Source organism: Seriola dumerili, unplaced genomic scaffold, assembly GCF_002260705.1.
Source record: "Seriola dumerili isolate Sdu_G_001 unplaced genomic scaffold, Sdu_1.0 BDQW01000322.1, whole genome shotgun sequence".
NCBI lineage: Eukaryota > Metazoa > Chordata > Actinopteri > Carangiformes > Carangidae > Seriola > Seriola dumerili.
The window spans coordinates 1406411-1477375 of record NW_019174577.1 but is presented as its reverse complement, the minus strand read 5'-3'; the positions used below and the strand labels follow the sequence as shown (position 1 = coordinate 1477375).

At 41.4% G+C, this 70965-nt stretch overlaps 5 protein-coding genes across 7 annotated transcripts in view; 2 read left to right on the top strand and 3 right to left on the bottom strand.

The window, feature by feature from the left end:
* LOC111232220 (procollagen galactosyltransferase 2-like) overlaps nt 1-3974 on the bottom strand; it is a 24063-nt gene extending 20089 nt beyond the window's left edge. The window contains exon 1 of the mRNA XM_022759632.1: nt 3677-3974. Coding sequence (XP_022615353.1) covers nt 3677-3912 — 236 coding nt within the window. The 5' untranslated portion in view covers nt 3913-3974. The remainder of the gene's footprint in view (nt 1-3676) is intronic.
* An 8037-nt stretch (nt 3975-12011) lies between these two features.
* LOC111232210 (uncharacterized protein C1orf21 homolog) lies at nt 12012-39154 on the bottom strand. The gene is made up of 6 exons (XM_022759617.1): nt 38746-39154; nt 25641-25770; nt 17616-17701; nt 16335-16402; nt 15356-15416; nt 12012-13646 (listed from the first exon to the last, which is right to left on the bottom strand). Exons 2-6 carry the CDS (start codon nt 25729-25731, stop codon nt 13602-13604), a joined length of 351 nt encoding a protein of 116 aa, XP_022615338.1. The 5' UTR covers nt 25732-25770; nt 38746-39154; the 3' UTR covers nt 12012-13601.
* A 167-nt stretch (nt 39155-39321) lies between these two features.
* On the bottom strand, nt 39322-52542 carry edem3 (ER degradation enhancing alpha-mannosidase like protein 3). The gene is made up of 20 exons (XM_022759614.1): nt 51375-52542; nt 51208-51253; nt 50668-50768; nt 50488-50527; nt 50048-50160; nt 49685-49838; nt 48819-48953; nt 47655-47760; nt 47238-47335; nt 46840-46965; nt 46666-46749; nt 46374-46457; nt 45823-45947; nt 44932-45103; nt 44689-44834; nt 44427-44571; nt 43756-43947; nt 43314-43479; nt 42654-42839; nt 39322-41071 (listed from the first exon to the last, which is right to left on the bottom strand). Exons 1-20 carry the CDS (start codon nt 51461-51463, stop codon nt 40692-40694), a joined length of 2688 nt encoding a protein of 895 aa, XP_022615335.1. The 5' UTR covers nt 51464-52542; the 3' UTR covers nt 39322-40691.
* A 7-nt stretch (nt 52543-52549) lies between these two features.
* Nucleotides 52550-61380, top strand: npl (N-acetylneuraminate pyruvate lyase). Of its 2 annotated transcripts, XM_022759615.1 has the most exons (13): nt 52550-52610; nt 53553-53644; nt 53912-53994; nt 54240-54313; nt 56161-56248; nt 56362-56419; nt 58830-58905; nt 59323-59415; nt 59530-59678; nt 59772-59818; nt 59912-59996; nt 60093-60132; nt 60273-61380. In XM_022759615.1, exons 3-13 carry the CDS (start codon nt 53918-53920, stop codon nt 60410-60412), a joined length of 927 nt encoding a protein of 308 aa, XP_022615336.1. In that variant the 5' UTR covers nt 52550-52610; nt 53553-53644; nt 53912-53917; the 3' UTR covers nt 60413-61380. The 2 variants fall into 2 exon arrangements, with proteins under 2 accessions (XP_022615336.1, XP_022615337.1); XM_022759616.1 differs by lacking the exons at nt 52550-52610; nt 59912-59996 and having other exon boundaries at nt 53418-53644; nt 60273-60380.
* A 2080-nt stretch (nt 61381-63460) lies between these two features.
* On the top strand, nt 63461-68155 carry LOC111232222 (vesicle-trafficking protein SEC22b-B). Of its 2 annotated transcripts, XM_022759634.1 has the most exons (6): nt 63461-63685; nt 64762-64773; nt 65188-65297; nt 65490-65650; nt 66292-66438; nt 66649-68155. In XM_022759634.1, the coding sequence occupies exons 1-6, from the start codon at nt 63611-63613 to the stop codon at nt 66801-66803; spliced, it is 660 nt and encodes a 219-aa protein (XP_022615355.1). In that variant the 5' UTR covers nt 63461-63610; the 3' UTR covers nt 66804-68155. The 2 variants fall into 2 exon arrangements, with proteins under 2 accessions (XP_022615355.1, XP_022615356.1); XM_022759635.1 differs by lacking the exon at nt 64762-64773 and having other exon boundaries at nt 63463-63685.
* Nucleotides 68156-70965: the final 2810 nt, after the last annotated feature.

Sequence of the window (70965 nt, the reverse complement as noted above, 5' to 3'; positions counted from 1 at the left end):
CAGGACAAAGGGAAAGAGGAAAGCAGACCTGGTCAAGCTACTGTGGGAATGCGGATTAACCAAACTGCTAAATGCCTTCTGGGTAATTTTCCCAGCATTGTTGACCACCTTCTCTTTGCCCCCCCCCCTTCTTCCTCTAATTCCCTGCATTCTTTCATTTCTTAACAGCAGTGTGAGAGTCTTTATCACTGCTCTGACACTTCTCTGTCAGACCTGTGCCCACTCGCAGAGGGAAAACTTCTAAAGGCAGATTTTTACTGACCATCCTAACTGTCAGCGTGAGTCATTGCTGAAGAAAACAGGGTGGAGGACACATGACCTGGTTGATCAGTTCAGATCATCCTGTGAACAGGCTCAAACTGGAAACTTTGGTCCTCCCAACATCTTCAGGCCTGCCAAAGCCTGCCTAGATTTTTGGAAACACGGATGATTTTGTCATCTGGTTGAGTTGTTAAGCAGTTTAAGACTCTTCAAGACTGCTGTCATTGTGTCACTGCTGTTTCAACAACACTGTAATTTTCACGCTAAATAAATGGTAATACTAGACTATCCGGATCATCTCAGATGGATATGCAATTATAAAGAAGTCTACAAAACTCAATATTATGATGGTACCATAATCCAAATTCAAGCCTCTAGCATGAAGCAAGAAACAATAGGATGCTTTGTAATTTGTAAGCACCTGCTTGATGAATCGTTCTTGACAAGTGAGCAAAATGCCTTTAAGGACCAATCAGGTGGCAGATGATCTCTCAGATTTTTGGCTCACCATGTATTTTGCACTGCGTTCGCTCAAAGGCCAGATCTAAATGTTTCTACCTTCAGAATATCCGTAATCCCATAATCTTTCTTTATGTTTTGACTGATCATGCTACACTCAGCCTCTTTCTGTTTCTCCTTAGCTGCCCGTCTCATATACAATGATGGCGTACAAACACGCATTAACAAAGCCCAAAAAAAAATCTAAAAACCTCAACATGTTCCGTGATCCTGCGGGAGGATAATTTAGGGGTGAAAGGGAAGCACAATAAAGAGAAGAGCACCCTTATTATTATATTTAACCATCTACATCCTTCTTCTCCACTCCTCCCTGCTCTGTCTCCATTGGACTGCATGTTTGAAACAAGCAGAGGGGGAGATGATGAATAGGAAAAATAATCTTCTGTTGTGCTTGAGCCTGAAACTCCAGAGAGGAGTTAATGTGAGGAACATTGTGTCCCCACACAAAAACTGGAGCTCCACAGCCAGACACTGTAGGTATTATCTATGTACTGCAAGCATGATAGTTTCCCGCATACTTTACATTAATCAGGCCATGATCTATGGCGATAAGGCATGGGTAGTAGTAAAGTGGAACATCTTGGCTTCTTTAGATGTGCATCATCACGTAATCGCAAAGTCGTCTTTGGCTTGGAGTTCAGCTGGAGACCCTCGCCTCACGTCATTCCCCTCTCTGTTTCTCTAAGCTTCTTACCACTCTCCACTGGCACATAAAGACAAAAATGCCATAAAATAATCTTTCAGTAGCAGTAATGTTGAAGTCATTTAGAGGTACGAAGTCAAACGAACTGGATTTGCTGTTTTATTTATGAGAATGTTTCAGTCTTCCTCAGTCCCGCTTCACTAGATATCTTATATGACCTGAGGATCTTCTGACACAATGTTTAGATTTTAAACTGCATTTATGTTATTATGTGAGTAATTAGTGCTCTGTAATGTAATGTAAAAAAAATGCTTTAGCATGGCTATATGCTTTCAGTGAGAGCTTAATTACAACTTGGCATTTATTGGGTGGTTTGGCTCACACGTTGAGCAGTAATGACGACAAACAGAAACAAAGAGGCACAGAGCTGCTTGAGTTATAGTGAGTAAAACATGTCATTTTCTTAAACAATTTGACCACAATAAGCCAATAAAGTCATCATCACTCTAACAACATTAAAGATGTTTTAAATATATCCACTGTTTCTAGTTGGCACTTTTTTTCTTCCGCAAATTATAAAGGCCACAGACACAAAGCAGCAACACATACTAAAGCAGAACTATTCACTAGTCCTTATTTTCATCTGATCATTAAATGGCCTATTGGAGCCAATCCCAGCTGATAGTGGGCGAGGACAGGGTACTTCCTGGACAGGTCACCAGTCTATCAGAGGGTTGATATAAAAAAAATCCTACAGATTATAGCTGCTGAAATAAAAATGACTTGCATCTAAATCGGTCCTGTGTTAGAGGCTGATGAGTTGGATGCAGGACCTAATGTGTGCGTTTGTGTGTGTAATTCTCTCACATTTCTTTGTTAGTGACATTTGCCTGTTACCAAAAAAATATAATTGTGTGACACACGGGACTGATCTGCCTCAAACATACACTGTGACTTTTAGTCTGGCTGCACTGACTGCAGGGCAGAGAGAGAGAGAGAGAGAGAGAGAGAGAGACTCATAACTGATGGGGCCCTTCCTCTGTTAGTTAAACCACTCACAAAGCCATGTCAGCTCAGCCACATTGGCACTTTGCCCCCCTCCCTTCCCCTCTCTCTCCCCTCTGTATTGAGTTTCTCCACTGTGCGTGCATGTGTGTGTTTTGGTGAGGGTATCTGAATTAGAAGCAGACTAGAGTCCCTCCACAAACAAAATCAAGACTTTTAAGCAAAGGGAAGGGTGGGAAACAAAACAAAAAAAAAGAATGCCATGGGAGGTGGACACAGTGGAGAAAAGGAAAGAAAAAACACCCACCACCATGTGTTGTATGTGACTGTTATGTCCTCCACATGTCTAATCTGCACTTTGATAATCAACCTGAGATTCTGTGTACATTTCTGGCTGACCCATCATCCTGCATAACCCGCATGCAGACCAAACAGGGGCGCACGCACGCACACACACACACACACACACACACACACACACACATACAAACACACACACATTTTACACATGACTTCCCAGAACTAACACACACCCCCTAGTCCTGCTGTCAGACCAACTCAGTGTCTCCTTTCATCCCGTCACCTGCAGGGATCCTTGTTTAATAGGCTAACTTTATATCATCTCACTCTGCTCCTATGAGACCAAACACACCTACAGGACCCTACCTGGGGTGAGCCCCCCACCCCCCACCCCACCCTCTCTCATACCTGCCTGCCCTGCTGTTTTAAAGCCCCGTTTCCGCAGGTTTGTGCTGAATCAGATGGAGGCAACAGTGATTAAGGGTTAAGCCGAACCCCAACATGCACAGCAGCTCTTTCATCTTTTCACGCAGTATGCAATTTGGATGCCGGCAGACACGCGAGGTAAGTGCATCGTAAAACGCAGCAACAGGTCTCCGAGCCTGACACTGGCAATCTGTTATTATAATTAACGCGGACACACGCTGCTTTTCATTACAGCACGCTCCACTGCAGACCACCGTCCACACCATGTACTGTATGTGCTCTGAAGGACGTGCACCTTTTCTAGAAACGATGGAAAACTATGGATAAGCTATAGCCTAAGTCTAAAAAGTGTCAGGTCGAAATATGATTAAAAAAAGTTCTTATACTCGCAGAAGTCTTTGCACACCGCTGTCTTAAAACTCTATTTTTTTTGTGTGTTAGAGTCGTGTCAGCCACAAACAGTAAACTCTGTCCCTCAAACTGCCACCGCTGCATCCCTGTCTGTGTGTGTGTGTCTCTCACCAGATTGCTATGCGCTCCTTCGGATACTCCAGCCTCTCGATGCAGCCCAGGTAGTATGGCAGGCTGTGCGCCGCGTTGCGAGCCACAATGGCGATCATAACCTTTGGCTTCAGGAGGGAGGACTCGGGTTTGACCTGCTCCTGCACCAGCGTCGCCAGCTCCGACGCGCCGCCGGGCACCAGAGCGGCCAGCAGCGCCCACAGCACACCGACTCCCACGGCCCCGACCGCCCGCATCTTCGCTGCCACGATTCCGCCGCGATTCTCCCGAGCTGGACCCGGAGTACAGAGACTGACTGGGCGAGAGACACACAGGGAGGGAGAAAGAGAGAGAGAGAGAGAGGGGTGAGTGAGTGAGTGAGTGAGTGACTGACTGAGCCGCGGCGGGAGAGGAGGGGGAGAGAGGAAGGAAGGTAGAGGAGGGTGGCAGTTGGGTGGAGGGCTTCCTACCTCTTTTACCCCTCCTACACCCCCGCTGGTGGTAGTGTGGAGCCTGTGCAGCATTATCTCCCTCCACCTTCTCCTTCTAATAATAATAGTTATTATTATCAGAGGATATTAACGCACCTCAACAGCCAACGAATCAATTCTGTTCACTTATCACAAATGAATCACGTCTTTCAGTTTATTAGTCGGCTAAGATGTGAGAAGCTAGACACACCATGTTCCAAACCATATGTGACTGTCTGCAGTCTGTTGGATGGTCCTCTGGTTCTCCTCCTTCATTCTCCTTCTTCCCGCATATCTTCTGAATTTTTCTCTCCTTTTTCCACGCCTTCGCCCTTGACAGCCTCTTGGATGCTGCAGAACTGGAGACCATGAAGTCACCAGCTGTGACATCAGCCTGCCAGACTGCTGCACTGCTTCTTTTTTTTTTTTTTTCTTTTCCTCCAGTGTTACTCTCCTTATTAAACATAGACTGACAATTTGTTACAGGAGCAAAAGTATATCTGAATTACAGAAAGGGGTAAAACTTTATCGCCCCACATATGCAGGATATAAAGAAACAAGAAACTGTTTATAGCACATTACAATGTAGGCCTAGTTATAAGCTGCCATAAGGGCATTATAGGTGTTTTTTAATGTAGCCTACATCATTTTCAATATAATCAGAAGATATTAATCTCATGAGGATGCTTTACAGAATGAGTTAAAGCTGTTGACAACTACATCAGTGAACACTTGATGTATGTAAAATGTCCTTATATCCGCCTTCAGTTACATAAACCATTTATTAAATGTTTATACCTCAGTCAGATGGGTCAGAATATAGTATTACCCAGAAAAGGAATCAATATTATAGCCTATGGCACATCACATTTTATAATACTAAAGAGAAGGCTGTGATCTATCAAATGTTAAAACACAAAAAGAAAATTTGGTTTGAGTTTATATTTTTCAGAAAAATGGGTTGAGAAAAATTCTTCTTAAGTTAAACCATTTAAAAGTCCACAGGGTAAAAAGTCCTTGTCACATCTCTGAAAACAAGGTCATTAAAAGAGATATGCATTCCTTAGTTGCAGGAATGTTTGATTTCTTTGATTCAACTTGAAAACATATTTGTTTTGAGAAAGTATACTTGCTTGATAGATATAGTAAATTAACTTTATCACATTATCACTGATGATGTTGTTGATGTTACTGACAAAAAAAAGAATATGACCTTACTTTACTTTCTAAAATATGGGGAAAAACTGTAAATAGTTACTCTACCGAAAACAAACAGGGCAGCTCAAAAGAACAAAATTAGAGCATGCAAATTAAATAACAGATTCTGTTTCCTCTGTGCAGAGGGAAAATAAAACGGAAAAGTATGAGTTTCAAGAGGACTACAAACTGTCAGAGGCATAAAACACTGAACAGTCATGGCACCAAAACAAAACATCTAACTAGTGCATAACAGAAAAAAATGTGCCAAACCAATATGACACCAAAAACACAAACGTTTAACCAGTTAGTGAAAAAACACAAACAATTCAGCAGCTTTTCATTCAGACTTTCCACAGAAAATCAGAAACTCACCGTAGAAACGCTGTATTACTAAGTCTATAGGTTGCAGTCCACAAATATACACCTCCAGTTCCAACCGTTGGCATCCATGCTCTACATGCTATTATAATATTATACTTTACGCTCATATGTGATTACAGTAACCCTCCAGTAACCTTTTTTAATTATAGTTCGCAGACGGACACAGACAGACGGGCAAAGCCAGCTTACTTGTGTCCCTGTCTCGACTCAGCTCTGTTTATTTAAGGATTTCTGCCACCTGGTAATGTTTTCCCTCTTTGTTGAGGTAATTAGAGTACTCTGCCGTGTTCTCTCCTGATGGATGCTCTTAGTCACAGCGGATGGGAGACAGACAGAGTGAAAAGAGAGAGCGATGTTTTCAGTCTGTCTGTGTAATCCCTTAGCTCCCTCTAGTGATAGGTGAAACAAAAAAAAAACATGAAGGAAGTCACCACAAAATCATAGCCTTCCCATACACACACAAACCTGCTCAAACTCATCCCCACATATAATGCTGAAAGTTCACTTAAACATTTGCTTGAGGAAAGGTTTGCTGACCTGCAGTCTGGCTTTTAGTCCTGCAGAGGTCAGAGATCAGGATCATCAGCTGACTGGAGAAGTCTGCCCCTGTCGCGACTTGTGCTCAGATGCACATAAACCGTCATTTCTAGGCCCAAAATCTGGTCAGACTCCACTGTGAAGGTTTTATAGCTCGCAGACTGAAATTTAAGTAAAATGCATATAAATAAATCAACAAAAAAAACAAAAAAAAAACCCATTAACTCTTGTGTTCGTCTCGCCACTCTGCACTTTTTGTTCAGATCTCAAAAAACAGCCTCACCCTTCTGGCTCAGCGTCAGGCTTCAGCGCCCGCTCAGTCTGCCACACGTTTCCATTATTCAAATGGCTCGTGTGCTCCCTCTTCCAACATAGCAAAACATATGCTTTGTAATTTTGGTTGCGTGGTTGACACGCTGCCATTTGTCTCTCTGTAACTGAACTATGGATGACAGATAGATGTATCTTTTTTTTTTTTTTTTTTTTTTAATTTTTTTTTGGGCTAAATTTTTTTTTTTTTTTTTTTTTTTTTTTAAGTTATGTTTGGGATCAATGTTTGTTTTAAGAGCTGCCAACCTTCTGGTTTGTTAAACTGTGGTTGCACTTACAGTGTAGCTTAAATAGCTACGCCTTCTCTACTCTAGCTTTAAGTAGCAGGGTAAATCCTTCATAAGCAGGGTCAATAAATAGAAAAGTATGACATACAGAAAAATCCAGGATAAATTTGCACTATATGCTATATTCCTTTTAATGGGAGGCTTAAAAAAATGTAGATAAAGAAAGGATTGCGGCACTTCCTTACACGGTTCAATCTAAACTCAATACTCCTTTTTTCCTACCTTACTAGCCTATAATACAAAATGAACAAAAACACACTGCTATGAGCCTCAAACATGAGATATTATATCTACAGCCCATAAAAGTGCAGTTTTATACAGCAGTCTGATGAGGCTTTCTCTGTACGGCTCAGTGGAAGCGAGAGATTTCAGGAAAGGTAAGGCCTGCACTCTCGTAATTCCAAGCTGATTTATGTGTGTGCTTGTGTGTGTCTGTGTGTGTGTGTGTGTGTGTGTGTGTGTGTGTGTGTGTGTGTGTGTGTGTGTGTGTGTGTGTGTGTCTGTGCGTGCATGTGCCCCGTCTGGCTGTCTGGGTGATGTACAACTCTAATAGATAGTGTTTGATCATGCAGAGAGGGAGCTCTGTGAGGGACGTACACTCGCATGTGTGTTAGCGTCACGGGGAAAGCTTGTACCAGCAGATGGTGCTCTTGTTTTATCCTTGAAGAGCTCACTCCCTCTCTTTCCCACACTCACATTCACACAGAGTCTTGTCCTCAGGTTCCAGACAGTGTGAGGAGAAAACCACCCATCCTGGTCAGATGATTGAGATTGCTGAAATGGTCTCACACACGTCACTAAACAACTGTTTCTGCTGAACAAGTCTCCTCGGTACCACCGGGCTCAAGTCACCACTCTTGCTCCAGGCAGCAACTGCTTGCTCAGCTAATGCGAATTTGGCAGACTGCAGTAAAATACAATACGAGTGCCAAACCATAAAGCAATCACGCTCTCTGGCTATCCATTTCAATCCTTCCTATACTCTGCTGGTGACCTCAGTGATGCAAGGAATTCACAAAACAATCTCCAATGCAGCTGAACCGTCAGACTGCGCTGTTGACATGAAGTAGATGCGTCCAGACGGTTGCATAATTGTTCATGGATAAAATATGGTGTGTTTTCACTGAACAATTAGCTTCCTGGGATTTAAGTAGGTCACTTCTTGTGGGTGTGCTGCATGAATGCAAATGCATCTAATTCTACCTTCCTCAAGCCTTGGCTTCCCCCTCGTGTGAGCTGCCTCTTTGCCAAGGTAATCCAAAGTATGGATCTGGAAAAAGAGGCTTTACATACAAATGGATGGGGAGGAGAGAGAGCAGAGAGAAGGAGCTGGGCAGACTTAAAAGACACAGGAACGTAGCTAATGTATGTTGTAGATGGATGGAAAACATATATTTTCCACACTGGCAGAGGGCAAGATGGTTCAGAGGCTTTTGCTGCCACATTTCTAAATGAGTGATTACTCCAAAGTGGGTAATAGGCAGCCAGGAACTGCTGGAGAGAGTTAAGACATGGAGCAAAGGCCTGCTGGGCATCCAGGCAGGGATCCATCCCTTTGCCTCTCATACTCTGACTCATACTCTCTACGTGGGCAATCCATGTACACACACATAACCTCACACACACACACACACACACACACACACACACACACCGTGCTCCCACACTTGTAAAGTCATGTGAGGAGTTTCCATCTTACTGCACATTCACACACAAGCACATTTTTATGCACAAAACAAAACAAAACATGTGATGTAGCTCTTCTGTCTTCATGCCTCTCTCTCTCTCTCTCTCTCTCTCTCTCTCTCACACACACACACACACACGTACACACGCACACACACGCACACACACACAAACACACACACACACACACACACACACACACACACACACACAGTACTGCCTTACAAATCCAATAGCACCTACATTTTTTGGTCTGAATTTCTGATGTCTGTTTTACCTTATAAAAAAATAAAAATAACTTTTGAAATAAACAAACAAACAAACAAACAAACAAACAAATAAATAAATAAACAATGTAAGAATTGTATAAGCAACAAAAGAAAACAACAACAACAACGACAACAACAACAACAACAACAACAACAACACAAACTGCAGTGGCCATGCTCTGACTAGTTAAGGCTATAGTTGGAGCGCAGTCAGTGAGCCTTAGCTAAAGATAATTTACTGCCTTTTCTGACCTGTTCCCTGTAACTGAAAAATCTATTTTAATGCTCAGCTTAATAACAGAGTTATGTGTTATACCGTATAAATTAGCCGTTGGCCAAATCTGCTGTCCTGCTGTACTTAACACAGAGCAACAACTTTCTTATCCTTTTCTCTCATCTTCATGTGAGGGTTATGAGGTACTGCTTCTCCCAAGATTTAACATTCAGTGCTTAAAAGTCCATAATCCAAATATGAAAAGGGTCAACCCACCAGCAAAATTAAAAACACAGGAACCTAGTGTTACTTGTGAATTGATTGGCAGGTCTTTTAATACATAGATTAACACTGAACAACAACCAAATCCTAATTATTAATGTTTCAGAGGCTACAAAATGTGTGTTTGCATCTGTGATGTTTTGAAACAGTAATATTCTCATGTAAGATTAACAAACTACTTTTTCATAATTGAGACAAATTTACAGTTTGAAGTGTGAATTTGGCTCCGATCTATGTAAGAATTTGGACTGAAATCACACTACAGCCAAGAACACGTTGTACCCAACAAGGACTCTCACACTTTGGGCTCTATTTCACTCTCACACACACACACACACTAAAACAGTAAAACACACACAAAGCAGGGAGGAGTGGGCTCTTTATTGGTACTTACGTCAGGGTGGAAAGAACATTTTCTTGCCCATATTCCTGTCTGAGGTTAACGGGCAACATCCGTCTCTTCCTCACTCTCTCCCTCCCACTTTCTCACTTCTCCAACTCCCTCGTCTTAATTTCTCGCTCTTACCTCGCCCACCTCTCTCTCTCTCTGTCTGCCTCCAACACACATTCATTTATGTGTGGGAGAGCCTTGCTGCCAGCACTGGTCCACAGGGACCCTTTCACGCTCCTGATGTGCACAGTGGCTGCTGATTGTAAACTTATGTGCCCCTGCGAGTGAGTCATGTGAGGTAAAGAAAGAGTTTGTGTGTGTGTGTGTGTGTGTGTGTGTGTGTGTGTGTGTGTGTGTGTGTGTGTGTGTGCGTGTGTGTTGTGTTTTAGAGACAGCTGGGTACAGCTATTAAAGAAACAGTCAGGCTACTGAATTTTCCTTTTATAATGTGGTGATCAGCTTTAACCAGTGACACTCACTCAAAGCATTATGGCATTCAGTTCCACAGGGTGTAGACAATAGGCCAAGCACAGGAACAGATATCACCTCAGGTCTCTGGGGTTTTATACACATACACACACACACACCATGGAGCCATTTGTAAAAAAGAAAAGAAAAAAAAGCTCAGTTATTATTAGTATCGTCCTCATCACTCAACCGGTCATTGTGAGGACAAATGATCAGTGTCCTCATTGCACAATAATGAATTTTTCATCTGTGTCTGAAGGAATTTTGTCAGTTATCAAACTCAATGGAAAAGGGATCTTCTTCTTTTTTTTTTTTTTTTTATTATTTCGGTTGATCTATCGTGGACTTCCCTGCATGTAAACTCCCATACAGGGCAATGGGGCAATAAATGATTGTAACCCACACAATGTCTGTGCTACATGTTTTGATCTGTATTTCTTGTCTATTAGTTTGAACCTGCAATAAGAGATTTTTTTTTTCTTGGCCACTTGGAGGCAGTGGAGGGAACCTATTCTCCTTATCTCCATATCTCCTTATAAAGTTGATGTTGATACGTGTTGGCAAACACTTTATTCAAGAAATAGATGCAGAGCAACATTATTATGCATTTGGAGTCAAGTTTGTATTCACTTGACAAAAGTAAGTACATTTCTCTTTTACCTTTAGTTTTGCTCTCCTCCAACACCTGAGGGAAATATCTGGCTCTTTAGCTGCTGAATTCTTCACTGTGCGCTCATCCAAGCTTTTTCACTGAAATCAAAAACAACACTAGAGGTGTGATAGTGAACCAAAACGCCATAAAAGGTCAGTACAGCTGAAGGAAACTACAAATTCAGTAATAAATTCAAAATTCTTGAGTTTAATTAACAATTAGTAATTTGATCCAGTGTTAATATGAAAACATTAGTTAGTGCAGATTTAATTGATTTTGTTTTCAGTTTCCTTGTAGTGAGATCATAATTTTAGCGTTTTCTGCACTGTAGCTATAAGTGACAATATTGTGTGATGATGGTGAATATTAAAACAAAATAAAGAGGAAGCATAAACTCATCAAACTGAATGAGCAGTGGCAATTACACAGCGACATCTCATAAGTTTGCAAACATGAGCAGAAATTAGCCACCATCAACTACTGATCACACAATATGTTACTGTGTTCTTTGAACGTTATATAATCTCACTTTAAATGTTCTCATGCATCTCTTCTCCTTATGTAAAGCACTTATGTAAAGCCTCTGTTTGACAGATGCTCAGCTGGCCTCCTCTTGACAGTTACTGGGCTGAGTTTGAATTTGTTCAAGTCATGTCATCTGGAAGACATTCATCTCCCAGAAATAATTCAATAAAATTTAAAAATGAGTCGTTTACCATCGCAGCGAACTGAATCTTTGATAAGTGTCTTTATTTGCTTATATTTACTTTTATCTTGGTTGATTTTGACAGTTACTTTGGTTTATTTTGTTTATTAGCTAAAATATAGTATAAACACACATAACTAAAGATTACATGTTCAGTTTTGTGTAAAATGCACTTTTGTTCACAAGAGCCACGCTGCAGTGCTGATATTGTACCAGCAGGTGGCAAAACACAGCCTTGCAGTTCTGAGTGGATCTGCTCCGACTGCTTCAGGCAGCATGACCACAGGGAAATAGACTGACTTCACGCTCCTCAGTCCACTGCCAGCATGACGGCACTCCATTACTCAGCTTACGGGCAACACATACGCACACGCACGGACACACACGCACCGTGCACATTAAGACCACATGCACATTAAGAGCTTCTGCGTTTTTATTTTTAATAGAAAAAAAGTATTCAAAATAATACAACAGGAAGTATCCAGGAAATATGACAAAAAAAAAAAGAAAAAAAAAAAGTGATCAGGTCTGTGTCTCCACGGCAACCACGCATCCTCACCTTGAACTTGCTGCTTCAGTGCCTGAGTGTGTGTGTGTGTGTGTGTGTGTGTGTGTGTGTGTGTGTGTGTGCGTGTGTGTGTCGATCGAGATCGAGAACACTGAAACAAAGCAGAAATACAGAGCTTTACAGAATACCTCTGATCGATGCACATGACAGTCTCCTGGTGTAATGAAAGGGATACAACAATGTGTGCGTATGTTTGTGTTGTTTTCATGTACACGTAAAGGTGCATTGGAAAGAGACTGTGTTACCAAATGTACAATAAAAGACCCCATGTATGTGTGTGTCAGTTAGGATCTGCTGTGTTATGTTACATAAAGGAGGATGGATTGGGTTGAGACACAGATGCTCTGAATTATACAGCTTTGCTGTGTTGATGAGGAAGATGATAATGACATCAAAGATGACGATGATCATATACTACGGAGGAAGCCAAGAGTCAAACAAACTGAAGAAAAAAAAAAAAACATCAGAAATGGGAAAAAAATAACTGAATGAGTGGCTGCGGAAAAGAATTTAAAAAAAAAAAAAGAAAAAAAAAGGTCCTTGACTTCAGAAGGCAGGAGGAGTTTAGAGTTTCTAAATCACCAGCTTGCTCCCTACTCTCTCTTATTAAAATATCCCAAATTTTTCCCTCTTTCTTCTCCACCTTCCTTCACTCTCCCTCACCCATTCTCTTAGTCCCTTGTGGCCCAGGCCAGCCTGGCTATGGGTGGGCAGGCCAAACAGTTCAGAGTGGATCCTGGCGGCGTTACATAACTCCTTTGCTTTCAGCATCCTCTCCTCCCCGGGCTTCCTTTCTTCTCCACTTATATGTCTCTCAGTCCTCCACACACCCACCAAGTCAATATTTGTCCTCACTTGGCCTCCATATTTCGGAGTTCCTTTGTCCAAATGCAAGGGTTAAATATTCAGGATGGGACCACGGAGGGTAAGACAGACAGACATGGAGGGACAGATGGAGGGTCGAGGAGCTGCTGTCGTCCCACTTGAGGAAATAACTCTGTTTGACCTGACAGTGGCAAGTCCTTCTCTCTCTTCACAATGATGTGTGCCCATCCGTCATCGTATCCTCCTCCATCTCTCCCTCCTTTCATCTGTCTGTCCCTTCATTGCTCTGCCACCTCCATCTGTCCGCTCAGGGGCCTGAAGGGGTGAGGAGCTAAGAGAGGAAGGCGGTAGTCTCTGAAGAAAGTTTTCTTTATCCCATTCTCTCTCTCTCTCTCTCTTTCATTTATCCCCCACTCTTTCACTTACGATTAAAATACTATCTTTGCCATATCTTCATAAAACACACACATACTCATACCAACACATAGTGTCCCATAACAAACAATCCTACTGATAAAACACTGATTCAGCTCTCCCTCTTACACTCTCAGGCACACATAAGCACACGTGTATGCATTTAGACACACACACACACACACTCTCCCTCACACACACACTCACTCACACACACACACACACAGTGAGGCTCTCTGTGGGGGTGAATTCTGGGGGCCTCTGTGCTATGTCCCATCTTCCGCCTCCTCTTCTGAACAGTAGTCTCGCCCCTGCAAAAAATAGTAATTAGAGAGAATATGAGATTGTGTTTTTTTTACACTCTAATTTGTTCCAGTTAAGTAAACTCAGTAATAACCTTCTGCAAATGACTCTCACTGAACTGTCTGCATGCAGCAAACTCCCCACACACCTGTTACTCCAGTCACGTTTAAACAAACCCTTGTCTATTTACAGGTACTGGCGTAGAAAATACTGGATGAGGCAGTAAAGCAAAGGGCGAGTGGGCAGTTAGCTTTGTTTTGTCTCTTCAGTCATGATGTGGAGCTAACTCAACTGCTTTCCTTTCCTCTCCAGAGCTCATCTAACTGTACACTCTGTGTCTCTTCAAACAAGCTTTTAAAATATTGGCTGCAACAGTAATATACTGAAAATCAGTGGAAGGAAGTAACAAATAAAAGGTGCCCAAGTTCTATTTTGATGTACTTTGCTGTCATTTTTCTATTCAATGCTATTTTATACTTATCATCAATACATTTTCTATGAAAACATTGCACCAGTAACTCTAAATTTATTTGACAGCAAAATTGATTTGTTATTTTCCAGATTAAGATATAATACACAAAACATATGATCTTTTTAGATTAAACTACTAGACAGTTTATAAGGGAATTAAACCTGCTAAAAACACAACATGGACATATTTTATATGACCTTATAAAGTTGATATGGTGAAAAAACAGTTGCCCATTGACAAATCCAACAGACACACAGCAGCATTAGCATTCATTTGGAGTCATGTTTCTTTCCACTGAATGTAATTCCAACACTCACTCTCCTTTTTACTCTGTTTTTGGTCTCCACCAACTCCCAACCAAATCCTGTTAGCTAAAGCTGTCTGCTGTTTGGTGCTGTGCACATAGTGTATGGTGGGTACGTCAAAGCTCTTTTGCTGATAACAGCTGCCTGTTTCAGCTGAAAACGATGCTATGAGAGTGACAGTGAATCAAAACGATGAAGTTGCGGGTCCAAAAACCAAAAGAATGAGCTGAAAGATGTAAAAAACAATGTAAAGTTGGATTATAATTCTGCATGGGTTTGCCACTATGTGTGACCCTTTTTAAGTTATACATAATTAAAATTTGATTAGATATTCATTAGAGCAGCTTTAAATATATACATATACATATATACATAATACTTGTGTTTAGTTTAAGTACTATTTTGAACGCAGGACTTTTACATGTAACAGAATATTTCTGCACTGTGCTATTGCTACATTCACTCAAGCAAAAGACCTGAATTCTTCTCCCACCACTGCAATGAAAAGTTTGAAGGCAGAGTTGAAAAATTAAATGGATCACATGACAAGCTCCTGAAGCTGAATCTAGTCATTACTCACTGAGATTTCACTTTGCAACCTCATTTATAGTCAGAAACAACCAGAGTAATTCAAGTGGATGACAAAGAGTAGTAAGTGCTCATCAGTGCAGCCGTCACCTGTTCCTCCCCCTCACATGTGGAGCTGAGTGTTGAGCTCGTAAGTAGAATGACAATGTGGACTAATGGATGTTGTTGTTGTAAAGCCTGTCTCTTTAAATGTTAAGACCCAGCTGTTTCTTTAAATGCTCCGAGACCCATTCCCTGCTCCTCATGCCCCCCCCAACCCATGAAATGAAAATATGCACGCACACACACACACACACACACACACACACACACACACACACACACACATTTATACACAGCCCCCCCCCTTCACCTTCTCAATCTTCTCATCCAGCATCCTGAAAAATTCCTGCTGGCTCTCTGACGTGTGAATACTGAGAGAGAGGGGGAGAGAGAGAGAGAGAGAGAGAGAGAGAGAGAGAGAGAGGGAGGGAGGAGAAAGAGGGTGAGAGAGGAAGTTGGAGGTTGCAGAAGAGGAGGAGAAGGGAGGCAAGAAATACATCATGAGAATTTTCCATTACACCCCCCACACAGCACAAACACGCACGTTTGGACGCACGCATGCACGCACACACACACATGTACACACACAATCCTAACTGCAGTGTGAGAAATCCATCATTGTGAGGCTGTGGATGAATTTAAATAATTATTTTATAAAGTATTAACCCAATCTTTCATCCAAAAGGTTAAATACTCTGCAGCCACCAGCAACTAACAGGATTGCACACACACACACACACACACACACACACACACACACACACACACACACACACACACACACACACACACACACACACACACACACACACACACACACACACGACTGAACACCTCCATTTTAACAACGAAAGCAATCATGGAATCTTCTTGTTGAACTAAATTTGAAGTTTTTGACTCATCCAGAGGCTGAACACACTCATGGCATTTGTTCTACAGTGGAAATAAAACATTGCTCAGAAAGTTCACCCCAACACTGTTGCAGAAGTTTCCACGTCTGTCTCCCTTTGTTATTGATATCAATATACATATATAGATTTATTAGCGAGTGAGTTCGGCCAAATTACAACATCACATAATTAAAACAAATTCAACAGCGCTAATTGGAACTACTTTCTATGGAAGAAATACTCCCTGTGACGATTTCAATGCTCTGAGCACCAAAGATAAATTCTGTTATTCACGATCACGTGTTTAGGTTATCAGAGTTGTCCATTATATATAGATCATATATTTTGGCACAGTTCCAACAGACATCTACAGTATGCAGACTGATGCCAGACACTTACTTGGACTTGATGTTTGCTGCAGCGACCTCTTTCTGCTGTTTGCCCCTGTACTGTACATTACTCTTCTCCTGAAACACACAGACACACACACACCATTGGCTTTCATTATAAGCTGATAAAGCAGTTAAGAAACAAACAACTCATATCAGCAAACAGCCACACCACAGAAGACATATGTCACTTCAAGCCTGCATTATCAAATGACCTCCTCGCCCAGCTGCCACTGCACTACAGCCATGGACGTGGGCAACAAATGTAATATATGTAGGTCTAAGAAAACATGAAGGTTACATCGTACATTCCCTGCTAAGTTTCTGTGAGCTTTGTGTACATTATCCTGCTTTGGTAAAATCTTGCAGTGATCAACCAACAAATACTGTAACGTGCATCTACAGTAATGACAAATGGAAGGAAACAAATACTGGTCTGACATGTGTCTGTGTAAAAATGTACTTTTGGTCTTTCAGTGACTCACTCAACCGAGTAACAGACCACGTCACCATATCATTTAAACAAGACAACAGTCATTTCAATTTCTGCAGTTAAAAAAAATGACAGAAAATTGTTTGTGTGTGACTTTTGCGATAGCCTACATCAAACTGTGTGTTTGATAGGAGGTGCTTTCTCTCATGGCCGCAGCCAGTTGCTTTGACAAGGCTGTTTTTTGTTTTTTTTGAGCTATAGTAATATAATTTGTGGCAGAGTGACACTACTTCTGTTTTTTTAATCAGGATTTAAAAGGTACACTCGTTATCGTTACACCACTTGCCAGGATGCCAGGCTTGAATGACCTGATTTACTGAACAAACAACCCGGCTCTCACTTCACACTACCACACTTTGCAGTCATTTCACGTTTCGGAGGCTAAATGTGCCTAAATTTATTACCAGTGTGCATTATTTTGCGAGAAAGATTAAACAATCAGGTTATTTGCAAGGTTATTATGAGAAAATGACCTGACCAGTGACACTACAACGCTTCTTTACGTTTAAGACCTACAGGTTTTTGCGGGGAGGAAATCAGCCTCCACATTCCACACACGCTGACATGTTGTCTCTACCTGCGTGTGAGGCGCCTCCTTGTGTGTTCGTGTGTGTGTGTTTCCGCACTTGTGCGAGAGACAACTAAGTGTGTATGCGTAGGCTGATAAAGCTGCCTTTGGACACAAACACGAGCCTGTTCGCTTGAGTTGATGAACTGTCAGGAAAAGGTCTGAGTCTGTCTGTGGATGACAGGCTGTCAGTGGACGGGTGTGTGTTTTTGTGTGTGTGCGTCTCTCACCAGGTTCTCCTGGTTGCGTGCATTCACCCGGTTTTCATCCCCCCTCATGTACTTCACCTCCTCCACTCCCTTCATCTTGTATTCATCTGAGGAGAGAGAGAGAGAGAGGGTTGGATAGAGAAAGAGAGGTATGATTAAAAAAGGGAAAGAGAGGCAGGAGGGAAATAAACAACAACGAGTATTTATGAGGGCTGTCTCCCGGAAAAAGAAACACTGACCAGACTCTCTTCATTCATCCTGATGTGAAAGGCTCCAATAACTGAACAATGTCATATCAGCTCTACTGTACGCTCACTGCATTATATCAACATTACCAATGACTATTCCATTAAATCCAGCTATAATTTGTCCAAGGTAATCTGATAACTAAGACCTGACACAGTGTTTCAGAAAGTGGACATGGCAGCTGAGGTATAAGTAGGAGGACACTAGTCATCTCCTTTCCATTTTATCTACAGCAACTCATCTGAGGAAAGAGAGACAACAGAGAGACAGCAAGAGCGAGAGGGAAAACACATGTAGCGTGTAAGTGAAGTACGAGAGGAGACAGAAGAGACAAGAGGGAAAAAAGAAAAACGGAACAAGATAAGAAGGAGCAAGCTGGAGGGGATTAAAGATCAGTTGAACAGCTTCTAGGCTACATGGACAGCTTAGACAGTTAAGACAGTTAAGACAAGCACAGTGGCAGCGAGAGTGGTAACACTTCCACAAGACTGCATGGCACCAGCACCACGCCCAGCGCCGCGCATCCTGAATCACTGCTGAAGCTAAAAATTAGGGCAATAAACCTGACATTATGCGTCTCTCACTGGTCCGAGGTTACTCCTACTGCAACAGGGTCTGAATCCTGTGTAATTCAGCTAAGAATAGCTCAAATAACCAGTGATATATAACCTGAAGTACAACCAGTCAATCAGCCCACAGGAGTACAAAATATGTAGCTGGTTATCTACTGTGTTCATCAGGAAAAACAAATCAGTGACACATATCTTCAGGTCCAAATAGAGATATGTCTGTATTATAGTGGTTTAACATTTCAAATTATTATATTATAAGATATATATAATAAGACACAGTATAAACATCCTCTACTCAACACTGCTACTGCCCTACCAGTTGAAACGTGTGAGATAATGTGTGGTACAATGACTGTCTTCATTCTTTCATTAATGATTATTACTGTCCATTATTTTTTACGATTAACTCATTAATCATTTAGTATGTACAATAAATAAATATAAATAAAAATGCTGATCGCAAATGTATTCAACCTACAATTATATATATAAAAACATAACCTCTGTTGCATCATCATTGACAGATGTAGTGCTGCATGACTGTAATGTGTCAAATGCGATGTAGTGGATCATGGGATTGTTAGCAGAAAGTTTTTCAGAGCACTACGAAGTGCAGAAATTCTACACTCTGGATTCAGACACTCAAATAAAATGGGAGAAAGTAAAAACATTGCACTATATAGTAAATGGGCAGTGATTTCAGACACAGCCTGACTGTTTCAGCACTAATTGCATTAAGGCACAAAAAATCCCCGAAAGGCCAAAAAGAAGAAGAAGAATCCCCAGTGGTGCTCATTCCCAGGTATCACAATAAGTCAAAATGTCTACATAAAGCACCTTTATGTACAGAACACCACCTAACCTTGAGTAGAGCAGTACAATCACACTGGCATTTCTGCTGACTACCTGGTTGTTGTACATTTAACTGATAAAGCAGCAGCTGATATGCTGAAACACACAAAGACACATACAAACACCCACCCTGGCCTTATCTGCTGCACACTTTGTATTTTGCCCTTACTCTATCAGCAGTCTGTCTGTCTGTCTTTTTATCCTTATGTGCGTCTGTGCCACTTTGGACCCAGCTGAAGGGTTCACCCCTCCCTTTTCCTCTATTGCTCACAATCCACCCAGCACCTGGATCACCTGTGTCTTTTGAGTGTGTGTGTGTGTGTGTGTGTTTGTTTCTCTGCGTGCATGTGCGTGATCATCTGCGCTTCTGCATCTTACATGTGCGTCACTGCTGAGCCTAAGCCTGAGCTTCACTTGTCAGATAAACACTGCCGATTTGAAATAATTTGAGAGAGACACAAGGAGGGAAGCTGGCAGAGATTATGAGAAAGAGAAGGGAAGAAACAAATGCCGACTACTTTTCTGCTGTTTGTCTCAGGAATGTAAACGAGTCGGAGCAAAGCAGCTCCTGTCTGAACATGCCGACGCGCACACACACACACACACACGCACACACACATGGTTTTATAACACTACACAGGCTCACCAAGCTTAGATCGGCTCTGTAAACATGGAACACATACGGTGCTGCAGCAGGAAACAGAATTAAGAGCCATTTCCTCTGCTCTTCTGCGTGTTACACGGGTGATCCACATAAATTTCTAGCTCCATAATCTGTAGCTTAAGGTGAACACAGATTAATAGGAAGGGGTAAGATTAGCTGCTCTTGTGGGCACCGTACACAAAACTAAATGGATATTTTCAAGCAGCAATTGAGAAAAATGTCATTTGCGTGAGCTGCAGCCTGACTGAATGTTCTGCTCCTGTTACAGGATAGTCAGTGAGCTTAATGTGACGGGAATAGATAGATCAAAGTGACCCAGCTTACACCAATCAAGACTCATCACATCACAGACCTTGCTTCAATTTAGATAGCAAAAACTGGTCTTGCTGTGTGAGTAGGGTGTGTGTGTGTGTGTGTGTGTGTGTGTGTGCGCGCAGTCATTGTCACAAGAAATGACAAGAGTGTTTCGTCACGCCGATGCCGGGCTTGCTTTGGGAGAGAGGGAGGGGAACCGTCAGAGAGAGGAAGATGAAAGGGAAGAACTATTTTGAGAAGCCGCGATTTTGTGTGCGGACATCTTTCTCATCTCTGATTAGAGACCGGAGCTCTGCGCTGACCTTAAGGTATCGCCAGTCACTGCGAGTTCACGAGCGCATGTGCACAGCCATGTTTCTATTTCAGATAAAGCTGTGTCTTTGAATCAGCATGTTTGTCATTTTATGCAAGTGCAATGTTTGTATTGGTGTGAGTCATTTATATGGCCTTTTTTGGGTGTGTGTGGGTGTGTGTCTGCTCTCGCTGCTCTAGCTGGCCTGCCTGTCCTGTGGCTATGTCACTCTGTCCTTCCTGCTGTGTGTCCTCCCTCTCAGCCATTCTGGCTCCAGGCCATCTCCAGCCTGGCCATGACATTTACACCTGAACATGTAGTCTCATCACTAACACACACACACACACACACACACACACACACACACACATCAAGTTTTGAAAGAAATATATAAATACTGTGCATAATATTCCAAACAGAAATAAATGTCATGCCTTTTGCTGGCAGGGATAAAAGGATTACAGCAGGGACCAGACTGTACAGAAAATACATTGAGTCTGTTCCTGACTGTGACTGAAGCAAATAAGAAAATACTGAAATCAAGCCATTTAACACTGCTGCTAACACCCTGGTAGTTCCTCATGGACCCACTGAAGACACCAGACCACAACCAACTGATGTAGAAATGTGTTGCACAATAACTGAGCGTCTAATTTTTTCTATTGATACTGACGTTTTTCAATATCAGATTCCTTTCCCAGGCAACACTGAATTAAATGGTACATTATGTATCAACATCCATAGACCATGGTGTGGCAGTCTTCTCATTAGCCTGATGTTGCAGAAATATGTGATTTTTTTGTAAGTGAGGTAGACTGTTTTTATACAGATGGACTGGTTTCTTGTACAGCTGCAACTAATGATTTTTTTATTTTCTCAATCAATCATTTGGTCTATAATATATCAGAAAGTAGTGAAAATGCCTGTTATAATTTCCCATAGCCCCGAGGTGACATCTTCAAATGTGTTGCTCTATTCAACCAACAATCCAAAATCCAAAGATATTCTTTTTACTTTTGTGTAAGACAAAGAAAAGCATCTAATCCTCACATCTGAGAAGCAGGAACCAGCAAATCCAATGTTTTTGCTTGAATGATCCATCCATTAATCAATTAATTGAGTAATCATTGAGCTGTTTTTGGCCTCTAATGAAACTAACCAGTGAGTTATGCCTTATGTCTCCAACTGTCAATATCACTGAAACACCTTACTGTCATACAATAGTCTAAATGTTGATAGCAATCTGAGGGAACCAAAAATTATTGTCATGTCTGGAATTAGTCGCATCTAACACCACAATAAAAGTACACCTTTATTTAACGTGGATGAATTCACTGAGCATAAATAGTCTTTTCAAGGAAGGTCCTGCTCCACAGTCACACCTGGAAGCGCTCCAGTGTAACCACAGTCCGACCACTGCGGCAGCTGAGCAGCCTTGTTAAAGGGCACTTCAGCAGAGGTAATGAGGGATGTGCAACTGCTGCTCTGTCACTTTCTACTGCCATATTTATCCCTCCAGCTCCTGGACTTAACCTTCAGGCCACGATCCCGCTTCTCTTTTTCTGTGTACTACACTCTGGAAGAACTGTTTTCCCTTTCCGCACATTGTACACAGAAACTGTATTTGCTGTGACTTGAGGTTGTCATTTACATTTTGTATTCTCAGAAGAGGAAGAGAGAGAATTATGTGAAATGTGTCGGCACAAGTTCATTTAAGGATGTATCTTCCCTCTCGAACTTCTTTTTCCAACTGTGTATGTGATAATATTTACATTAATCAGAGATCTGATAAAGAAAGCTCAGTATGTTTTAAGTGCCAGCATTTCTTTTAAGGCACTAAAAGAACAATCATTTTTTAATCTAACACTGATCCTTCCGCAGGTGTCTTGGCCAACATGCTGTCTTTCTCTGAACACTATTTTCTCTGCATCTGACACAGACGGACACTGACATTGTATTCAGTCAGAATGACAGACCCTCAAACCACTCAGCTGCTCCACCGCCTCCAAACAACATGAACGCCAAAACAAACGGTGAAATCTGCATGTCACCATGTTGTGTATACATGTTGGGGTGCCACGTACGCAATCGTATACACATACACGGCTACATACTCTATCTCCACTCCAATCTCCTCCGACTGTGATTATTGCAGACATCAATAGCATGATGTTGTGGAAAGTGTTGCTATTTTCCCTCTTCGTCCTTCAGTGTTTGTGTAATGGAGCTCAGCCTTTTCCGGTTATTGTGCGAGAGAGCGACTGAGAGAGGGGTGGGGGTTAGGGTTAGTGGCCAGAGTCTGACAGAGCGGGTAGCCAGAATATCTGGGACACACACACACACACTCACACACACACACTTGTGCACAAATACACACAAGGACAGACTGACTGGCAGACAATCTGTTGGAGGCGGATCAGCATGAGCAAGAAGAGAGCTCACTGTCTAACTAACATGCAACACACAAACACATGCACGAACATAAATGTGTGGTCACACACTGACGAAGTCTACTGGGGGTAAATGTATGTGCGTAGGCGGGCTGACTGGCCAGAATCAACCAATCTTTTCCGCCTCGATCATGAAAAGTACACCGGATGTTGTAAGCCTGTTCGGCTGAGGTCGGAAAGGGCAGTGAGCTAACTGGGAACGAAGGAGTACACAGTGTGTGACAACGACTGAAACAGAGTAGAGAGGAGTCGAAGGAAGAAACAACAGATAAGAGTGGATGAAGATAAGACAAACAAGAAAGAGACGGGTGAAGACAGGAGGTGTTATTAAGGGTTGTGGCCTGGGATAAATCTAATCCACACAATCAAGGTCATTTGTGTCTCGCACCTCCACACACGCACTTGCAAACACACTCAAACAGCAGCCTGGCTCATCCGCCCGCCACTCTGGATTCCCCTTTAACCAACTGACAGCGATGCTCAGGGATAGGATGGGAGGAAGAGGGAGGAAAGAGGAAGGGAGGTGAAAGGACACAAAGCTCTGACCTAATGTTGTGCCAGAGAGGAGAGGAAAAGAACTGGAGAGAAGAAACACTGGGAGATGAAGACAGGAAGAGGGGAGGGGGTGGGGGGGCAGAGACCCAAAATAGAGAGACAGAGAGAAAGAGGAAGGGAAGAACGAGGCCTTGAGCAGGGGTAGGGAAGCGGTGATCCAAATGAGACGGAGAGGTTGAGGAGAAAGAGAGGGAGAGAGGGGAAAAAATAAAGGAGAGAAGCAGCGTCAACGCACGTCATTCTCCCTTCCCCTCTCAAGGAAAACTCTCCACTCCTCCCATCTCCCTCCGTCTCTCATCTCCTGCCTCGTTCTGTTGTTCCTTAAAAGACGGCGGGGGAAACGAGACGTGAGAGCAGAGAGGTCACAGGGAGGGGGTGGCGGGGGGGATTAGGAGTCGGAGTGTTGGAGAGAGAAGAGAGGGGACGAGAAAGAGCAGCAAGTCGAGGAGAGGTCGCAGAGGGGTGGTGAGAGGCTGAAGAAGAGAGAGGGAGAAGGGTCAGGGGGAAAGAGGGATGACGGAGAGAGAGAGAGAGAGAGAGAGAGAGAGAGAGAGAGAGAGAGACAGAGAGAGAGAGAGACAGAGAGAGAGAGAGAGACAGAGGACCTCCTGTGGATCGTCATCTGCCACATCCATCTGCCCGCGAGCAGTTATACCAGAGTGTTGCTCCTAATTCTTAATCGCTGTTAATCTCCCAACCACTCATCATCTCTCCCTTTCTCTGGCTTTCACTTTCATTCCTGTCCCTCACTGCACAACAGCCTGCTAGCTATAATTAAAGCTAGGGCTGCAACTAACAATTATATTCATGACTGATTAATCTGTTGCCCCCTTTTTTTTCTTCTATTAATCGATTTTCTGTAAAATTACATCACATTTGGGGGATTTAGTGTCTTGCTCAAGCACACTTTGACATGTGGACAGAAGGAGCCAGGGGTGATCCAGCCCACCACTCCACCAACTGAGCTACAGTCACTTGTAAGGTTAGAAAACTATGAAATCACAATTTGCCGTCTTCAGATCCACCGACCAAGAATCCCAAATTTTTAAATATTCTCCTCAAAACTGTGAAAAAGCAGCAAATTCTCACAGTGGAGAAGCTGGAAGTTGATATTTTTTCCTTGAGAAAAGAGCCAAACAATTATTCACTTATTAAAATTATCATTGATATTTGTCTCTTGAGCTAATCCAGTGACTAATCCAGTTGCCCCCAACCTTTTTGGCTTGTGACCAGAAGCAGCAATTCCTCATGACCCCCCTCATCTGAGGTTGCATACATTTGAATTTGGGAGAATAGTCAAGAAAGTGATGTTCCCTTTTTTACAGTTTCATGTGAATTGTTTTTGAATTGCTTCATTGGCTTGAAGGGGTAAAACTATCCAGTATTTCACAATAAAAAAAAAGGAACAGTTAGACAAAATTAAGAAAAATACTTTTGTCTTGCATAAACATGTTTTTTTCCTTCTTTTCTATCTTGTCCCTGGATTAATCGTTTCATCACTAATTGACACTCCAGCGATTTAATATTTCACTTCCATAATGCTGGGAACAGATTTTTAAAAAAGACTGGGTCAAATTTAAATTGCAGAGGCAAAAATATTCTGAATTGCATTGTACTCCATGTCACATGCAAACAGAACTTTGTGTGTTAAATCTTTGAAGTGCCCCTTTAATTGCAATACAATCTCAGCTGTGTGTCTCACCATCAAGTCTCACCTCCTCCCACCTTTATGTTCCCACTCACCTCCGTTTCTATCCGACTAGTTGCACAGGCTCAAATATGAGCATGTAAAGGACGCATGACACCTGAGAGTTGCAACACTGGAGTCTCACCGAACTGGTTACTTCCCCTCTCTTACATGAGCTCTGCACATAGATGACTCTAATAAAACTGTCTGTAGTGTTGACAGTTATTGTCTGAAATGGAGAACTTAACACTCTGCCAGAGGACTATGAGCTATAATGAAGAGAATATATTGTGAGGGCAGACGGGGCAATGGGTCTATGCTGAGCAATTAACCCTGTGAAATGGAGCTGTGAAGCTTTTATTGACATCACTGTGTGCGTGTGTGTGTGTGTGTGTGTGTGTGTGCAAACTGACCCGTGAAGAGGTCTCCGTTGCTGTAGGCCTTGCCGCGTCCCTCCTCATCGTTGGGCACGGCCGACACCTGCTTGGCCGAGGTGCAGCCCATGGCCTCACACTCTGAAGCCTCTCCTCATCGCACTCTCACCTGGCCAAGGACAGAGAGACGACATTTTAGATACATGACAAACACAATAAAAACGAACAACACTGCTGTTCTGTTTTTACAGTCTACTTTACAGATATCATTTCTCAGAAGTGCTGTACCGTTTGCTTTGCTACCGTGACTGTCACTCGTGCTAACTAACTCTTTCTTTATTCCAAACAAACTGGGTCGATCGGTGGAAAAATGCCTTGTACAGTGTTTTCTCACAGCAACAACAGCTAATCAGTGTGATATTTGCAAGCACATTATGTATATGGCGGGACACAGACAGTTCAGAGTCAGACATGTAGGTTGAGTCATAATACATCACCAGAAAGGGAAGTGAGCATTTATATGAAAATGTTGCAAGTTATTCCTTCAGCCTCTTGTTTCTTTTAGGCCCAAACATAAACACTGTCATTATATGTGGCGAGCAGGAGCAACAGGACAGCCCTGTGGGTAAAACAACATCGCCTGATTTAAAGTAGGACTGTCGATACATATATATTCTGATCATATTAATTTTGAGAACAAGGAACCTAAAGTATTTGACATTTTCATTTGAAAAAAGACTTAAAGCTTTATTAGTTGATTTTACAACCACTTGGTGTCAAGGGAACAAGCTTTTTTTTTTGTTTTGCTGAATACAGCTGTCCGCTGTCGCTGGAAATGAGGTTAATGAGAACGAATCAAAACATTAAAGTCGCCGGGCCAGAAAACCAAAACAATGAGCTAAAAAAATGCTAAAACGCTCTGTATAGCTTAGGGGAACTGCAGAGACGGGTGATCATTTTGGGTTAATCACTACAAACAACGCTTTTCCCTGTTCATCAATTGATCCATTGTTAATACAAAAATACTGTTAAGTGCAGCTTTAAAATGATAAATTACTAAAATTGTTGTTGATTGTTCAGTCCATGTATATTTTCAACATTACACTGAAACCTAGCGTTGGCTTATGTTAGCCTTGTTGAAGTGTCCTCAAATCAAACAGTTGTTGCTTAATATCATGACATAGGAATAAAATCAACTTAATACTTCATTATAATTCCGAAAGGAGGATACTAAAACCCTCCCACCCAGCAGGACAGCTGACACAAGGCTATGAACCACTGTCAGTCAATCACATGCACTGTCAGACACATTACACTATACATAGTCTCCATGTCACTCACACATGCCATATGCTGTCATTGACAGAGCCCATCTGACTGCTGCCAGTTGCACAAAATGCACACACACACACACACACACACACACACAGGCAGCCAATAAGTACCCATCACCAAAATGAAATCTGCAGCGCCGGTACAAGTGAGAGGAGGAAGAGTGTTGGATGAAGAGAATGGAAGGTGTTGGAGAGGCTTTTTTTGGAGAGGCAGAAACACTGACGAGACAGAAAGACAAAGAAAGGGAGGAAGTAGGTGGGGTAGATGAAGGGGGACATGGGTGAAGGAAAGGATGGAAAATAGGTGGGATGGAAAGAGGCCAAGGGAGAAAGATGAGTGCAGTTCTTCAAAAGAACGCCGCCGCCTGCCCCTCCTCCCTCCTTCAGTGATCCTCCGAGCGTTTGAAGTTGACAGGAGGCCAGTGTTTACTCCTGTGTTTAGGCTACAGCCGACCAGCCTCCATTTCTCTGGACACAACACAAAGCGCCAGGTGTACAGGGTTGCGGGGAGTGGTTTCTGTGCGACTATGTGTCCGTGTGTATGGGCATTGTATGACTTAAGTGTGCGGATGGTTTTGACTGTACTTTATGTTGTTGTGGTTGTATAGCTAAAGGATCGTTTCAATTTAGCAAAAGTTGGGTCTTATTTTTGTAGATTTGAACAGCATTCCTAATCGGTAATAATAAGATGGCACTCGCAAAGAATAAAACGTCAAAAAAAGACTGCCAGGCACGAGGACCATGCGCAGTCATGTGATTATACAGGCTTTAAAAGAAATTCCCACTCCCAGATCTCATCTATTAACTTGATGAGTTATTAGAGCTTTCCCTTTTTATTCAAAACTTGAACTACTCTTCAAACTTGTGAAAAGAATTAAATATCCAGACTAGAGCTGCAGTTTTCAAGTTTTTTCATAACTGATTCTTCTACCGATTATTTTTTGATTTATCAATAAATATAAAATGACATCAATCTCTGAGGCCTGAGCCGAGCTTACACATGAATTTCTCAAAAGGCATGCAGGTGAGAGGGAGAAAAAAGAAAAATCAAGACACTCACACACACACACACACACACACGCACACACGCACACGCACACGCACACGCACACGCACACGCACACGCACACGTAAGCTTTGGATGTGTGTAGCTGTGTGGTGTCACCTATGGCCTGAGCGTGAAGCCTGGTCGAGAGAGCATCTTATCAGCCCGCTCCAGGCTGCCTGGGACCCCTCTTACCTCGTACTTACACCACTCTGGAACAACTCAATTATGTGTCACACCCACACTCATAAAGCCACACAGACATGCACAACTGGAAGGTCTTAATGCGGTCGCAGGCACACCAGCGGCAAAGTTTTGAAAAATAATCTCATCTAGCATAATCTGCCGCTTGACAGGTCGCTTAAATGAGGATTCCGCGCCGAGGAGGATGAGGTGGGTACCCGGTGACACTGCTGCAGGGTGCGTGTTACCTGTCAGAGCACTGTGAAGCAGAGAGGCGAAAGCCAGAGAGAGCTACAGAGACAGAAAAAGGGGGAGAAAAAGCACAACGAGAGCCAACAAGAGAGAGAGGCAACAAAGGAGGACCAGTCAAAGCTCTTTTAACTCTAGGCTATTAGTATAGAACTGACGTGAATATTAGATTAGCAAAGCACAGAGACTCCCTTCTGAAAACCACTGACGGAAGTGTATTGAGAAATGTGAGAAGCCTTGATAGATTTGAAGTTTCAAAGGGTCTCCAGTGTGTGGGCAGCATCTGTTTGAAGGGCTTTGATTTATGTGTATTGAGACATCAAATTGTGAGTAGGAGCTGGCTAAAAATAGATCTAGCAGTCCCAAAGCTATTGTTGTGTGCAGGGATAATGCTAGGCTGTGTGAATCTGTAAGCCACGCTGCTGTTACTTGGGTTATACATATAAGCTACAGCTAGTAGGCAGACTATCACAAAGCCAAATATACCTATAAATAAATACCAGTGACGCCTGCAATAAGACAGAGGATAGAGGGACACTTCAATGACACAAAAATCTGTTATGTGTTGAAATTCAAGTAGTCATAACTAGTATGTTTTGAAAGAAACTGGTCATAAATCAGTCGTGGTAACAACCTCTTCTCCTGGTGAAATCTTCTTCAAATTCCTCCACTGAGATGAGAGATGCACACTGTTGATTATGGCACTATATTTTATTCAAAAGGCAAGGGTTTTTAAGACCTTCCAATCATTTTCAAAAATGATTTCAAAAAAGTTTTGTTTTGATTTTGTTGCCTCGATTGCATAATTTTTGCCCTAAATCAGCTCAAAGAACTAGTCCCCATTCTCAACGTGACCCAAGACGAAATCACAAAACACATATCTCTGCCACTAAAAACTGTCTTGTCAAGTCTTGTTTTTGGTCAAATTCAGTCAACTTTTACCTCTTCAGGCCTCAAAAAACTGTCCAAATGAGACAGTCAGAGAGGGGAAAGTTACTTTTTGACTGAACAGTTCAAAACACATAGACATGGACCTAATACACACTGCTTCATATTAAGGGATCGCAAACGTAAAAAGGTACTGGAATAAAGAACAATTAGAACTCAAGGATCAGTATTCTTTTGCATCTTCTTACTCTTTTGCATGTGTTTCACTGTACAATGAGATCAGTGCATACACTTTTAGCATTGGCGACTTCAGCTGGAATCAGCCTGTGTTAGTATTGAGCTCTATCCAGCAAGCTGCTCGGTGCCACATGCGAGACCACAGTGGGGCGTTGCTTGGTGTTTATTTAACCCACAGGACAGCTGGACTGCGCTGCTCTGAGCTCGCCTACTCCTGCAGACGCTGAAGTGTGTCAATGGGACAAGCTTACTCTGGCAAGCCAGCTAAGACCCTCGCACCAAGCAACTATCTTCTGCTCCTGCTACCAAACACACACACACACACACACACACACACACACACACACACACACACACACACACACACACACACACACACACACACACACACACACACACACACACACACACACAGACTGAGCCAACATGATCTGATAAACATCTAATGTCTGAAGGGGATAGGAGTTGTTAATACTAGCTGGCACACAACTAGGTCTGCATGCATGCAACTCGCTTCAGACGCTTAACATTCATCTCGGGGCATATTCGCCAAAGCAAAGTAGTAGCCTAATTTAGAGATATAAATAATGCCATGATGTCAGCTAACAGGTCTTGCATCATTTCGAGCTAAACTTACAACAGATTTGGCAGAGAGCCTCTCGTCAATGTTTCACCACATAAACAATTTGAAATACAACAAAATAATAATGCAAACCTCACAGCACAGAGGCCTATAGCTCCTCTTAAATGCAAGTAAAGGTCAAGAGGAATCCTTAACACATGGCAAATACCCAGGCCCTTAAAATGAGTAGGATTTGGCAAACATAGAGGCTTGCCCATGCCTGCATACCTGGAGGTGAGACATAACCCACTAGTTGTGTGAATAAGCCTCCTTTACAAGTCAGTTTGTCAAAGGAGGAACTCAAAAACGGACTGTGGAGGGAGATGTGAGTGTACATGCTTGCATAAACACACACCGTACACACAGGCTGGGCAGTGTGCAGTGTGAAGGTTTCTCAAAAAACAGGGTTGTGCCAGAGGCAGAGCGAGCGACCGCAGAGCCTGAAAAACTGGCTCAGCAAAAGCGAAAGAAAGGAGACCACGAGAGGGAAGTTTTGGGAGGCATTTAACAGGTTAATTTTTTTGTGTGTGTGTTTTTTTTTTTATTTTGCTCTGTGTGTATCAGTTCTCATCACAGGGAGTGCCAGACTGTGATTCAGCCTCTTAGTAAGAAAAAAAAAAGAGATTTGAAGCCTGGGAGGGGAAGTGATGACTTCAGCCGCGGTCAAAGCCTCAGGGAGACTCAGGGCTCCAGGGCAGGTCTCTCAGCGTATCCACCTGTGACAGAGAAGAGATTCATCCTTTGCTTCATCATGCTGCACGGCGGAGTGCTGAGCCATGCTCTTCTGGCCTGGACTGCTCTGTATTAAACTGAAGTGACTGAGTTGGTCAGCAAATTGCCATATGCTGCTGCTGGTACTTTTGGAAATATGTGGAGTGCAGGGTCTCCCCCAGAAAAATGCTTAGCCCAGGTGGTAAGCCAGCCATATCCTGATGCATCTGATCTCAGGATCAATTTAGTTAGTGGATGACGGCCTGGCTGGTCACACTCATTAAATATATGGCATTTTCTGCGTGAAATAGCACTTTTATATAATATTAGAGAAGTCGGTCTTTGACTGAGGGGAGGAGATCCACCTCTGCTATAAACCACTGGAGAACACTGTTAATAAGGTTGGGTGACATATATATATATATATATATACACACACCACTATAACAAGGTGTGTGTTAGGCCACTGCAAGCAATACTGCAAATCAATGAGCAAGACTGCTTTGTAGTAACATTAGATTTACAGGATTTTAAAGTGTCACTGAAAAAAACATGACCATCTGGATATTTCCTCTATAAATAGTTCATCAATTTCCCTATGTTCTGTTACATATTAATATTGCACAGTCCATTATAAAAAAATTTGATCATACTGCCCACTGCTCATGTACCTCATAACCACATGCATTTACCTGAAATATTTGATATTGTATTGACTGGTTTCATGCTTATATTTTATGCATTAACTGAAATTCTTACCTTGGACGATAAGGATCAAATCCTCTATCACAGTTTATCTTATTTTATATCATGCTATAGTCAATTTTCAAATCTCTATATATAATACTTTATCACAGTGATGCAAAAATCTAATGAAAATTTAGTTCGGCCATCAAACAATCCTGCTCATTGATTTGCTACTTTGCAATTGAGCAACCATGAACAACACCAGGACCCTGAAACCGAAGCAGCATCCACACGTGTGCTTTTCTTACCGTGACATGTTGAAATGTCTCGTGTGAAACAGGCCCCTCAGTGACCCAGAGATATTACGGTGAAAGCTATGACTGTAAACAATGTGGTAAAATCTATCACAACTGATTTATATTATCTCACTGTCAACCCTAATGTAGTTGTAAATACTTCCTGCTGAGCACTAACCTAACAAATGTATGATTATGTTTGCTTTTATTGTAACTGCAAAAATCTAAATGTCGTACGTGAAGTAACATCGGGACAGTTCAGTGGAGAATCACTGCTGTGTGCTGCAGTGTGTCAAGTGTGTCTTTGCCTCTCTCTCTGTGACAGAGCAATGTTTCTGTACAACTCCTTGGCCAACGCGCCATAGTATTTACTCTAGCCAGGCAGCAAATGCTGCACCTCTCCTCTTGTCCCAGTTTAAGCACTCCATCAGTCTGACAAGCCTGGGAAGCCTTGCCAACACACACAGGCTGGTGGACAGTAAAGGTTTCTCCTGAGTGGTGTGCTGCTGCTTAAAGTGTGCGCCTAAATTCTCTCCCTCACTGTCTGCTGTTGTAAGACCAGCGGCTCTTTCCTCTCTCTCACTCTTGTAATGAGGCTGACAAGTGGTCATGCAGGGAGGGAGGGAGGGATGGACATGGAAACAGAGGGGAGGGGGGTGGATACAGGCGCTCCTCTGTTCTGTTGGGTGAAATCGTAACCCGGCCGTGTGACTGACAATGAGAGACACACTGCACATAGCTAAGACATGCGCTGATAAAGAAACAAGAACAGGTTTCAAGCAAGTTTTTAAAGTGATTATGTAAAATCTTGTTACATACATATACTTTGGCAAGAGACCTCTGTTTTTACTCCAGGCCCATAAAAACCAGTTGAGTTGAAACTGAGAGGTCTGCATGGCTCTTGCCACTTCCCTTTCATTTCCTACAGTGAGAGCAGGCGGGACAAAAGAGAGAGAAGGGCAAAACAAAAGGAGCGAAAGCGGTGAGCGAGAACATTTTAGATCGCTATTAGTAGTCTAACCTCAGACCAGCACAGCAGTCAAATTGAAATCTGAGCTGTATTGGGCCTCATCTTGATGCAGGTAGAACTAGACCATACAAAAATGGATTGTTCCACCTGATACAGGTTCTGTAATGTCTCCTCTGAGGCCTATTAATGGCTGGCGTTTGCAGCACCAAGTTCACAAGAGCGAGACAGATTCCCTGAAAGAGCAAAAAGCAAGTCGTCATGCCCGCTTTATTCCCTCCCATAGTGCTCTGTTCTGCTGCTGCCAGTTGTGACTGAGGTAAAAGCAGGTCAGAGCCTGAGGTGATTGGTGGGTGAAGAATGGGATCAAAAGGGTGGAAAAGTAACTAAGTAAGAGAAGACGTGCTTTAGTGATATCGTGACTTCCTCCTGCGATGACATGAACCACGCAATCAAGTCAGAGGGATGGGTCATTCAAACAAGCTATCAGACAAAAGGTGGTAAATCTTGTCCACGTTTGACTCTTTGCCTAACCTTTGATGTGACCTCTAGATGCTGTTAACAGGTGGATTGTTGGACTTAACCCTTACTTTGGTGACGGGACACTTTCTGTAGTTGCTGCAGAAAGAAATGTTACTGATTGCTGATGGTAGACCTATAAAAAGGTGTTCAACACTGTGTTTTATGTTTTTACAATGACTGCTTTTACGTATTCAAGTTTAGTATGTGTGAGTAAGTGCTTGTTCATCACATTTAATAACAGACAGCTGCACATGGCTGATAGAGCGGGCTTACTCCAATATAGCAGCCACACAAGGTCAAAAAATGTTTATGTTTTCTTATCCAAATCCATCTGAACTGCTTACAAACCAACCCACAAACAGTGAAAGTAAAAGAATTCCAGCATTAATATTCATTAAAAATTACTGCAGCTGATGAAAATAAATATCAATCTGTGTGTAACTGGCGAGCGTGCTGCAAGATAATTGGCAAAGCCGTTTCAGTCTGTGTGTGATTGAAAAACACTGAAATGTTTGCCTGTTCGAACCTTTCAGCAATGAGCTACAGATGAGCCTGTTTTTCATGTCTCTGTAATGCTTGTGTGATATACCCACAGCGTTATTCTTTCAGATGCAAACCAGTGTTTTTTGCTCATCTATCATCCTGCACAGTGACACACACGCTCCAGCGAGGAAACCTTTCGCTCAATAGACCCTTCAACAGTTTCTAATCAGCTGTCCAAGAGACTGATGACAGCATCAGGGTATTATTACAGCATCAGGGTATTATTATTCACAATCAGCTGACAGTAGTTGTGCTAGGTGATAAGGTTAAAATCTATTATCAGAATATATTTATGATGTGGCAAATGTATGCAAAAATCACCTAACAGGGTTTTCGCCAGGAAATGGTTTAGCCCAGTTAGTGAGCCACCCAGATCTTGACACTTTTTTGTCTTGTGATGAATTTAGTTATTTCACAGCCTAAGAAATAACCACACTCAGTAAATGTACAAGATTTGTTCTATGAAAAAGTGCCTTGGCTTTTCTCACTGAAGATTCATGTTTAAATTCCTAAAAGCATTTTCACTTTTATCATGCTAACAGAGGGGGTCTAAGCCCCTGTTTTTATCTGAGTTAGTTCTTACAGTAGGTGTCTGTCTGATAATGCTTTAACCAAATTTAAAGAAAGAAATCCATTGTTATTTAGTCCACTGCCATATGTCAATACAATAGAGGACAGTTATCTCAACTTTACACCCACACAAGTTGATGATCTTGTTGATAGTGCCGCAGCCTCACTGCGTACAACAGTCGACACTGTCGCTCCTCTGAAAGAGAAGGTAGTGAATCAGAAGAGGCTCTGTGGTACAATTCACAAACGCGTGCTCTAAAGCAGAATCACGACAGGTGGAAAGGAAGTGGCGTTCCACCAATCTGGAAGAATTTCACAAGGCAAGAGAGTCTATAAACATACAAAAGAGCCCTCCATAATGACTATTCACCATCACCATCTCCTTCCTACACTGACACAGATGTATTGTCCGGTACGGTAGCCTTGGAATCAACTGTAATGCCTAATTTGTATTTAGACTGCTTCTCTCCTGTAGATCTCTCTCAGCTAAGTTCAACAGTTTCTCCAGTGCTACAGTAAGAAACACATGTCCTTCACTTCACACATAAAACCTGCATAATATTGCAAAAATTAGAAACATCCTGCCTAAAAATGATTTTTTGTCCATGCATTTGTTACCTCTAGACTGTACTACTGTAATCTTTATTATCATGATGTCCCAATAACTGTGAAACTCCTCCAGCTGATCCGAAATGCTACAGCGCGAGTACTGACAGGAAGTAGGAAAAAAGATCATATCTCCTCCTCACCTACAAAGCAGTTAATAGTCAGGCACCAGCATATCTTTAAAAGCTCATAGTTCCCTATTATCCCAACAAAACACTCCGCTCTCTAAATGCAGGCCTTCTTGTGGTTCCTAGAGTTTCTAAGAGTAAAACAGGAGGCAGAGCCTTCAGGTTATCAGGCTTCAGGCTCCTCTCCTGTGGAACCAGCTCCCAGACACACTCCCTACATTTAGGACCAAGACCAGGCTTAAACCTTTCCTCTTTGGTAAAGCTTATAATTAGGGCTGGCTCAGGTGAGCCCTGACCCATCCCTTAGTTATGCTGCTATTGGCCTAGACTGCTGGGGGGACTCTGTTGATGCACTGATGCTTTTCTCTCTCTCTTTCATGCCATTAACTTTGTATTTTCTCTCTCCTGCAGCTTCTCTCTCCCTGTCCTCATTCTTCAGGTATCAGCCAATACAACACATTATTATCACTATCATTATTATTACTATTATTATTATTATTATTATTAATAATAATAATAATAATAATAATAATAATTGGTGCTGCATTGCTGCTGTTATTATTGATAACACAATTACACCTATGGGTATTACTATTTTCATCTTCAGTATAAAAATGAGATGTCACCTTGGACTTTGGGAACTTGTGATGGGCCTTTTCTCTGCCTTCTTACACTTTATAGACAAACAGATTAATCAAGGTAATCACCAGATAAATTGCTTATAGAAAATAACTGTTTGTGAATGCCCTAAAAGTGATCCAATCATTTCAATGACCTGCTGTGGTGTTTGTGCACAATATCAGGAGAATAAAAGGTAGAGAACCAGCAATGTGTTGGAAGGTAAACCCACCACAACATAAACTTAACACTTGGGTTTAAAAGATACCCAAGCTAAGACTGAAGGTTATATGGCTTTTCACGCTCATCTGCCCTATATATTAAGTGTATATGCTCTTATTGAAGGTTGACATTTTTTTTTCTCACATCAATCCAACATCATGAAGGAATGGGCCTTCAGAGATCCTATCAGAGACCATTTTATCTACTGTGTAGATGGGAAACAGATGCGTTCTGTCTGATGGGAAAACACTGTGCAAAGATTCACACAGGACTTTAGAGTCAGCACAGAAGTGGGAATAAGAGATAAGAAAAGAAAAAAAATGGTAAGCCAAATCAGTACTGGACCCTGTCTCCATGTCCCATCCCAACTGGACTCTGAGCACAAACTGCACTGTAAACACAGTCAGGGACACAGAGAGACGCTGCTTTATCATGTGACAGACACAAGCACACAAAGCATGCATGTAAGCTGCACAGCCAACCCCTGCTGACTCAAAAGGCGAGCAATGGCACAAACAGCCCACAATCACTGAGCTATACATGTAGACTCCAGTGCAGACAGACACATATAAACACGTGCACCTAGCAAAAATAACAAACCACATAAAGACAAGTGCAGTTTTCAGGTTTCAAGCTGCAACGCTTGCCGCTTTGGTTTTGATTATTCAGTCAGGTGGACAAACCGATAGGCCAGCAAGCCCCTCAGTCAAACTGACAGACACACAGAACCCAGAGGGATCGTGTTGTGCTGGCCTTGTGCTTTCTGCACTGCAATATAGACTACCTCATCACACCTGACAGCACTAAGCACTGCCACAGAGGGAACACAATACACGCAAAGAAAACACACACTGGACGTAAGAGACAGTCATGGGAACTCTTGCCAACACCCACACCCAAACACACACACAGACAGACAGACAGACAGACAGACGGACAGACGGACAGATGGAGAAGACATCCTGGTAACCATGGAAACCATCCACCTCCTCACACGGTGACATCACAGGTGTTGCATCATGACCCAAACGGGGGCCAAGCAATCACCTGAACTGCTGTTAATCAGCTCTAGGTGGAGAGGCCACAGGTGGACGGACAGGCGGGACGGACAGGGAGATGATGGTGATGATGATTGAGGGGATGAGGAAGAGGGAGGAGGGCTAAGAATAGATGCTCCTGCCTCCGAGTAGGAGACAGAGAGGAAAAGGAATGAGGAGGAGTGAGACTCTTGCATTTCAGTCTCGTCTGCAAGCCACCGGAACCAAAAGCCATATGTGAGCAACGACTCACAAGCAAACACACACACACACACACACACACACACACACTATAAGCAAGTGAGGGAGGGTGGGAGATGGAGGCAGATGGAGGCAGATAGATGAGGACAGACAGATAAATCAAGTAGGGAGGGGGACTTGCAACATCCACTCACAGGATTGCTGGTGCTCAATTGTAACCTATATAACCCTGATGGAAGCTGCTGATGACAGGATGCTATGCGCTGTAATACTGGCCACATCAACCTACTTTCACACCAGGGTGCTGCACAGCCACCAAATGGATGTAATGGTCTGGTGTTGATCACATGAGGAAATCTACAGTAGCTAATGGCCATATGGCATGTTTAAACACAGCAGCCAGGAAGGCATTTGGAAACCTATCAAGCCCCCTTTGGCAACATAGTGTGTATAATAGTGTCTGAGGAAGTGGGGAAGGATACAATTGGAATAGACTCAGGCTAAGTTTTAGCTAATGAGCTGCAAATGAGCCTGTATATCAAATCTAATTCTGGCTGCTGTGACTTTCGTAATATTATCCAGCAGCTTCTCTCTTCCCTCTGAGGCAGACACATTGCAACAGCAGTAATGAGCAACAAAGACAGTCAGCAGTTCCTAACCAAATGCCCAAAAGCTCACTGGTTATGTGTGGTGGTCGACAGAAGGGAAGAGCTTTTCCCATCATACTGGAGAGGCTGTAAGCACACACACAGGCTGTGCAGCTGCAGCAGCAGCAGCAGCCCCAGCAGCCCCATGCCCCGGCCACAGAGCTCTGTCCTGCCCAGGGGCTTGAGCTGCAGCTCGGCTCAACAGCTGTGTCCAGCTGCGCTACAAGGAGACACTGGGCGCTTTGTTCCCCCCACTGGGGGAGGCAGAGGGACACAACACAAGCGGTCTCCGTGTGTGTACACATAGTTTCATTTCCACAAAGGTTAATGGCCTGAAGCCTCTGCCAGCCCAGGTCCCTCTTCCTTCTCTTGAGTGTTTCTCCAAATGTAAACGGCCTCAGAAGCATCAGCATCGGGCTGGGAGGGAGCAGCGGGACAGGGTGCCACAGCCAACCAGGATGTGTGGAAAATTTGAAATGCGCTGAGGCAACGCTGTCCAAGCCGAGCGACCAACATTCACACACTCAAAAAGAGACGTGTACACATCTCCCTTTCGAGCCTCGTTTTTGTGTTTTACCGGCGGAAATAAAAAAAGCTGAGATAAAGCTGTTAGCGTTGCAGCGAGCTCCACCAGCAACAAAACATCGACAGCTGCGAAGAAACCCTGAGTGCAGGAAGGAAAGCGCCGGGTAATCACGGCACACTCAGGAAACAACAACAAAAGACAGGAGCAAAGAGAGAAAGAAACCACAAGCAGGAACGTGGTTTTCTCTTGGGGGATAAACGACACCTTTGGGAGACGATTAACAACTAATTCACGCTGATACTTACTCAGATGAACCGGTTCCGCTCGGTCCACTGGAGGATAGCCGGTCGGGTCTTCCGGCTGTGTGTCGGGCGGGATCTGCGCTATGGAGACTCGAGAGCTCAGAGCCTCGAGGACTGAACGTAAACCGTGGCTTGCGTCATTTCACCAGGATGCCACTGTTGCGCGCAGCAATGCAGCCATCTTGCTGAGGAGTGCCCCACCAACTCACCAATCACTGCTGGACCCAGAGCTGCCGTCTTTATTTTGGTCCCAGCAATGAACCTGATCCACCATGAGCTACTGTATTGTCATACCGTTTCCATCATTAAAATGTCACTTTTAACCAGCAGTGGAAAGTTACCAAGTACAGTTACTAAAGTGTTGTAATTGTAGCCTATTGTATTTAAATTTAATTATATTTTATACTATACTACTCCACATATTTACGGGGCAAATATTCAATACATCCGAAAACTATATTCACTTTCTTTGCAAATTATATAATCAACATTTTGAAAATCAATTCATATGATTCTAACTGCATATTTCTATTTTTACTTAATTAAAAGATGTGAGTACTTCTTCAACCACACCTTTAATCAGTTTGACAGTAATGCTATGGTACACGCTGAGAATTTTCCAGTTACAGATCTAAGTCATGTTGACTCAACTGATTTTATGTGGGGGTGTTCGCCCACTGTCTATAGAAACATGTCTGTAGGAAAAGAACTTGGTCAAAAATTAAATCTTCACCTTTCACTCATTAATTCCGTTTTCTAGTATGAGTGAACATGTTTTTAAAAATTCCACTGAAAATTAACAGATGTGCTAAATATTCTGTGAATTCATTTACATCATTACAAAGTGGTATAACACTCAAGGTTCCCAGTCAAAAGGGAAACTCTTTTTGGATTCAAACATGCCTTCATCTTAATACAGTAAACTCAAAACAAAATGAATAAATCTTCTCTTGAATTGCAACATCTAAACCAAACACCTGTGTTCAAATCAGAATCAGGCCAGGTTTCCCCATTTCCCTCTCAATTTTTATTTAATTCCATCATGTTCATTTATTGGCATTTTTCTGTTCCTTCCAATCAATCAGCAGCTACAGCATAACAGACAGATCATATAGCGCCCTCCTGTGGCTGTCTGTGGGTGTGTAATCCATCCCACTACGCTCCTGAGGGTGTGTCTGCTCCACCAGATGTGGTCCAGAGGTTGTTGGCTGGGAGGAGCACCGGAACCTGAGCGAACAGCGCTATACTGTTTCAGTAAATATATCTTACTACATATTTACACTGACAGATGACTTCTTATACCTCCAGAGAGATTATTTTGGTGTTGAGTTTGTCTACCATAAAGCCATAAAAAGATCCTGCAGCTTATTTGATGTCACCGGTCGCCACGTGAATTAAGTCTTTTAACTCACATCAATGCGTACATATGATTAGGTCCAAGACCATAAAAACAGTAAATGTATCATCACAAATAATCATCACGTTTAAATAAAATTGGTCGATGGATTAATTAGTCAGAACGTAGTTGTTGGACCAGCACTCATCTGAGCAAAAGGAGTCAGAAATGCATAGAGAACAACAATGTGAGAAGTAATTTGGACTGGAAAGTGAGACACTGTTACACACAGTCTGGTCCATGTCATTCATTAGGTTTTGTTATGACAGATTAACAGAAACTGCATGAGAAAGTGAGGTAAGAACCCTGGTCTCTCATCCATTGTCTACCAGGCTAAAAAGGACTTCCTTATGGTCCAGTGATGCAGTATGTGGCTTGCCTTGGCACGTGGTACCATCTACAGAGGGAAAGAGAAGAAACAGTCACGAGAGACATCTCCCCAGCTTTCTTTGTGTTCATCAGTTTGAGGCTGGTGTGAAGATGCGTTCCCTCTGGGGCTCTCCCCATGGTGGGATCAAACCACAGTCACAGGGTATGTCACACCCGATGACTGTCAGAGCTCATCCTTCTCCATCTGCTGGAAAGCCTCCAAGTCTTCCCGCCAATCAGCCAGCAGTTCATCCACTGACTGGCTACTTGAGTCTGTGTCACCCTCAGACTCCTCTCTCCTGTCAGAGTCTCTCTCCTCCTTAGGCTGAGCCAAACCAGCTTCTGCCTCTGTAGGACTAGCTTCCTCTTCCGGTGGACTAACTTCTTCTGCAGGACTAGTTTCTTCATCTTCAGGACTGGCTGCGTCCTGGGATGGGGTAACCTCCTCTGAAACAGATTCGTCCAGCTCCACCGTGCTGATTTGCGATTGGCTGGTAGGCTCAAATGAGGTGGGAGTTGTTGCCTCAGTTAAGCAGCCCTCCCCCGCTTCTTGCACATCTACACCTGAAAAGGAAGCAGGGGCATAAGGCTGAGCAGCTCTACGCAAAAAGATGTGCAGGACACATACACACATACACACACAAAGCTCCTCTCCTCCTCTTCAGTCAGTAATCCATACAACATGCCTCCTGGTAGCCATTCTCAGTCAAAAATAGAACAGTTTTCATCGAGAGGCTGTCAACCATAACAGCATGATGCTGATGGTGAGTCATGTTTCCCGCAGGATAAAGTCATTCTCACATAGCTGCACGACCAAACTGAGAGTCAACTGAGGAAAGAAATCTGGCAAAAAGTCCTACTGTGAATTTTGCACGGAACTGGTTAGAAAAAAAAAAGTCTACTTGATCTGTTATAGTTTCTAAAAATGTAGCCACTGTGTTAAGGAACAGGTTTGTGCTTTTTATTATACAGTCGAAGGAATATACCCAGGACTGCCGCAGTGACAACAGGCAATGACTGTAACTTCAAGGCTTGCATAATTCCGGTACAGACACGCTATCTGGTTATTATGGTGTCATGGTGGCTTTGTGGCTATAGAGACTACCCATAAATCACAGGATTTGTAGTTGTGTGTCTTTTTCAGTAAGCACCTGTTCTGCTGAATAGTGCTCAGTTCCCTAACTGTTTTGAGCGTGCTGTTATGCAGCTACACCCATGTTACCTATAATGGTAATAGTCCCTATTTTAGCTTATTAGCATTAGTTATGAAATATTGCCATTTTTACAGCAAACACAGATGAATATTTTAAAGTAAATGTGGATAAAATCAAGACAACCTGACCAAAAACAAAGTACGAATTTGGTAGAAATGGTGGAAATTAAAAGTGGGGTCAAACCCTGCTACGCCGTGCAGCCTTGCCATGTGTAACTACTGGTTTGCTCCTGCGAGAAAAAAGACATAATGAGCTGTCGTGTCCTAAACTCTGAGGGGGAAAATAACAAATGACAATACTGTGACTGCACTAAGCTTTTCTATCAAACACTAACACAATCCTGTGGTTAAAGGGAAGAGTGAGAAAGAGAGGGTTGGAGAGATACAAGCATTAATGTAAGGAGGAAAAACAGAGGTAAAGTCAAGGGGAAGGAAATGCGCAAAATGTTGGTAACAGACAAAGAAAGAAGGAGAAGAACAGAATACTTACTGCCCTCAATCAGGCTGCCAGGAAGAGGTTTACCTTTGAATATGGCTGCTGCTCATCCAAAAGGCGAGAGGGTTATGAAAAAAGAAAAGAAGCCAAGAAAGAGAGGAGAGGAAAGGCACTGTTACAGTCCACCACAGGGGAATACAGGGATTTGGCAAATGGGGAAAAGAAGGAAAATAATGAGGATGCAATATTGATAAGGGTGTAAATCTCCACCATGCACCATTATAACCACAGCTGGTGGGTGGCTTTGGAATGAGTCACGATCTCTGAGACTTCAAATAATGCCTGAATCCCTACACCTCATCTTTATTTTACGAAGCCGAGTGCATAATGGGACTCAGTCAGTAGAGAGATATAAGCACACTGATGTGATCAATCTTATCAAGAGAGATAAGTGAAACAAAGAGAAGAACTCCAACCATTAGGGAGTAATGTCACACCTCTGTCTCTGGCTTTATCGCTCAGCAGCACCTCCACCTCCCTGTACTCCTTCAGCGCCTCCAACAGGATGTTGCCCTCCTTGTGAAAGAGGAAGAGGAGAGGCAAGGTGATGTCATCTGTGTTACGGCCGTCCCCAGCCATCTGAAACAGGGGAGCTGTGTCACTGCTGCTGCCATCGTTGTCGTCTGGACAGAGAGAAATGAGGCAACAGGAGGAAAGTGAGAGATATTACTCAATTTTATTGACTGACAACGATATGGATAATCAATTTATCATTGAAGTCCTTCTGGGTCTAACTTCTCAAATGAAAGATTTTCCTGTTTTTCAGTGTTTTGTACTATTTTAAATTCAATCTTTTGGTTTCAGCTTTTCAGACAAAACAGGAAATTTAAAGGGAAAAGGTGATTTTCACAACTGAGAACTGAGATTAAGTGATAATATATTGTCGATTCTATAACCTATTGTAAGGGAATACACTACATATATAAAGATTATTATCATAGTATAACTGTCAATCTTACTGAAGTTCTGCCTTATTACTCATGTGATGTGCAGAACCCTGTTGCACAGTGCGTCTTCAAGATAATCAATTTATCGTGCACTAATCTAGTCAGTGAGTAGTTATCTTCCATTTTGTGTCGTTAGCTGCTTGCCCTCACCGATGACTATGCCTCCGATGGCGCCAGCCTTCTGGATGTGTCGGGCCTTTTCTGCAAACATGCACTGACCCCTCTGGAGAAGAGCAATGTGGCCCTGGACGTACTCAGCGTTGGTGATCTCAGAACAGCCACTATAGGGTTCAGCCACAGTCACAAAGCCTCGTACCTGCACACAGGAGGGAAGAAGACGCAGAATGAATGAACATCTTTAATATTATGTGGTGTACAGAACAGCGGTCTAATCCCACATGTTCTCTTCTGGTGGTGAAACCGAGAACTCATCTCTCCCTCTGTTTGAATTAGGAAAGTATTCTGTAAAAGCAAGTGCCCTCTTAAAAATACAGGGGAAAAGTGAGTGTCTCTCTTTGGAAAAACAAACAGGAGAACAGTTAAGTGCCCATTTGTAACCTGGCAGTTTGGCGAAGCTGCAAAACCCACTCACCCCTGTGGAACTTTTGGACAGGTCTGTGCCAAACTGCGCTGGGCCGGCGGTCAGCACAACTCTGCCAAAGAATGGATGTGAGACGATTTGAATGGCCCTGGGAGGCAGCTGCTCTTTCTGCTGCTGGCTGGACAGCTCCATCATCTCCTGCATGAAACGTACGCCGTCCTCCGCTGCTACCGCACTCACCGCCTAGGAGAGGAGAGGAAGAGAGAGAGACACTTTTAAAAAGTCAGGAAGGAAAGAATACCATAATTTTGGGAGGTTGGGAGAAAGAATATGTCTGCCACTTTACACTGTCTCTTAATACAACAGCAACAGTATCGCAGCATATTTTCTTGCAGTTTTACATGTAAACAGATGCACAGTGTTGTATCTTTTTAATGACATCAAGAACTTTAATGCACTCTTCATAATGCAGTGAATAAATGATGATTGGTTCCTGCCTTGTGAAAAACAACTATACAATATTCGGCATATTTCAGTATTGTCTACAATATCATAATATTGTAAGTACACTGTCTCATGAGACACCCATTCCCACCCCTGAAGCTGAAAAGTAGAGTTAACACACTGTTAAGAAACTAAATTAGTCTGTGGAATGTTTTTAATGACAACCAGCCACTTACAAAAACATGTGAATGTTTATCCTTGTTGTTAAATTGCTGTACCTGCGTAGCATGTTGGACCAGCTGCACCCTGCCATCTTTCAAATGGATGAGACTGACTCCCATCCTCCTCAGCAGCTCCAGATGTTCAGGGTTGTTTGCCATGAAGTCCTGAGCCCTAAGGGGAGGACGACCCATACCGGGTTCCCTGAAAGGTGGGTAAGCAGGAAGAAGAGCATGAAGATGGATGAGATACAGTAGTTAGGGAAAACAGATAAAAATGGAGACATATAACCTGGTAAAAAAAATCTGTATTTATATATACCGGTAAGGAGCAGGACGAGGGCAGCTCTTGTCCACAGCGCTACGGATTGGTTCTCTCAGGTTACGAGGGAAGGCGGGGTCAGGAAACAGGAGGCGGGTGTTTGGGCAGGTCCAATCAAAGTTTGAGTCGTCCAGCTCCTCCTTTGACTGAGAACATGTATGACAGGTTTTATTATTTACTGAAATGCATAAATGCTTTCATCTCTTTGTCAGATTTTAATGATAATGGCATCATTACAATTACCGTTCTATTTGAGGAAACGGATGAGGAGTGAGGGGCTGCGGAGAGAGACAGAGGCAGCAGGTGTGCCTCAGTTGTGAAGACGTAGTCCTCCACATCAAAAGGTAGGTCCTCCGCTTCAGCAAACAACAGGAACAGGTATTTGAACATCTCAGCAAGGAAGAACGAGTCCATTCTGAGAAAAAGAGAAGAGGTATAAGACAAAGAAGACACTGCTAAACATCCATATATTCTCTATATCTATCAAATTATCAATATGGGCATCACAAAGTAGAGCCCGACTTATCAGCAGGCCAATATTTTTCATATTTGCTCACTGTAGATATACCTGTATCCATGTTGGAAGATAAACTGCATTTTTGTGTATTTTACCCAAAAGTTCCTTTTATGTTTAATGTCACTTTTATTGTATTGTTGTCATTTTCACCTCTGAAGTAAATTTAGTTTTTTAAGTTATTCTTGATAAAAAATTATAATTAAATGTAACTTTTTTTTATTGTCATCTTTTAAAATATAATTATGTTGTTAACTGTAGAATGTCCTGCTTCACTACTTAGCCCTTTAAATAACCAAATTAAAATGAACCCTGAACCCTAAATGTCCATATCTGCCTCAGAAATTCAGTATTAGTTGGGCTCAGTTACCAATTCAAAGGTTGTTCATATATGTTGTTTTGTATCCAGTGATCGTTAAATAATATTTAATATATCCCACTATTTAACTTTTCCTTCCTTTCACTAGCTGTATTTCATACCATGCTTTACATACCATTATCTCATGTTATGTACAGCTGATGGTACAGTATGTAATGCATGTCTAAAATGGTGTCTACAATTGCAGTTTAATAGTACATCTTCCTAGAAATGATTGGAAAATGTTCTCAGTCTTTCTCACCGGTCCTCATGGCTCCCAGTGCGCACGTCCTTCATTGCAGCAAAGCCGCAGGGAACACGAGCAAAGCGATTGAGGTTGTCCAGGATGGTGCGACCTGCCTCCAGGTAGTAAGGGTCTCCTGTGGCCTGGGAGAATGAGAGGACAGTAGTGTGATCACATCAGAGGACAGACTAGGCTCCAGTGAAATTTTCTCAGACACAAAGATGTAACTCTCAGTGTTTTATCACATTATGTTCCTTTGTTAGATTTTTATAAGACACCAGAAAGCCAAAGGCAGAATATTATTATATGATAATTAGGAACACTAATTAGTGGCCTGCATGCTGGAGGCAGCTCACAGTGGCTGAAATGGAGATAGTGTTTCTGAAACTTTGTAAGTAAGTCCAGATGCACCTTGAAATTTTAGTCAAACGTTAGAAACTTCAGATCAAACTGCAAGCTGACAACATTTAACATAAACTGATGAATGATAAGAGGCGTTAACCTTGCAACTGTGGCACTAAAAAGAGCACATCTGCATTACTGTATGTCGAGCTTCCCTGATAAATTACCTTGTAAAGGAAATAGGTGCTCTCTGCAAACTCAGGCCTCAGGGGGTGTTGGGCCCAGTGTACCCTGAAATCAGTAGTGAAGGCCTGGGGACAGAGGAAGAAGGACGAAGGGGTCAGAACACCATTCAGGGCGTTGTAATTAAAACGGACAGACCGAGCTAAAATGCAGCTGCCTTGTGTGAAATGCAGGCTGGTTCACTTCAAGCCAGTTTTAGTCAACAACATACGCCATGTGGGGTTATTTGACTCTATTTGAATGACATCAAGTCAGATATACAGAGAGACAGATTACCTCCGGGAGGAAGTTGTGTTTCTTGGTAACTTGGTACAACATCTCGTGAGTCTCGATAGCAGGACGGATATCTCCTTTCAATACCTGGGACATGCACAATATGTACAACATTACTGGAATGACACAAGACAAGAAGAGACAGTAAGAGGTTCACTTCACGTGATCCACTCTGACCTGCAGTCCAGGGAAGAAGGCCAGCAGAGAGTCCATCCAGGTGCGAGCAGGAAGTAGAGGTTTGTGGATGTGGACATCCAGCAGCAGAGGCGGCTGACTAATGTACTTCATTATAGATGCGTAATGCTGAATGGGACATACATGGTAAAGTAGTGTTTATTGAATACAATGTTTTTAAAAAAAAAAAAAAAAAAAAAAAAAAAAAAAAAAAGAAGCAATATTTTAATGCCAACTTGTGTGCTGAAGGACTACACAGAATCCTAAGATGCACAAATGGAAAACTAGAAGGCTGCTTTATGTTGAGATGTCCCTGTGACAAAATGCTATTATGAAGACAAAGAGGCATCAAATTACTCTGAAAAGTGTGTGTGTGTGTGTGTGTGTGTGTGTGTGCTCACAATATTGAACCGCTGCAGAAACAAGTCATCTCCCAAGAGGATGTAGGCCTTTAGTAGGTATTCATAGTACGAGTCAATTCCTGCTCCAACTCCACTGTCTGGAGACACACAATCATACATCAGTTTATAAGACAAGAGAAATCAGGTGACAAACAAATGCTCTGTTTTCAGCCTCTCAGTCCCTGTACAGCCAAATCACCTCTCACAGAGACTGAAAAATTATAGCTGTACTCACTTGCCCATGTCCTTTTCTCCTCATCAATACATAACTACTGCAGCCCCCTCCCCTATTTCTCCACTCCCATTTCTTTCATCCCTGTCTCGCCCCTTCATCTGCCCTCCTCCAACCTGGCACTCAGTCATGTCATTCTACTTCCCTCTTTCATCCACAGACCCTCTCAGGCCCCCTTCTCTCACCTCTACGGACCCACTCTCCAGAGTGGATGTTGATGGTGGTTCCCACCAGATTGCTGTTCCTCTGTCTCTTCTCCCACAGAAAGTCCAGGGCTCTCCGGGCATGGGCCTGTGTGAATCAGAGGAAGGGTGCATCATTGATTAAAAACGTAAAAATCGATCTGCAGCAGCTGTCCACTGTTAGAATGATTACAGTGACTGACTCCGTGCTTGTTCAGCAGTTTGGTGCTGCCAGGAAATGAACCAGTCCTAGGCTCTAATATGCCAACACATCAAAAAATATTTAACTTTTTAACAAATACCTGAAGTTTTCTTTATATCTGCTTGAGTAAAATGTACAAAAAAGACCAAATTCTTACATTTTTACACACTCACAAATGTCTACATCTCACTTATTTCACCTCAATACATTTGCCATTAAGAGGCCTTTATCACAAAATGCATTTTGACATGTCACAGTGGGAAAATCAAATATGCAAACAAAATGAATGACGTCTGAACTCCATTTGGCTGTTTCAAATAACTGCTGACCCAACTAACAAAGATCTTATAAGAGACAAAACAGTTGCAAGGCAACATATTATCACAGTGAATCCGGGAGAACATCAGGGTGTCAGATGATACAGCATAAGCACAAAGAAATAAACAAAGAAAACAAAAGATAATGCCTCCAGCCACAGCTGTCATGGCACAGAGGAATAACAAAGTGTGACCTGGATTAAAGATAAAGAAAGAGATGAACCACTTGTAGGACGTGTCTGTTCAGAGCTGATATATGTCTGCTCAAATGGCCGATGGAAATAGTTTAACAGCTCTTTTACAGTGGTGACAGGTAAGTATGTTTAAGTGTCAGCTCAGGAAAATATTCCAGGAGATTTGCAAGCACAAAAGCCTTTGTCTTTTTGTATTAGAAGTTCTACTTGTAAATGATTATCCAAGGTCAAAAACATGAACTTATTTTAGTCACAAAATGTTTAATTTATTACTGATTTATGTGGTAAACCAACATTATGATTGTTGATATTTCCAATGGGTTTCTCCTGTCAGTGTGGTCAAAGCATTTGCAGTATTCAAGACAGATATAAAGAGCAATTAAAGGTCCATTAAATCATAAATTAAAACATGTTAATGTAGGCATGAGTTGATTATCTGGTGAAAATGTAATACCTCAAAAACAGGATCCCCAGTGAAGCGACTTAAGGCAGCAAACTCCAGGATGATGGTTCCTGCACACGCAGTACAAGTGTCTGTTTCTGTGCCTGTTCTCGTCTCAGGACCCCTGACTCCATATTTCAAGTTCACCTGTCAAGCAGGAAAAAAGAAAACATTTTTTTAAAAATCTGTTTTTAGAGACGCATTTGGTCTGCAAGAGATTGTGCATGAAAATTAGTCAGCCGTGAAAATGTCTGTGTCTAAAAGCTGTGACAGCTGCGAGCAGAGCGGTGAAGCAGAAAATGGAAATATGTAGCCATGATCTGCAAGAATGCTGCGAGCAAAAGTAGCTGTCAATTTGTGATACAGCAACACGGGAGGTGTGAGCATAATAAACCTAACAATGTCTTTTATAATGCATATGTGATGGGACATGTTTAATGATGACTTTGATAAAACTGAATTTTGTTTAAGAGGTAATTATCTACTTCTTTCAACATACAGACTTGGACTGAGTCCAGTAAATGCATCACAAATGACTTTCGTCTTCACTGACTCTTCTTGCTAAACTGCTACAATTACAACTACACAGGTTTTATCATTTCAGGAAGATGAGCAGTTACTGTCTTCCAATCAGAACAATAATTCTCTATTCAGTGTTACCCTATAAACTGCACTACATGTATTGGCATAGATCATGAAGAGCCTTCTACTTATTTGGAAAGAAAAATCCTGAAAAACGGAATAATCTGGTACTACCACCATACAAGAGAAGGCTGATATGTATAGACCCATTAGACAGTGTACAGTGTATTTCACACAATGACTATGTCGGTTTGTTTCTGGCACAAGCTGAATTACAGTCTGTGTGTCTGCCTCACCCGGGGGTAAGGCAGGCCACTGCTGGTGTTGAAGGCCGGCAGCAGTCGGACACCCAAGTCTTTGGCCATATGCAGGAGCTCATCCTGGTACCACTGCATGTGCTGACCTCCGTCCTTCAGCATCACAGCCATGGAGTGGCCTCCTAACAGACCTCTGAGCACACACACAAACAAACAACAATGGAGAATAAAATATAACACAATCCACTGATTTCTTCTGTCTTTTGTCTACTTAGAACTTCAGCTGTTCTGTTTAGTGCTCATTAGATTAAAAAAAAAAGTTTTACTTTAAAATATGTGACTGTATATGAGTGATGTATTTCTTAACGGTCATTGTGTGTTGACAGTCCAGTCCAATCTTACCCAAGGACTCGAATGTTGGTTTCAAAGACAGAGACCACAATGTCATTGTCCAGCCTCACATCTGACAGGACTCTCCTCACTGCAGCCTCAAACTCTGTGGTCTTATTCAAAAGCTGGCAATGAGAAATAGAACATGATTATAAAAATGAGGCTCAATTATGCACCATTTCACAGTCTAAAAGTGGAATAAAATACATTGGGTACTGTTCACAAAAATAATCCCAGAAATGTTTAATTACAGCCCTTGTTAATTTTTAACTAGTAACACTGACATTTCTCTCTATAAAAGACTCACACAGACAAAATATCATTATTATTAAAAAATAGATAGACTTCGATCATTTCTCCATATAATGTGCATAGTACTTTCTTATATGCTTTACATGCAGTCTTAAAAGTACCTACAAAAAAACTACAGTATACACAAAGATGATGCTCACCACCAGAGTATCCAGAGTATCAATGAGGGTCAGAGAGAACCTAGCAGAGAAGGACAATAATACCAGTGAGAAAAGAGCTAGACCAGGTGTGGTAATGTGTACTGTATGTGACTTTGACTCACATCATTATTACTCATTTAATACATTAGATCTCAATGTCAATGTAGTCATGGCACTCACTTTCCAAGAGCGTCGTCTATGTCACCTCGACTGGGTTCAAGCCCACGTACTCTTCCTCTACATGTTAGAGGCATCAGCTCATCTGCTGGGTATGCATGGTCCTAAGAAACACAAACAAACTCACTTTTACTCACTCCAGTTCTGTTTTTTTTACGTGGCCAACTCAATCTGATTAGACCTCAGTTATCATGAAATATACATGATGTGAGTTATCCCAACATGAAAGAAGTTTCGAAGCCAGATGAAATATTTAGTGAGACAAAACAACAAAAAACAAGAAAAAAAAAACATGCACCAAAGCATCAGTAAGGTGTATTTATTGTTCCGTAATTGTGGATTACCAAAAATAATATTACTTATTTTAAAGCAGACAGTCCCCGCTCTACACTAATTGTGTAGGCTGGGATGCAAAAGATGCAAAAAAAAAAAAAAAAAGTCTTGGTCACCTAATAAGCTGAAAAGTTGTCCTGAATCAAGTTCAGATACAAAGGCAGCAGAACAAACATCAACTTTAAATTCCTGTTATTTTGAAGAACTTACCATGTAATTCTGATATGCATGGTCAAACATCTCAACCACTTGGTTCCTTTGGTGAAGAAATAGAGGACAGACACCAGTAGTCACAATGTGTAACATCTTTTCAGGAGCGAAAAAGTTTTTCTCAAATTATATACTACCAAGAGTGCTGTGTGATTTTCTCAACTCACCTCAACCTGTGCTTTTCCTCCCGTGTCATGGCCTGTCCAAGACTGCATGATGCTCCAAACAGCATCAGTAAAAACACTACAGGCGGCATTGTGGTAAGTGGGCAAGATCGCAGCAATATGCATACAACTACAGTCTTGCTTTCAGTCAGTCACTGAGCAAATATCTAGTCATTACCACTGCCCTAACCAAGCATTTATGTTATATCTCATCATCAATGGTTAAAAATGGTATCACGAATCAATCCTAGTTTGTTACTCAAACTTGGCCACTGACACTCCATCTGTCTCTCTCACCAAACAATTAAAAATGCGATATTTTGTGGGAATGTTATTTCAAGTAACTAGATAGATCTGGGTGTAACTGGTGGAGAAGCATCAGACATTAGCTGTAGTGCAAAGTTGCTCAAAGTGTTGTGAGCAGGTTGGTCTGTCACTCCTGTTTACTCTTCCAGGCAGTCACCCGGACCTGCTGTAAACAAGAAGTGTGACACGTTGACAAGAAAAGGACTAACGTTTCATGTAACTCTGCCCTAAAGCAAACCCATTAAGTCAAATCAATCCAGCGATCTGAAAATGAAAATGCAAATAATCTATTCTATAGATGTGGTCTTGAGGGACCCGTACTCAGGGAAACTTCAAGTCAAACTTCAGTTATCAAAACGTACTGACATCTTCAAGACACACGGTAACCAAAGCAAGCAACGCCTCAGTAACAGTCCCGTCTTATTTGTTATTACTGTATTTATAATCCCACTCCTCAGATCGTTTACTTACTCCCCTCAATCTACAATCAACTAAACCAAAAGTCAAGAAAACAGCCCTTGGAAGCTCCCGTTCATACCAGCTCCTATTCTCAGTGTGGTGTGTCTACGGTTAAGCTTTTGAGATAAAAAGTTAATTATTTCCTCCTCTTGACAGTTTTCCTCCGTCACCTAGTCAGACAAGCAGCCGGGCACTTGTCAGGGTTTGATCAGCCAGTTAGCCAGCTGCGCTAACTAGCCGAGGTGGTGTCTACGGAAAGACCGAGAACACGAGACAATTCGACAAAAAACACGTCCATTGTTGAGCAGCGGACATCATAGGGCTATCTTTTCAGTCCTTCGGAGTATAAAGTTGATAATTTCGCCGGAAGCTGCTATTTCGCCAAGCTTGCTAACCCGAATAACCGGATGCTGTTTGCGATGGAAACGTCAACAACATCCGCTTCCTGGAAACTGGAGCGTCATATGCTCTAAGGTTAGTTTCTCAGGCAGCATTTCATCTCAGCCTTTTAATTAAATCGCCTCTCTGTGCCTGGGATGTGCAGATGTAACAACCACGAGCGTCACCCTACTATCATGCATATATAACCTGACCCCATCAATAACCAATAGTTTAACTTTTGAACAGGGAACCATGGATGTATTATGGTTAGGCGACGAGGCGGAAGAGTTACCTGAAAGTACACGTTCAGGAAACAAAAACCACAAACACATCCGTCCCGCCCATTCTCACAGGTGCTGCCTTTCTTGCAGCTCGTGAAAGCTCGAAAAAATGGCTTTCAGCGCCTTTAGTGAACCAAAGTGCTGTCGTTTGTAAGAGATAAGGAAAATTGATCACAATTAATAATCATATCTTTAAGTGCAAATTGTTCTCCATATAATGAAAAACGCCATGACAATGGTAATTATTTACGTGAATTCCTGCAATCGTCTAATGCAGTGCTTTTTCCATTAGTAGCTTGTTTGAGATAGTTTATAAGGCCTCTGCAAACATAAAGGCAAATTTGAGCCATTTGGGTATTGCCTTTTATGTTAAATGTAGAATTCCATGAGATTTTCATTTTCCTTGTGTACTGTGTTGTTTGTGCGAGCTTGCCAGCCAATAAATTTAAAATATCCTGACAACATATGAATGCAGCATTACTGCTTTGTAAATGAAAGAAAACAGCATTAAAACGTCTAAATACATTGCAAAGCTATCGGAAACACTGTTTATACGTGTAAAGGTGTAAAGGTATTTCCTAATTTATAACTAGGGGAAGTGCATGTTTATTTTTATCGCTTTCCATCCACAACTACTTTTCCCATTAAGCTTTGCGGCGTCACTTGACGCTTACACGGTTTCACGTGACAGGAATATGAAAAAATCCCTGACTAGTGTGTTAGGAAACAGGTTGCCAATCACGAACTTCCACAGGAATAAAATTGATGTCCTCAACGAACAGAAGACAAAGCAGTCCTACATGTGCTCTGGCGCTGACGTTTGGATTCCTTTAATCGTTTTTTACGGTACATTTTAATTTCCTCTTCATTCCTTCCTATAACCCATATGTGTGTCTTAATTGATTACATGCCGTACATACTTTAGGTGCATGATACAATATTTATGTAAGTGTAAGAGACTTTTAAGAACATGATAGTGGCACTGTAAAAGTTATAACTGGGCTCAAAGGTTTTTCTTTCTTTCTTTCTTTCTTTCTTTCTTTCTTTCTTTCTTTCTTTCTTTCTTTCTTTCTTTTGTTCCATACATATCTGGTTTATCTGTATGTAAATCAGATTCTCATGTCAGCCATGGCTCCTCCTGATAAAAAGCTGAAAGGACTTGTTGCAGCTACATTTACTCCATTCACAGCAGAAGGGTAAGCAGCCTTCAGAAACCACATTCCTTTGCGTGTTTTTCCATAAATCCAGCACTGAATGGTGTGTTTGGTGTGTGAGTGTGCTCATTCAATTCCCCTGTAATAGTTAAAAGTGAGGAGTGAGTGTGGACATATCTGAAAACTGTGGTCATCATACACCCTGGTTGACCTGGAATACTATAGCATGTTTGGTATTCTTTTTGTCAAATGTGTGGGCCTTTATTTTTTACATTTTCCCAAAACAGTGAAATCAACCTGTCACAGATTGGACCTTATATTGACTACTTGGCAGAAAAGCAAGGTGTAAAGAACATATTTGGTAAGTTTACAAATGGATTCTTCCTTTGATATTTGTCATTGTCTGTGTTCCATCTGAATCACTGATATTGCATGTTTCACCTGGTTGGTTCGTAGCCATACCTTCTCTGTTAACCTTGTTAACCCTTGTTTCTGGTTTTAAAATTGAATAAATAAATAAAAGGCTATCAGTCAGTTAGTTACTTTTGTACTTTGGGATTTCACATACTCTACCAGTAATTCTACATTTGAAAATTAAATTGTCTGCCAAGTCATCTCACCAAAATAACTAAAAGAAAAAAAAAAAAAGAAAAGTAGGAAAAATCTGATATCAGGGTATTGCGATACCAGTATTGATGACAACCGTAATATTTAAAAAATGAAACACTGATATATTGAAATAGTGATATCTTGTTTCATGAATCCCTGAAATCGTTAAATGCAGTGCTGCTTCTGTTATTCATTTTACGCCAAAACCCATTTACGAGTTGTGGCTATTAAGAAACGAGACTGCCAGCACTAGTCTCATCATTTAACAGCCACACATTGTATTCTAAATAAGTGATCTGTGATTATATATAAAAAAATAAGAAATAAAAAAAAAACACAAATAGATAATTACAGTAAAAACAGGGCCTTTATAAATGTAATGATAACCATACAGGCATTTTTTCTGTTATTACGAAGTCATCAGTTACTGCATAAGTTGCATACAAAGGATATGTATTCATTCTGTTGGAATCGTTGAATGTTTTCACCACAAATTAAAGTAGTGAGACACACCCACACTTAGCTTGTAAAGTCTAATTGGCAGTGGTTAACATGTAAGTATGTTGTATACCCGTACAATACAAACAAACCCAGGACACACTTCTCTATAGGGCCACTGGTTGTTCCTAAAACCCCACAGGGTACCTTCACATTTAATCAATTAATACCAATATCAGTTCAGCTATCAATGAAAAATATTGGTTCACACTGCATCAATGTTGGCTTCATATAATTTTCCTAAAAAAAGGAAGAAAAAAAAACATTGGTATGGCATGTTGACATTAACACTTGTGATACGTACTTATAGTTATATGTTGGTCTTAAGTTAACGCAGCTTTATTGAACCTTTTCTGGACAAACAAGATTATATTGCTTTGTCTCAAGCTCCAGTCCATGATATAGAAACACAGAGAAAAGTTAGACAAAGTGAAGATGTAAAATATGCGCTTTTCTCTATATTGATTAGGGCTAATCATTGTTTCCTGTGTGTCAAACATGACTCTGATTACTGTTCATTTCACACTTTGCTCAAACTCATTGAATCAGTTTGTGCAATGCTTCTTCTTTTCTTAATGCTTCATTTCCTCACTGGTTCCTGTAAGATCTGTCTGTGTGAACTGATCCAACAGAGGACGTTTGTGCTAATCGTTTGTGCTTCATCATGTTTTATGTTCTTACTCACAACTGTCATTGTCTGCATCACTGCTCATTACCCTTGAAATTGCTTTGTCTCGATAAATATTGCACACTCAGCCGTCCTGGTGGTGGATCCCTGTATGAATTTGGACCCACCAGAGGTTTCCTCCATTTTTTTTCAAAAAGTGTGTTTTCCTCACCTTCCCTGAAAGTCTAGTGGTGTAGTTTAGGCCATCCTTTTACTCATATATGTCAAGCAATTAGTTGTTTTTTGCTTTCTTTCCCTTGTTCTTAGTGGATATTGTATAACATACTCTACTGTAAAGCGTAATTTGTATTTTGTGAGTCCTGATTCATTAGAGCTAGATTGAGGTCAGCTTGTGTTCCTTACTTTCCTTTAAGATCTGCTTTTGTGATGTCAAAAATTCTATGTAAATAAGGCAAGACTTTACTTGGTTACAGTGAATGGCACCACCGGAGAGAGCATGTCTCTCAGTGTTGAAGAGAGGATGATGCTGGCACAGAAATGGTGTGAGAAAGCCGAGGAAAAGTAAGTCATCACATGCTTTGAAGGTTTGCCGTTATGTCGAGTTTAGAGGAAAAAGGGGAAGTTGAAAGTTTGTGAAATTTCTTTTGTCTTCATGTGTGTGCATGTCTCTACAGAATGGATCAGGTGATTGTGCATGTCGGTTGCATGAGTCTGAAAGACTCCCAAAAGCTGGTGAGTCATTGCCATTTATATCATCAATAATGATGTCAAAATGAAATAAAACAAATGACTCACAAGAAAACCAGAGGGTGTGAAGCGAGATTACTAGAAGTAAAGGAGTTATTTTAATAATTTCCAGGAAATCCTGGTTCATATGATAGATTTTTAGAAGTCTATCCTAGGTTACCATGGAAACATATCCCTCCAGACTAGCCTGGTCCCAGTCAGGCTAGTTTTTAGGTTTAGCTTTAAAGCATTAAAAATTGATCCTCCAGATTGAAACAGTTATTTTCAATCAGCGCTCATATTCTTTCAGTCTGTAGTATCTGCATGGCAGTACTGCCATCATATATGCTTTTAGATGTACTGCAATTAAATTAAATGAATGAATGATTTTTTTAGAAAGATTTGCTAATATTAATTTTTGGCTGGATCGCAGCAGCGAGTCCAGACCTATAATTGCAAATGTCATTGACTGACTTACTGACTGAATGATAGAGTTGAGTGATCATATATCCACCACTGGTCAGCCGAATGCCATTTGGCTGAGTTGGAGTTTCCCCATTGGCCATCGTTGACACCAGGTAGAATGCAAATATGACACAGTGATGTCTGTTGTTTAAAGCGGTTCCACAACAGTTTTCAACAGAGGAGCATGTTCAAATGTATGAATGTGTGAACAAGTTCTACCGTAAGTCTGTTTATTAGGTTTTGCAATTTTTCCAACATGACACAAATAATTGTACACAAGGATTCCCTCCCTCCTGTCCCGATAACAGAGATAAGCTAGGCTTAAGGCTTTGGCATGCAAAATGGGTAATGGGATTGGTCAAAGTTCAAAAACAAAACAAACAAAAATGTAGCTGAAAGCAACAAGATCCCTGTATGCCACATGTCACACAGATGGCATAGTCAGATTAAACACAAATTTGTGTAAAAATTATGTGCATAGATTTCCAATACCATCAGGCAAAAGCTAAATTAGACAGAAGCTAAGTCTGTTGTGCTGCTGGTCGGACCTGAGCCCTGGTCATCACGAAATACTGGGTACCAACTAAAGGCAGTCGCTCATGTCATTGAGCTACAAGGTCATACATGAACATCAAGTTTTGGCGAGATAAGTAATACAACCCTGTACAATCCCCCAGGTCATGCTATTGCAACAACAACAGGGTTCCTACACCCTAAAGGAAAAAAAAATTAGAAAATTAAAAAACAAGAAACCCACAGGACAAGAAGGAAAAAAAACACATGGAATTTTTACACCAGAAAAAGAAAACAAAGTGCATGTATGCAAAGTGATCTATCTAACATTCAATGGCTTTATTTATCTCCATCCTCTGGAACAACTCTTGAGGTCCTGAAAAGGTGTCCATATCTTTTCCTCAGTGAACCTGTCAGGGCTTAATAATACATCCTTGACCCATCTATTATTGATAGGTGGGGACATGTTTCCATTTTAGAAGTATGAAATGTCTACCTAAGAGAGAGGTAAAAGAGATAATCTGGCTACAGAGGAGTGTTAGTTCTGGGGGGGACACCAAACATGGCTGCGAGAGGATCAGTTTGAATGGCATGCATACTGAAAGATTTAAAAATGTCTGTCCAGAATTCAAGCAGGCGAGGACGGGTCACCTGCTGACATGTGGAGCAGGTCCGCCCAACACAGTCTCCGTCAACTCCACCCCCAAATCCTGCTCCCGAACAATTTTACTGGAGAGAGACACAGGTTGAAGATTCTTGTAAATACTCGCCTGCAGCATGCGCTGTACATGATGTGTCCTCAGTGTGACACCACTGTGGGGGCAGGTGAGGGGTGGTCTTGTAGTCAGTGATAGTCATCATGCCTTGACACATGCTCCTGTTGATGTTGTCTTTGAGTGTCTTTTTTCAAGTGTGACCTGAAACATTAGTGTCCCTGGATTTAAAGGCTTTGTTGCGTGCTTTCAAGAGATTTTGTACGTCTTTATTCATCCACGGTTTGTGAATTGGAAGCATCTTTATTTTCTTGACCACTGTGATGTTGTCCACAAAGCTGTTGATGTAGAAAAGGGCAGTGGCCGTGTATTCTTCCATGTCCACCTGTGTGCCGCGGGTAGCAAACGGGTTGTGCAAACAGGTCCCAATGGGTACGATCGAAGCAGTCCTGTAGTTGGAAGGTGGCTTCCTCTGGCCATATTTTGACAGTCTGTATTGCAGGTCAGATTTTATAGATGAGACATTTTTTCTGTTATATCTCTCAGGTTATTATGCAGTCATCAGTTTCTACATAATTCCAAGGAACGGAGCGATATTGCTTCATTCTATAAGAATCACTTTGTTTTCATTGGAAACATTTCACAAAGAGTTTGGATAAGTGGAAGTGGTTAACAGTTAAGTATGTTGTCATTGTTCTTCAAAACTATGTTCATCTTCCCTCCAGGCTACCCATGCAAAACTGATTAAGGCTGATGGGATAGCAGTCATTGCCCCCTCTTTCTTCAAGCCCACCACTGCAGGTATATGATTTCGGAAAAAACTGAAAAAATGTTCATGTTTTCAGATGAAAGGTCATGCGCATCGAAAAGGTGTGCTGCCAAACATCCACTTTCCACTCTTTCATTCATGCATCAGCACTGTACTTGTCAACTTAAAAATCCAAGAAAACTCCAAGGCACTCTCTTTTTCAACAACAGTAACACATTCAGCAACAGTGAGAGGAAAAGGATAAACGTGACAGAGATAAAAACAACTTTGGAGTTTTCTTGGATCTTTATGTCTCCATGTATCCCATGCAAAGAGCACCTCAAACAAACTCAATTTGCATCCAGGAAGCTGCTCTTTCCAAAACATTTTTTAACTTTTCAAACTTAGTTTGAATGTAAAACCAGTTTTCAGTTTTTATAATGGAAATTTTCCTTCTCACCCCTTTTCAGATGCAGTGAAAAAGTTCCTCTATGAAGTGGCTAAAGTTGTTCCAGAAGTGCCCTTCTATTATTATCATATTCCAGCTGTCACAGGTGTTAATGGTAAGTGCTATTGATGACTGATTTTGCATTTGGCAGTCTTGGTGGAAAGCTTCTTAAATGTCCTAACTGATGGCATTCTGAATGTGACATGGTCTTTTTTTTTCTCTCGCTCAGTGCCAGCAAGAGATGTGTTGGAAGGAATTGAGGCGCTCATTCCCTCCTACAGCGGAGTGAAGTTCTCCAGCACTGACCTCATGGACTTTGGCCAGTGTGTCAGCTACAGTCAGTCCGCTGACTGGTCAGTCCTCTATGGCGTGGACGAGGTCAGCCATCTCTTCTTCTCTATCTTTTTTGTGCAAGAGTTGTTTATCATGCAAGAGCCAGCCTAAAACTATTTATATTTTATTTTTCCACAGCAAGTGCTAGCGGCTCTGGCTTTGGGAGCCAACGGAGCAGTTGGCAGGTCAGTGTGTGAGCTTGTAAAATGATTTGTTTCCTCCCATGCTCTATGCTAATTTATTTACAAGGACATTGTTATTAATATCTCTGCCCACAGCACATATAACTATATGGGATGTCATATCAACAAGCTCATATCAGAATTTGAGGCAGGTAAATTAGACCAAGCCAGAAAAATCCAGGTACTGTCCATCACCCCATTGCTCTTCCCAACCATCTCTTTTGAGATTTTGCATCAAGTTTGGTTACTGACATCTTTGTCTAATTTCCATGAGCAGTTCAAGGTACAAGACCTTTTCACTTATGCCAAGAAATGCGGTGAGTGGTGGTTATGTTATAATTTGTTTTTTTGTTTTGTTTTTTAACCATATTTACCATACATAAAATAAATAAATGGTCTTGTACTGTACTGTAACGGTGTTTCTCTACATTTGAACTTGCTTTATGGTTATTGGTAGGCTTTGATCTGGGAGTGAACAAGCAGCTGATGAATGAGCTGTCAGGCTTGGATCTGGGCCCCCCTCGACTTCCTGTGATGTCATGCCCTGAAGTTCACGCTTTGTCAGAGAAATTTCACAGTCTTTTTCCTGCATGCTGATTTGTTCGTACTGGATTGTTTAACCCTTAAAATCCCTCAATGGCCTTACTATTTAGAGCTAAATCCACTTACTGTATCCTGTTGTGCTACTAAAGCAGCGATTTTCAATCAGACATTCACACTTTTCAACAAACCTGTCTGTTGAGTAGGATGGGAATAATCTGCATTTTCGTTTTTCCAACAAGACTGTAAATTTACATTGAAGAGGCCTTGTGCAAATAGCTCCAGGTGCACAGTCAGAAAACAGTTTAGGATGGTTTGCATTTCTGTAAAATCAATCCAAAATAATCTTTGGGTTATTCAGCAGTTTAACATTTTTTGCTTTTAAATGTCCTGGAACTTACTAGTGCACTCTACTGTTGCGATAAAGAAAAAAAATCATGTTTCATCTGGGTTCACAAGGGTATGTTTTCTTTTTTTGAAATACTATAATATATTTTATGGGCATTCTCTATTTACATATTTTTCAAGAGTTAATCTTTCCCTTTGATTGGGAAAATATTAATATGTTAACACTTATTATTGTCCATAATATGTGAACAATAACTAACTTCCATTGCCCAGGGAAATGTGGCACTTTTGCTACATTCAGGGAGCTGGGGTCTGTCACCACTCACCAGTGTTATTGTTATTATCGTGTACTGTGTAAGACCATGATTGAATTTGAGCACTCAACGCCTTATTTTGTAATTTGAGAGAATGAACGTTACTACAAAATAAACACTATTTCATGAATGAATTGTCTAACACTCCAAAACAGGCTCATTAAACATACAAGTGGTTACTAGAGAGCATAAACCATTTATAAATGAGATGCAGCCCTTGTTTATTTTTTAATGAAATGTTTACCCTCTGAATGGTATAAAAAGGGAAATATGTTGTGTTATGTAGAATCATTGCTTTGTATTAAAACAAATCACAATTTTCTTACTAATAAATGCAATGATTTATTCGTTGGTTTTACCTGATTTGTGTCTCATTCTTATGCTTTGTTCCTGGAGAAATTAAAATAACAAGGCCAGATTATCTCCCAAGACTTGCACAAACATGCAGTGGTGGTCTGTTGTGGATTTTTCTTTGTCTTTTGAAGAGAGGGGATGTACGTTCTGTTTGCAAAAGAGGCCTCTGAGAGGAAGTAATAACCTGTTTGTATTTGTGGAACGACAGGAGATTGTAGATTCTCTTCAGATTGTACCTGTTATTAAGAAATTTAACATCATCAATGGTTAGTTTGCTGAAACTAATAATTAAGTGTTGCACCCAAAATCACCCCTCATATTTATTCTAAATTAAAAACCCTCCCTTCAATTCTAGTCCTTTGACATGAATGCTGTTGTTCCAAATTCCAGCCGCCGCTCTGCTCCCCACAATGAAGCAATGCATTTACACATGACAGTAATGGCAATAGCTACGTGAAGGAACTGCCACTGTGCCACCCACTGACCACCATCTATGGATTCATATGGATTCAGCAGCTGTGTCACTGTGTCACTTACTCATCCTCATCCTCTGCTTGCTCAAGCCATGTTTCATAATGCCTTTCTAAATATTTCTATAATTCTATATATATTTACTTTAGTAGCACTGTGTGTGTGTGTCAGGTTATATCTATTACATTTAACTCAGAAAGCAGTGTTTATTCTTGCAGTTTATGTTGATTGTAAGGTCTAGGCTAGTGATATTGTAGGAGGTACCTGTAAATAAACTCTGCTGCATGGTAATGTGTGGAGCAATCTGAGCTCTCACTTCTTCTCATGAGATGAAAAAGTGCTGCATTGTCTACAATATACCACATTTATGATGCAGGTAATTTTATTGGGCAACTAATCAGTGGTATTTGTTATTAAGGTATGTTTGTACATTATATGTTTATATATATTTTTGCCTATGTTATGGACCAATCGGAAACAGGTTTGGTTTACAGTGCATTATGGGATGGTTAAGGTCAGCAGAGTAACACGTGGTGGTAGAACGGTTCAGGTTAATTAAGTATGCACGCAAAGTCAATGTTGATTCTCATGAGCTTATGTTTATTAAAAACACAACATAATCCATTTCCATTTAAGAGTTTATTGAAAAGTCATCATGGCAGAAGAAAGAATTGAACAGTGATTAATTCAAATAACTGCTGGGACACAATCATGTTGTTAAGAATTTGTGCACCACAGAGGCCTTTCCAAAGTGAACAGTGCCGCCCTCTGTTGCCTACAATTCATACCTACAGTAAAACTATTAGATCAACTCACTGAATTGTCTTGATCTTTGGTTGCTCCATGGTGTAAAGAACAATAAAAAATTTGTGACTTAAGTAGAATTACTCAATTGAAGCTTAGTGACCTAGAAACAAAATGCCTTGATATTCACAAGAAAACCATCAAGGCTTTACAAGAGAGAATTTCATGTTTTGTTGACATGGTAGAATTTGCTGCCAATAAAGTGTTAAGTATGTCATTATCTTGACACCAGTAAAAATGCTATTGCATTCACATAAAGGCTTCTTGGTGGTTCTTGTTTACAGGACGGAAAAAACCTTTAGACATTCTTGAGGAAAACATGACAGAATTTTATTTCCTTTGCTATCAGCTTGGCTTTTGGATTTTTCCACACTTTCTTGAAGTCACAGGGCAAATATGCTATTAAATAATAAAATAATATTTACATATATATATAGAACAAAAAGTGTTCTCACTAATTGGATGGCACACAGCTCTTCATTTGAACTGATCTTTCATGAACAAATTGTAAAAATGTAAAACCCTGCCAAATTTCTCATATTCTTATCCTATAAACATTTTCTAAATGATTTTAGGGTGAATGATATTTTCAAACTCTTTATACCTGACATTCATCCAGTTGACTTATAGTCAAATTATTGCTGATAATTATCCAATAGTTAGCCTTATTTAGTAAGCAGGAAATTCAAATTTGACCACACACGCACACGCGCACACACACGCACACACACGCACACACACACAAACGCGAACAAACTGTGATGCGGAACTTTATTCGTAGTCGCTTATTTCCGCATAACAAGACGGCGGAAGGATTTAGCTGTGACACACAAAGCTCTAGCGTTTCCGGCCAGCTCAGCGCGTCAGTCCTGTGGTGTTGTCAGTTTACAGCCTGTCAAACACTGGGACCAGTCACCTGTAACATTTACTGGGCGGTGGAGAAACACCAGTAGACGGCGGAGAGATGGTTCTGCTGACGATGATCGCTCGGCTGGCCGACGGTCTGCCTCTGGCCGCTTCAATGCAGGAGGACGAGCAGGTTCAAATTTCAGCTATTTTGTCTCTGTGGTCGCTAGCTGCCTGTTTTGCTTTCGTCAATTCAGGTTTCTGTTGTAAACGCGTCTATGTACAAATGCTACAGTGACACGTTAGCTAACAATAAACAGCTGGCCAGCTGTGACCCACAGGACGATTTTCCTCCAGATGTGGGTCCAGGAGTACTCAAGGACTCGACTAGTGGCTGCTGTGTGAAACTTAAATCGACTGCACAGTATGACTAGGTGATAAGTGGAGGCCTGCCTATCTGTACACAGAGCCATACTTGGCTACACCTAAAGCAACTGACTCATTCATCAGAGATCAGACTCACCATGTTTCAACCCTGACCCTATTCAGATAGTGTGTCAAATTATTTGAGCATTGCACAACTGCAGTGAAACCTAGTATTATGTTGCAGCTGAGGTCTTCAAAAATCTGATAAATCTGCAATCCACAAGCAGTCGTGTTTATGTATTGTGCCAAAAACAAAAAATCGTTTATCAGGTTTGATTGCTGAATAAAGTCTTTAACACCTGATCAAATACATCTTTCTTTCTTTTTTTTTTTGTTCAGTAGAGCATGTAAAATGCTTTATGTGTATCAGCCAATTTTAGCTCATCACAGAGACATCCTATTAATCTACATGTTGGCTGATAAATCACAAGGAATATTCCTTATACATAAAGGGCAAATATATTTGTTTGAGGTAATTGGGAAAGGGTGTTGCCATTACACAATTCGTCCACCAGAGAGCACTACTTAAATATCCTGCTCAGTGCATATCTTAGTCACAGTTTATTAACAGCGAGATTTAAGGGACTGTCAACAAAAATGTGTGATAAAGGCTTTCTGTAGATATATCCTTAATAGATTTTTTTAAACCTTCAAGTATCATTGTTGGTAAAAGTCTAATAAACATATGCTCACTGAACTTTTTTTAGTTTATTTTGTATTTTTAAGCTAAGCATGTTCAAATGGATGGCATGTGTAACTTGTTAAGTTGTTTTATTATGTTTGAGCATGACTTGACAGGAGTCTAACATTTTTTCCCTCACTCTCTTGTTTGCTTTCAAAAAGGGAAGTGAAAAGGTTTGTTGTTTCTCTGCTCTGTGCTTCAACATCATACGTGTTTCTGTGATGCTATAGTGTCGCTGTCATTTGGTCAAGGGGTCAACACATAAGAAATGAATACCATCCACCATGCAAATAATGCTGACTATAAAAACAATTTACCACAAAGAGACAGAGTGGCTATTTGTTACCTTCAGTCTCAGATGTAGCATCACACTGCTGAGTCTGTCTTTCACATCAAGAGTTTATTTTCAGCACGTGAATACAGGGCAAGAAATTCACACCATCAAGGAAAACAGTGTGATTTCTTTTGTCTGTCTAGTCAAAAACTTAAACAAGTAACCACACTGGCCCTGATTAAACACTATTTTTGTCTGTATGAGATGTGAGTGAGATGTGTAGTAACCATCGTTGTTGTTTTCTTCTGTTTAGTTGGGTCGGGATCTTCAGCAGTACCAGAGTCAAGCTAAGCAGCTCTTCAGGAAACTCAATGAGCAGAGTCCCACACGCTGCACTTTAGAGGCTGGTTCCATGGCATTTCAGTGAGTATGAAGTGGTGGGCAAAGAGGAATTGTGCACCAAAATAAATCTTGATAACCCACCACTTGTCTGCCAGGAATGGTTTTTAGATAGTTTTGGAGTAATTATGTCAGAGTGAAGCTCAAATGTGGCTTCTACCCAGTGCACACAACGACAACATGTTTTAATTTTAATTCTCTCGGCCCTCTCCGCAGCTATTTTATAGAGAAAGGAGTGTGCTACCTTGTGCTGTGTGAAGCCAGCTTTCCCAAGAAGCTGGCCTTTGCTTACCTAGAAGACCTGCAGGCAGAGTTTCATGAGCAACATGGAAAGAAGGTCCCCACAGTATCCCGGCCTTACTCCTTCATTGAATTTGGTAAGACCAAAATAGAGCTGAATTATATAACTGCTGTTCGCGCTAAAAACTTTTGGTACCTACTGATGTCAAATCAATACCTGTTCTGACATCAGCAGTCCTAGTCCCGAACGGGATAACCGTGCTCTCTTTATGAAATTTGAAATCTTAATACCTCACTGTGTGCATGTCATTGAGGTTCTTTTGAAGACTTAATGAAGGTAACTGGCAGCAGAAACAATGAATTTTATAATGGCATTAGGGGAAAACACTAGTGGATTGGTCATATCTGGCCTTTAACCTGGCCTGCCTACCAATTAAGCAATTTAGCATTGCACTCTTAGCCTCACAACAGACAATATTATATACAAAAAATATACTGTATTTGATACAGAGGTATCATCTGTTTTATACCACACATCCTTCCCGGGGCTTACATTACCCACAACACAGCTCAACTGCCTCTGTTTGCTTGCAAGCCACTATTTGTTTGTTGCTATCTGCAAAACTCTTCTGGCCCAGCTCTGAATTTTATTTGGTAACTTTTTTGGCAAATCACTACAGACTCATCTGAACAACTAATTGGGCAGTATGGTATTTTGTGAAAACACTCCACAGGCTACCTTTAACTGCTTTTACTTTTGATGTCTCTTCCTTATCAGATACCTACATCCAGAAAACCAAGAAGTCGTACATTGACAGTCGAGCGAGAAGGAATCTGGGCAGCATCAACACAGAGCTCCAGGACGTCCAGAGGATCATGGTGGCTAACATAGAGGAGGTGCTGCAGAGAGGAGAGGCTCTCTCTGGTGAGTTTTTGTTATCTCAGGCCTGTTCCGATGTCTTCAGGTCAAACCTATGCTTCGTGTTGTTCTCAGGCTGGATACTAAAGGCCTGTGATCTGTATGTTTCTTTATTTGAATTTGTCTTTATCTGTGTGTCTCCCTCCTCCTTTTGCACTCTTTCCCATTTTTCTTTGAACTCCAATTCCCTTTCCTCTGGTTTCTCCTCCCCTGCAGCGCTCGACTCAAAGGCCAGCAACTTGTCCAGCCTGTCAAAGAAGTACAGGAGTGACGCCAAGTATCTGAATACCCGCTCCACCTATGCCAAGCTGGCAGCTGGTGGTGTGTTTTTCATCATGCTCATTGTCTATGTACGCTTTTGGTGGCTCTGAGAGAGAAAGAAGAGAAGGAGAAGAAGAAGAGGAAGGAGGTATTGAAGTGGAAAATGAGCTGCACAGTCTGCAGACACTAAGAAAAGCTGTCACCTTCGACTAAAAACAGGATCCCTGCTCTTAATAAGACTTTACAGACATATGATCACCCATTTCGTTCTCGCCTGTCCATCAATGTGTGATCTGAATATAAATGATGTCATAATACATAGTTTTATTATTAACAGTTATGTTATATTGATTGCTTTGTTTTTGAAGGCAATTTGTGTGCAAGTGCGGAGGAAAAATGAAGAGAAAAAGAAATTTCCTGTTTTGTGAGTATCCAAAGTTGTACTGTACTTTACCAAGAGTGACTGATTAAATCTTGTATACTGCCTAATAATACAGAAAAGAGCAACAAAAAAAACAACAACTTTTTTTCATCCTGAGCATGTCATATGGGTATTGCTGTTCCTTAACATAATCATAGTTGTAATGACTTCACAAGCCTGGACATTTACACATATTTAAGTATACACATATGGAACACATGACATTAATCCTAGGGCAGTTGAATAGGCTCATCAACAACATACACACAGTAAGTTAAGTAGACTCTTTGTTTTTAAAAATGCTGTATGAAAGCCTTGTTAAAGTTATTTCACCGTGTCTGATTTAACAGATTTTTTTTTTTTGTTTGTTTTTTTGCCATTATGGGATGTCAGTGACCCTATAAGGGACTGTAGAAAAATTATTAGGAGGGAAAAGTGGTCATTAAAGGGTGAGGGCGATGTAGTTTGTTCTTCAAGTGAAGTGAGAAGAGTTGGACTTTTTTTCAAGAGGGCAGGGGGGATCATTTCTTATTATTTCAGCCTTCCCTTGCAAGATAATTAAAAAAAAAAAGTTTAAAATAGTTTCAAATGATGGGTTTAATGTGCACAGTGGTTCATAAAGACGCCCCTTCTCGTACACTGAGGACACGGGAACATATTAATAATGCTGGGGAGGTCCTTGCTTTATGTTTTTTTGAGTGAAATGTAAGATTCAACCCCCCTCCTCACTCCTATAATTTTCATACAGTCCCCACCCTGATCTGACCAGTGTGCATTCACTCTCCTTTTATGCTCTCTTGCACCGTGAACGTGTGGACCAGCACCTTTCTGTAAGCAGGCATTAAAAACAAAAAAAGATTTGATGTCTGGTCGGGTCCTTATATTTTGTATAAACTTTACACAGTCTAGACTCAATTTAAAAGTTGGCAACAGGCTGACAGTCACAGGTGTTAAAAGCAGCTGCCGTCTGCTCTCAGCTGGAAAGGACACCTCTTTTTCTGTTCTGTCTGCTATCTATGAATAAAATCATTTGTTAGAGGACTTTGAGTTGTTGAGTTGATGCTTATCAAGTGTTTCTCCACTGGGAATACTAATTGAGATACCTGTGTTATAAGTTGAGGTGAAATTCTCACTGTTAATTTAACAGTCTAGTCAGAACTGCAAAGTGCCACTAGTTAATATGATTATGATCTTGTTCTTAGACCATTGAAAAGCAAAAGTAGGTCATTTAAGTGGGGTTGTCTAAGACAGGAACAAGCTGTTGCAAAATACTTCCTGTGACTGAGTAATATATAATATGCAAAAGACTTCCAGGTAAAAAAAAAAAAAATGGGGAAAAATGAATTTAAAAAACTCAGTCAACTCCAAATTCTGAGTAGGAAACTCAGTGACTCAAAGAGCATCTCCTGTGTAGTGTTTTTGATAAAAGCTGTTGCTTTCAGACCTGCAAACAGTTTCAGTGGAAAGGGCCACATGCTATTGGTGTCACTACCAGAGCAGTTGTTTTAAAACACAAATTTTCCAGAAACTTTATCCAAATGCTATTTCATGGTGTTTGCCACCATTAAACACAGTCCAGTGATACCATTATCGACCAGCAGGTAGAGTGCTTTGCCTACTGTTGCATGATGCAGTTGAAGTGTGAAGCTCAAAAAAAAAAAAAAACTCCCTGACTTGCAACTTCTGCTGCTGACTGCGGCCTCCTGTTAGCTGAGCTCCAAATCATAAGTTAGTTTTAAAAGAAGGAGAAATAATAGGCTGCAGCTTCTGGGAGTCTGAGAAAAAAAAGAAAGAAAAACAGTGTTGCTGATGCAGGCTTCTCACACATTCAGTGAATGCAGCGACTACTAGCATTGTAAGCATAAAGAGTAGCAGTCTGATGCTTCAACAGGAAACGTCAGAGAAAAAATAAGAAGAAGCAGAGGGTAGCATGCCAAAAAGAAAACCACAGGGCACAGACTAACCTTTTCACCTCTCAAGGGAAGTGGGTATTGTGAGTTTGGCCTCAGTTGTGATAAAGTCGTCTTTCTTCGCAATCTTATCCACTGAAACAGATTTCATTACCTGAAAAAGGGTTTCTGTTAGTCCTTGTGTGTGACTTTGGGTCTGTGCAAGTATTTGTGAGGGACTTATCTGTCAGCTCTGCAGCAGCAAGAGCAGAAGTGTTGTAATGGACTTGTGTCAAAAATTATTTTTTAATCATATCCTGCAAGTCTGTCATATTCTGCACGGCCATTCTACTTATATTTAAACCCCGCATTGGCCTTATGTCAGTAAGCAACAAAAGTTCTTTTCAATTCAAAATTTTAGCATTGTTTCTAATTTAGCACATTTATTTTTGTTGTGAACAGGCACTGTCTCCATCACTTTAATATGCAAATTAAAGCAACTTTTTGATGCTGACACTATTCGCCCTTTTCCCTTCCTCTGCCACATATTCTGAAGTCATTATATTAGAGTTACTTCAAAAATCAGTGTTTGTATTTTTGTAAAGTAAGAAACATACATTCAGCTGAAAAAAATAAGGAAGCGAAAGTCAAGTGTCACATAGGTAAAGTGTAAAATCCATGTGTGATTATGTGTGTGTAAATGTCACAGTGGTTAAAGAGAGGACAACGTACCCCTCTCACTCCAGCACTTTCTCTCCTTCCTCTGCAGGTTACCATAGCAGCAGCGAGTGTGTGACAGTCATGTGAAAACGAAGCTGATTGGATTAAAATACTTTGTGTGATCAGGGGTCAGGAATACAGCGCATGTACTAAACACACATAGGCTGATTTAAACACACACACACACACGCTCGCTCACGAAGCGAGACTGGTAGAAAAGCTGCAGTGCCTTCTACACATGTATCTGTTTTCAAGAACAAAACCTTTGAAGTACTCTTGCCAACTCATATTACCCTATCTTGATTAAATTTCCTGTCAAAGACACAACCACAATACCGTCCACCCACACTCGACTCCTCCTGAGTCTTGCGCAATCTTAAAGAAACAGGACATTAAAACAACGTGACCTTGACCTTGATCTTCAGCCACTTAGTCTCATAGTCACTGGAACAGTCGTGCATGCAAATTCAGCCTCAGCGAGAGAGTTTCAGTCGTATTTCTGGCAGACCAACTTCAGCACTTGAGGGGAAACAAACATGCAGACAGCACGCCCTGTTGCAAATTCATTCATCCTTCCCCTATGTGCCTTGGGTGCACTGAACTTCACAGATATGATCTTATTAATGGGAGGCCACACTAGAGATGTTAGAATGATGAGGCATGTCCTGCTACACACCAACAACTCCATCTATTCCCCCGACGCTAAGTAGCCCTGAATCTCTTGACAGGATGTGTCATAGAAAAAAAAAATACCAAGACAATCTGAAACAACACCCAAGAAATTACTGGGTCAAAATAATTCATCCAGTTTGGTTCCGTTTGCAGTTAAATTTAACCAAGCACATGTTTTACCTTAAAACTGCCACAAATTTATTGTTGGTTACACAAAATCAGCCTACTTTAGCCCACTTAGCTAAATGCTAATGCCTATGTGCTAACAGGGTGACAGTGAAAATCCTAACATGCTGATGTTTAGCAAGTATAATGTTTACATGTTTGTCATCTTAGTTAAGCATGCTCACATTTCCTAATTTGCACTAAACACAAAGTACAGCTGAGGCTGATTGGAACGTCGGCAGTTTTGCAGGTTCCTGTTTTGTTGTAAACTACAGTATTGGGTAGATGAAAAACCTATTTGACCTGATGAAAGTTCAGGACATAACCAAAGTTAGTAGAAGTCATTCTGAGGGAAACATGAATGTCTGTACCAGATCCGGTGGCAATCCACCCATTAGCTGACGG

Coding starts and splice junctions, on each gene's coding strand:
- LOC111232210 (XM_022759617.1), bottom strand. CDS start 25,731: ATGGGCTGCACCTCGGCCAAGCAGGTGTCGGCCGTGCCCAACGATGAG. Junction 17,702..25,640: donor CAACGGAGACCTCTTCACGG/GTCAGTTTGCAC, acceptor CTCTCTCCTCAG/ATGAATACAAGATGAAGGGA. Junction 15,417..16,334: donor GCAGCAAACATCAAGTCCAA/GTAAGTGTCTGG, acceptor CCTCTCTCTCAG/TATTCACACGTCAGAGAGCC.
- edem3 (XM_022759614.1), bottom strand. CDS start 51,463: ATGCCGCCTGTAGTGTTTTTACTGATGCTGTTTGGAGCATCATGCAGT. Junction 43,480..43,755: donor TGTCCAAAAGTTCCACAGGG/GTGAGTGGGTTT, acceptor TCCTGTGTGCAG/GTACGAGGCTTTGTGACTGT. Junction 42,840..43,313: donor CATCGGAGGCATAGTCATCG/GTGAGGGCAAGC, acceptor CTCTCTGTCCAG/ACGACAACGATGGCAGCAGC.
- npl (XM_022759615.1), top strand. CDS start 53,918: ATGTCAGCCATGGCTCCTCCTGATAAAAAGCTGAAAGGACTTGTTGCA. Junction 54,314..56,160: donor AGGTGTAAAGAACATATTTG/GTAAGTTTACAA, acceptor ACTTGGTTACAG/TGAATGGCACCACCGGAGAG. Junction 59,819..59,911: donor GCCAACGGAGCAGTTGGCAG/GTCAGTGTGTGA, acceptor CTCTGCCCACAG/CACATATAACTATATGGGAT.
- LOC111232222 (XM_022759634.1), top strand. CDS start 63,611: ATGGTTCTGCTGACGATGATCGCTCGGCTGGCCGACGGTCTGCCTCTG. Junction 65,651..66,291: donor TTACTCCTTCATTGAATTTG/GTAAGACCAAAA, acceptor CTTCCTTATCAG/ATACCTACATCCAGAAAACC. Junction 66,439..66,648: donor GAGAGGAGAGGCTCTCTCTG/GTGAGTTTTTGT, acceptor CCTCCCCTGCAG/CGCTCGACTCAAAGGCCAGC.